Here is a 71,525-nt window from a genome sequence, read left to right as displayed (position 1 = left end):
ACCTTCTATGAAGAAATGTCACTGGAAACCTAGAGTTCACTGTGAGATCCCTAGAATCCAAAACTTCCATGGTAACCTCCCCTTCCTTATCTTCCAGCTGCCCCTTTGCAGTCCTTCCCGCTTCTGTTCCCTCTCTACCCTGGATGTCTTTAGTTAGAGATCTGACTTAGAGACTGGCCTCCTGCCTCCCACTTCCTTTTCCCTATATTCACTAATCCCTAAATTAACAACATAGATTTCACAAAGAAGCTGGATATTCTGCTTACATTTGGTGGGTTGACTCTATACCTTTATCTCCACTCCAGTGGTGTCCTGGAGTTGGCAACTGCTACATTTTCAGGAAGTCTGCAAGTCAGTTAACATATTCACTCTTAAAGTCAATTAGATAAATTTTCTTTTTAGATAACTTATTTTAAAAGGGAATCAGTACACAAAACTATCACTTCCTAATTTCACTATTATCTATGATCTTGAGGTTGTTTACTTTATAATGCTATAGATGCTGTATTACTGCTCATTTTTTTCCCTAACTCTATATTAGAAATTTGAAATTGGCCACTGACACCACAAATATTACAAAACACTGCAAATTAGGGCTTGATTCGTTATTTTGTTGATTATTCAGTAAGGAAGAAAATGTTAATAATTCACATTAAACTTAAAAGTGTGTCATGTCTGTAGTCATTACATTATCAATAGCAGCTCCTTAAACCTTAGTCCAGCGCAGTATTAGGTAACAGTAAACACGGCACACTTCTAAAATTGACACTCTCACAGAATGTCAGACGATAGTAAGACTATATCAAGGAACATAGTAAAATACTCCTTGCAGGAGAATCACTGGTGGGGGAAAGAAATTTATTAAAATCCTATTGATTCAATAAAATTGGGTGGAGCCCGATAATCTGCATTGCTAACAAGCTCCCAAGTGATGCAGGTGTCGCAGGTCCGTGACCACACTTTGAGTAGCAAAGATGTAAAGGGCTGCGCAAAGGAATGCAGATGCTCTCCTCAAAAACATGAGTGTGGGCCCTGGCCGGTTGGCTCAGTGGTAGAGCGTCGGCCTGGCGTGCAGGAGTCCCGGGTTCGATTCCCTGCCAGGGCACACAGGAGAAGCGCTCATCTGCTTCTCCACCCCTCCCCCTCTCCTTCCTCTCTGTCTCTCTCTTCCCCTCCTGCAGCGAGGCTCCACTGGAGCAAGGATGGCCCGGGCGCTGGGGATGGTTCCTTGGCTTCTGCCCAGGCGCTAGAGTGGCTCTGGTCACGGCAGAGCGACGCCCCGGAGGGCAGAGCATCGCCCCCTGGTGGGCAGAGCGTCGCCCCTGGTGGGTGTGCCGGGTGGATCCCGGTTGGGCGCATGCGGGAGTCTAACTGTCTCTCCCCGTTTCCAGCTTCAGAAAGATTAAAAAAAACAAACAAAAAAAAATGAGTGTGAATTAAATAGAAATACAGTTAGCATGGAACCAGGCGGACCACTCCTTATCCAGCTTCAAACCTCCTCTGCCCCACTCCAAATCCCCTCTGCCCCACTCCAAATGCCCTCCGAGTCCAGCCAAAGTCCCCACCGTAAGAACACAAGCAGCAACAGGCCCGTCCACAGAAGACGCGAGCCCGGGTAACCAAAGAAGATATCCCTGCACTCACTAGTCTAGGAGCCCCGGAATTAGATGAAGTCTAGCCATAAAGAAATATTCAAAATTAAAACCTACGGTGGAGGAACCAATCCTAGTGTTGTTCTCTCTCTCTACCGTTAAATTCTCCCAGTAACCCTTGGAGCAGGGCCTGGCTTGTGATTGGCTGAGATAGCATCACGCTCCGACCAATTAGAGCTGAGGCGCTACTTGTATGAAGGGGAAGGCGGGCGCGAAAGAATGAAAGGACAGGAAAGAGGGTGTGTCACTGCTCTTATCCTGTTTGTGGAAGCTTTTGTGTAACTGGTTGGCTGTTCTTCCGATTGCACCAATCGTGATCTTCTCTACTGCGCCCTAACTATGAAATTGAAAGTAGAGATGAGGGTGCAGCCAATGAGAAAAATTCAATAAAATTGGGTGGAGCCCGATAATCTGCATTGCTAACAAGCTCCCAAGTGATGCAGGTGTCGCAGGTCCGTGACCACACTTTGAGTAGCAAAGATGTAAAGGGCTGCGCAAAGGAATGCAGATGCTCTCCTCAAAAACATGAGTGTGGGCCCTGGCTGGTTGGCTCAGTGTACAGCAGCCAATCCCCCTGCGCGTTTTGTGTCTTTGCCCAATAGGAAAAGGTGTTTCATGCCGAGAGACATTACTTAGTCACCAATGGGCCGGTACCGGCGAAGCAGGGGAACCAATGAGTGCAAGACGTTGAGTGACAGCTGTCCAATAGGGCCTCTCAGTGCTGGTTTGGTTTGCTGCTTAAGCGCTGCCCGGACCTGAGGAATGTCAACTATTCAACATGGAAGAGGAGGTGGATAAGCTGGAATTGATGGTAAGTGTAAAGTGAAGGAGATCTATTGGGTAGTTTATTTTTCCCCGATGGCCACCAGAGTGGGAAGCAATTTGGAGTCGCTGGAAACCCTGGGCGGCGGAGGCTGGGCCAGACTTGAGTTTCCTCCTGCACCAAAGGGAGTCGCCGCCGCCTGGTCTTTTAACCGCCGCGGGGCGAGGGTGTTACATCCGGGAAACTAATGAGGGAAATGGCGGGAGATGCTGAAGGTGTGGGGCCATTGAAGTTTTTTGTTCCTTGCTCTCACCTTTCTGCTCCTTCAAGGAGCTGCAGCTGGTGCATGCGTTTGTATTTCTACCAAAGAGACGTTAACTGGAATGGTCCCAAAACGCCCCAAGAAGGGGAGAGGTCGTTCACATCCCCGAGAAAGGGGATGCAGGGTGGGGTTGGGTGAGGATAAACCGAGTGGGGCGGAGAGAAATCCCTTCAGGCGGACTGGGGAAGTCTGAGAAAGGACGCTAGACGCGTGCTCAACTTCCTAGCGGCCAGGAAAGCCCCTGGACAAGTTTTTGTTTGGCGCGAGGGGGCAGGCAGTCCATGGTGGGGGAGCGAGCGACGGGCACCGGCACCATGAGCTCCTGTCCTGGAGCGCGGGCAGGACTGGGACAAGGGAGGCACCCTGCTCTCCAGTTGCCTCCTTTTATTCACGGGGCGGGGGCGAATAATTGGAAAGGACCCTCTGCTGCTTGGCCTGCACGAGGGGACCAAGCTGGAGATCTGTCCTAGTTTTCTAATGTGGATCCTTGCCTCGCTTGTCCTCTTTATTCCCTCCTTCCCGTCCCCAGACTACCAGCTCGATCGCCCGCGCTTTTTTCTTCTTAGTCCCCTTGTTTCATCTTCAGCTCTTCGCGCCCCTCCCCCGTTGCATTACCAGTTTTTTTGGGGGGGAGGGGGGTCTTTAAAAGGTGGAATTTGGAGGACTCACCCATCGTTGAGCTTCTGTCAGTTTTCCCTTAAATCAAATAAGATTAAGAAGCCAAAACTTTCTTCTCCACCGCAACCCGCCCATCCTCCGCTTGCCATTCCCTGGCTTTACTCCTTAGATACCATTTGTGCCTGTGCTGCTCTTTCCAAGCTGAACCTTGGGTCACTTTAACATCTGCACGTGTAATGACCCTGGAAGAAAATGAATACCATCTTCGCCCCTATTCTCACCCCAGAAAATGTGAGACCTTGATATAACTTATTATGTATGTTCTTCCGTTGTATTAATTAATTGCAGTGCCTTGTGTACAAATTCGATTTGAATTTGAATTTTCTTCAAGTGGTAGTGGCATTGGAGATAGGGAGAGAGAAATAGCAGAGGAGATGGATTTTCTGTAGCTTTCTAAATCTGTAATAATGAACTTTTAGTTCAAAGTTTTGTTATTTTTATCATTGTCTTTTTTAAATGAAGTTAAAATATTGTAGTTTGATTCTATCAGCAGGCGTATCTGTTAACATTGTCTTGCCCTTCTCCCCCATTCTGAATTTCTCCCTCCAGATCCATACTTCTGCCAAAATGTAAGATGCTAAGTGATACTGATTTTGCTTTTTTTTATAATTAAAATTTTTATTGGCCCTGGCCGGTTGGCTCAGAGGTAGAGCGTCGGCCTGGTGTGCGGGGGACCCGGGTTCAATTCTCGGCCAGGGCACATAGGAGAAGCGCCCATTTGCTTCTCCACCCCCACCCCCCTCCTTCCTCTCTGTCTCTCTCTTCCCCTCCTGCAGCCAAGGCTCCATTGGAGCAAGGATGGCCCGGGCACTGGGGATGGCTCCTTGGCCTCTGCCCCAGGCGCTAGAGTGGCTCTGGTTGCGGCAGAGCAACGCCCCGGAGGGGCAGAGCATTGCCCCCTGGTGGGCAGAGCTTCGCCCATGGTGGGCGTGCCAGGTGGATCCCGGTCGGGCGCATGCGGGAGTCTGTCTGACTGTCTCTCCCCGTTTCCAGCTTCAGAAAAATACAAAAAAAAAGAAAAAAAAATTTTTTATTGATGGGATGCTGTATGGCCAGTAACCACAGCCACCATCACAGCCACCTGGCCCATGCAGGCTCACATTTGATTCGGACAGACGATAATGAAACAATGGAGCCAAGAGCTGGAGGGCTATTAGCTTTAATCTTAGCTTGCACCCAGCGGGCAAGAAATACAGTGGGAAAACACTTCCCTTTCCATTCAGGGCTCCCAAAGCCACTGACTTAACCGAGTTTCCTAGAATCAAAGGTTTCTACCTCACCAGCCTTATTCACTTCTGTTCCCCATCTCCTCTCTGTACAAACTCTGCACAAACTGGCTACTCCTTCAGCACTCCACCATCTTGGCTGCTTCTCCTCTCCTCCACAGGTTTCTTTCCTGTGCCCTGATGTCTACACCTCCTTAATAAGCCAATTAAATTATTTCTAATTAATTATGAAAAGGATAAAACAATAAAGCTAATTTGCTAAATAACAAAAACATCCCATACTGTGGAAAGCAGGCCTGATTTCCCGAGTGACTATAAGACGTTCTGTGTATGCCTTTGCTTTTGGAAACGTCGTCTAGTCCAGAATAATATTTCCCACTTATTTATTCAAGAACTATTTGCTGACACCTGCTGGTGCCAGGCATCATTTTTCTAGACACTGAGGATACATCAGGGAACCACACAGATAAAAAACCTGGCCCTCATGAAGCTTACATTCTAGTGGGGGAGAAAATCAATAAACTATGTGTGGCATGTCAGAGGATAGAAACATCTATGAAAAATAAAGCAGGGCAAGGGGGTGCTGGTGGTGAGGGTAGTCATTTGAAATAGGGTGGCCAAGAAGGCTCATGAGGGAGAAAGCCAGGGGACACCCGAGAGAAGAATATTCCAGGCAGAGGAACAGCTGGTACGGAGTCCCTGAGACAGGGACAGCAACACCGGGAGGCTAGAGTAACTGGAGCTGAGTGACAGGGAGAATGGTAGGTCAGAGAGGTGAGCAGAGTGCAGGGGCATGGTGACCAATGACATAGGGCCTTGTCACCATTTGTGAGGACTGCTCTAAGCTGTTGTAAGGACTTTGGGTTTTATTCTGAGGGAGCTGGGGGAGCCATCGGACAGTTTTGTGCAGGGCAGGGATAAGATCTGACAGGTATTTTATAGGATCCCTCTGGCTACAGAGTTGTAGGGAGGGAACAAGAGCTGGGAGACCATTAGGAAGCCCATGGCCATCATCCAGACCTGAGGAGGGAGGGGCTTGGAGGTGCTGAGAGGCTGTCAGATTCTGGATGTTGTTTTGAAGGTAGAGGATTTGAAGGCAACAGGATTTCTTGATGGTTTGGATGTGGATTGTAACAAAAAGGGTCATCAAAGATGATTCTAAGGTTTTGGGCCTGACAAAAGTAGGAAGCAGAAACTGATGTAGAAAATGAAGAACAGGATAACCCAAACATAGATTCTATCTTAGGTAGTTTTTAAAGAGATACTTTAGAAAACATCTTGGTTGTATGTGATGCTGTGATGTCTGCTATTACTGTATCTCTGATATGATATTGGGGCTCTCCAGGTGGCAGTAACATGACATTTAATCATTCCTCCAACAAATGTTTAATGAGTGCTTATTATATGCCACATACTCTTCTAGGCACGGGGAGAAAAGCAGTTTTTAAAACGTCACTTTGTCTGTGGCACTTACATTTAGCTGGGAGGGGATCAACAATAACTAAACAAATACACAGTGTGCCAAGTATTGATTGGTACTAGAAAGAAAAACAAAGCAGAGAAAAAACACAGGCACATGGAGGTAGACTCATTTTTACAGGGGCATCTCTGCCTTTTCAAGCAGGGTTTCTTCAGCATCCAGACTAAAAAGGTACAAGTGTGTCCATGTCTGAACCACCTACTCCAGTGATTGAAGACATCCTCTGAGATGCCTCCTTCTCCAGGAGAGTGTACTCTCTCCTTTGGCCACTGTAACAAGTTACCACAAACTGGCTGGCTTAAAACACTAGAAATGTATTCTCTCATAGTTGTAGAGGCCAGAAGTCCAAAGTCAGTCCCACTGGGCCAGATCCACGGTGTTGCAGGGCCTCACTTCCTCCAGAGGTTCCTGCCTCCTCCAGCTTCAGCTGGCTGCCAGGCTCCCTGGCTGTGGCCACGTCACTCCAGTTCCTGACTCCATGGTCACATTGCCTTCTCTTCCATATCAAATCTCCCTCTTCCTCCTCCTCATAAGGATACATGTGATTACATTTAGAAGCAACCTGGATTATTTAAAATAATGTTTCTTAATCACACCTACAAAGACTCTTTTTTCTTTTCTTTTTTTTTTTTTTTTTTTTTTTGTATTTTTCCGAAGCTGGAAACGGGGAGGCAGTCAGACAGACTCCCGCATGCGCCCGACCGGGATCCCGGCACACCCACCGGGGGTGATGCTCTGCCCACCAGGGGGCGATGCTCTGCCCCTCCGGGGTGTTGCTCTGCCTCGACCACAGCCGCTCTAGCGCCTGGGGCAGAGGCCAAGGAGCCATCCCCAGCGCCTGGGCCATCTTTGCTCCCATGGAGCCTTGGCTGCGGGAGGGGAAGAGAGAGACAGAGAGGAAGGAGGGGGTGAGGGTGAAGAAGCAAATGGGTGCTTCTCCTATGTGCCCTGGCCGGGAATCGAACCCAGGTCCCCCGCACGCCAGGCCGACGCTCTACCGCTGAGCCAACCGGCCAGGGCCTCTCCTGGGAGAATTTATAGCTCCAGATTTCAAGGTCTTACTGTAAACAGGCTCTTTCTCAACCGCAGCATGTGAGGAGCAGGGGGAGCGGCAGGTAGGGACAGACTAGAGCAAGGAGCTGGCGGTGGGGGTGAGAACCTAGTAGAAATGTGCATTTGGTTGTAGCAGAATGGGGAGTTTAGGAGAGAGAGAGACAGAGAGAGAGAGAGAGAGAGAGACACACACACACACAGAGAGAGAGGCGGGTGGAGTTGGCTAATATTGTAAGGGACACTAAGCTGGTTTATTACAGTGCTTTATTTCTTGCGTTATTCCCTCGGGCCAGGGTCGAAAAGTCACAAACATGGTTTACAACAGTGGTCCCCAACTTTTTTGGGGCCACGGACCGGTTTAATGTCAGAAAATATTTTCACGGACCGGCCTTTAGGGTGGGACGAATAAATGTATCACGTGACCGAGACAAGCGTCAAGAGTGAGTCTTAGACGGATGTAACAGAGGAAATCCGGTCATTTTTTAAAAACAAAACATCGTTCAGACTTAAATATAAGTAAAACGGAAATAATGTAAGTTATTTATTTTTTCTCTGTGGACCGGTACCAAATGGCCAACAGACCGGTACAAGTCCATGGCCCGGGGGTTGGGGACCACTGGTTTACAACATAGTGAGATCCTGAGGCAAGCCCAGAGAGCCAGCCCAGTGGGAGTGTTATCTTACCCAGGCTTCTGCTCTCTAGAAGTTTCTCTGTACCCCCGGGGGGCCATACCCAGTACATTTTATTTGGGGGCAGGGGAAGGTGGGCAGTGTCTCTGGTCTACCTGCAGCTTCCCAGTCACACACAGAGCAGAGCTGTCCCTGGAGAAGGGGAAGCAGCTTTGGGGATGGTACAGGAGGCGGTGAGGCAGGGAGGCAGTTGGTGGGGAGTGAGAAGGGGGTGGAGAAGAGTCTGCAAGTGGGAACCTCAGGCCTGTGGCTGCTAAAGGTACCAGTACCACCTGTGGACACCCCTCTCTTCCTTCAAGCCTTCCCTGATGTCTATTCTCTTTTTTTTTTTTTTTATTAAGCAAGAGGCACAGAGGTAGGGAAGCAGAGAGATAGACTCTCACTTGTGCCCCAACCGGGGCCCACCCAGCAAGCCCACTAGGGAGCAATGCTCTGCAATCTGGGGCTGCTGCTCTGTTGCTCTAAACCGAGCCATTTCAGCACCTGAGGCCAGGCCATGGAGCATTTCTCAGCGCCCGGGTCCAAATTGCTCAAACCATTTAGGGCATGGCTGCAGGAAAGGAGAGAGAGAGAGAGGTGGAGAAGCAGATGGCCGCTTCTTCTGTGTGCCCTGACTGGGATTCGAGTCCAGGACTTCCACACACCAGGCTGATGCTCTACCGCTGAGCCAACTGGCCAGGGCCCTTACCATCTATTCTTATCTCATGTCACCTCAGTAAAAATAGGTGCTGAGGGGAAGTAGCAGACACTGCACTTTGCCCTAGTCCACACCCCAATAGACCACCTAGAAGGGAAGGCACGAGGTGTTTCCTTGCCCTGCAGCCCTTTCCCGGGTTTCTGAACTCAGCCTGGTCAGCGTTCTGCTCTGAGGTGGGACCGCAGGCTCAGCAGGAGTTGAAAGATTTCCCTCAAAGGCCCCCAGAGCATGGCTGTCTCCTCCCGCTGCTCTGGAGACATCAAACACCCAAGCGTGGTGGACTGGCGGAGTTAACAAACACAGCCAGGCTAGGGGAGCAGGGGGGCTTGTAAGCCTCTCCTCAGTCTCCCAACTGCAGCCTGAACAAGTCCCCCAAGGCCTTCAAAGCCAGCTGCTTGTTTGCCTGGCCATAGGGCAGCAAGCCCTATGGCCTAAGAATGTGTCCCCGACAGAGGACTTGCTGGCCAGGGACCCAAATAGAGCACAGGACTCTGCTTAGGGCTGTAAGTTAGGTATTCCTACCAGCCTCCCTTGCCAGGCCAAGACCAGGCGATGTGTTGAGCAGACCTGACAGTACATGGGTCACCAGTCCCTGGATATACCTCCGGAAAGCCTGTCCCCACTGGGACTCAGTGCAAAGAGGGCAGGTTCCACCCCACCTCACCTCACAGAAAGTAAGTGGCCACTGGGTTTCTCTTCACAAACTTGAGTGTTAATCCCATTCCTCACTGCAGGAAAGCCTGTAATGCTTTCTCTGGGATGATGATTTCACTCAATGGCAAGTGTTTTGAAAAGTCCATGTGGGTGAGCCCTGGCTGGTTGGCTCAGTGGTAGAGCGTCAGCCTGGCGTGCAGGAGTCCTGGGTTCGATTCCTGGCCAGGGTACACAGGAGAAGTGCCCATCTGCTTCTCTACCCCTCCCCCTCTCCTTCCTCTCTGTCTCTCTCTTCCCCTCCCACAGCCAAGGCTCCATTGGAGCAAAGTTGGCCCAGGCGCTGAGGATGGCTCTGTGGCCTCTGCCTCAGGTGCTAGAATGGCTCTGGTTATAGCAGAGCAACGCCCTAGATGGGCAGAGCATTGCCCCATGGTGGGCGTGCCAGGTGGATCCCGGTCGGGCGCATGCGGGAGTCTGTCTGACTGCCTCTCCATTTCCAACTTCAGAAAAATACAAAAAAAAAAAAAAAAAGTCCATGTGGGTGAAGGCAGCAGTATGTTCCTTTGAAATGTTGGCTCTTTCTCTATGAAGTTAGGGATGGGGGGAATACACACACACACACACACACACACACACACACACACACACAAATATATACTGCTGATTAGCAGGGAAAAGGCTAATTCAAAATGAGTATGTGAATACATATTTGTGAAAAACTATAAAGCAATCATCAAAAGATGAATATAATCTAATTTTATTGAACTTGGAAAAACTTCCAATTGTTGATTGCCTCTGCTAATTATTTAGAATTCTAGCTCAGAGGGCAGAGGAGCTGTGGTGAATGTATAGAAGAAGGCAAGCACTGGGGAGTCAGACCTGCATTCCATCCAGGTCCTGCCTCTTGTCAACTGGCAGATGTTGGTAATCATAGTGGCTTCCAGTGTTCTCAGTGCTTTCTCAGTGCCAAGCACTTTACACACACCATTGCATTTATTGTTCGTAATAAGCAGTGAGGTATTATTAGCAATTACCATCACCATGTTACAAATAAAGAAATGAAGGCTAAGAGAAATAAATTTGTTCAGGGGTACAGAAATAATAAATGGCATAAAATGAACATGCATATTTTCTGTGTTAATTTTATTAAAAAACAAACAAACATAACAATCAGATCTGGAAGAGCTCTTATGCTCAGCATGAACAGGTCCACCAAATTTAAAAAAGGTGATGAAAATCGTGACTTGAGAGGTGCAAAGAACTAATTTCAAATAAGTGGTCAATAAATTGATCCCAGATAGCATGGGAAAGACATAGAAAAGGCTTGAAAATCTATTTGTCTACTCCATGATGTCTTCGTTAGAAAAGTCGGAATGCTGAAGAAGCCTGTTTGAATTTTCAAAACTCGGAGAGCTGAAGAGTGAGGGTAGCAGTTTTGAAAAAGCTGCTGGGGAGAGACAGGTGCTGAAGCTGAACAGGCTGATGGATATGAGCCCTCGATCCAAGAATCTGTTTAAAATTCAGACTTTAATGGTGACAAATAAAAGGTCCTATTTCGGGGGAAATATAGTAAGGCATGTACTGTGTCTTACTCATCTTCCCTCCTCCTCTCCCCTTCCAGTAGTGTTTAGAATAGTCTTGCACATAATCGGCACTCACTTGTTGGTTTTTCCTAAACGAATAAGTGAATGACACCTCAGGAAGGATTTGGTTAGGAGTAAATGGCATTCCTGGTTTGTAGGATGTTGTAACCCTAAAGTTGAAAGACCCTATTTTCTCTCTCATCCTTCTCCTTGCAATTCCTCTGACAAGCTCACAGGCTGAGTGAGAGGGAGCCCACTGTACCAGAGATGATTTATGGTGCTTTGTTATACAAACCTTTTCGCATGCTTCCCCATCCTCTTTTTGCCAATTCATCATGTTACTTAAATGAAACTTTAGATAGTGAACTATGACTCACAGTCTTGAGAACTGTTGTCAGGACATCTGAACAATACAGCTAGTATTGGATCTATAAAAATACCACTTCTCCATCAATATTACCTTAGATTTCCCTGCTTTTCCCAAAGACCCAGAGAAAGAAATGCCTTTATTTCTACCTTAAAGAATCCCAGGTACTCGATCTGAGCAGTGAAAAGAAAGGGGAGACATGCATCTGATTGACTATGGAGGTGTTGCTCTGTCATCTCTTTATAATTAAAGTAACAGAGACCCGAAGGAAGATATGATCACATTATTTCAATCTAGGTTACAGAATAACTTTACAAAGATGTCTAAGAGGTGCTTTGGTCAATGTTTTGGGACTTGTAGCTTTGCTGAGTCGATCTGCCATCAAAATTATAATGGCAAAGTGAAGTGGAACTTTCTTGGTTCTTTATGCTTTTAATATAAGCTGAAGTTGCTCTAATCAAAGTAAACCCTGTATCATGGCTATAGGAGTCAAACAGAAGCAAGCAACTCCTTCCATCTGTGAGCCAGCCAACCGGCCAGGGCCCTTTTTTCCTTTCAATAAAGCCTGTTACTCTGGTCTTTCGGAGTCCCATGGATTTCAACATCTGGTGCTGAAACTCGGGACAGGGTACTAACTGCCTGGACTATCCCTCTTTGCCGTCCAAACTTACAACCAGGGAAGCAATGGGCAGCGGCAACTCGTCCTGGGCTTACTCCCTGATTCTGTTTGGATGTGTAATTGTAGTTTGATTGGCTGGCAGTCTAACCCTGTCCTGAACCCTGCTGGACCAGAAAGGTAAGGAGTTTCTCCCTCTCACTTCCCCGGTTGGCCTCTAAATTTCTCTCTAAAAACACCCCTTCCTGGTCAGACGGTTTTGACTTCGGACCCCATATCTATGAGTGGTCTGCCTCTACTCCTTTATGGACTTCTACGAAAGTCTAGGCGCACCTAGCCAGGCCACTCTCCTATGTCCTGGGATCTCAGCCTTGGGGTGATGACCTCCTGTCTGAGACTCTCTCTCTACGGAGATTTTCTCCTCTCGGAACTATGACTAAAGGCGGGGACGCCCCCTTCTCTCACCAGTCTCCTCTACTGTGGGCTCCTCTCAGTCCAAACCATCCAGCCAAGCTCCCCTCGGAACATGGGCTCCTCCCAATCTCAGGCCTCAGAGACTACTCTACTCCTTTGGGACTCACTCTACTCTCTGAGGTTCACAGTTTGGGAGGTTTCTACTCCGAGTGGCTAGCTTCTACGGCCTTCCTCGAAAGTCTGGGTGCCTAGCCAGGTTGCTTTCTACTACTGTTACAATATCCTAAGAGATCTTGACAATTTCTGCCACCGGACGGGGAGGGCATCAGAAATTCCTTACATGCAGGCTTTCTTCTCCCTTCTCTCCTGTCCTTAATTTCTGTGCCTTCCGTTTTTGGCCAAAGAAACCTCACCTAAAACCTCCACTCCTAATATTTCCTTCCCCGTGGACTCCCAACTCTCTCCCTCCTGCCTGACCCCCAAGGGCACCCTTCTCTCAGAACCCCTCTCTGGTCCCTCTGCAAATCTCTCTTCCCTCCAGAACTCCCCCTCCCTTCGCAGAATCCTGTTTTCTCATTCACCTGCAAATCCAGTCTTTCTCCTCCCTGCAGGCCGGGAGCCCCTCCCTTCTCCACTGTGTTCTTCGATCACTCCCCCCTCCTTAGAAGCTGTCGCTGTCTCCTCTCTGACCCCTCCTCCCTCCTTACAAACTGTGACTGTGCCTCTTTCCTCCTCGCCCTCTCCCCTCTCCTCAGAGCTCTAAATCTTTTTGACTCCTCTAACCACGTGTATCACACCAGTACTTTACCCTCTTCCTCCTGTAGGTTCTGACCCTCCTTCTTTTCCATCCAGCTGCTCACACTGTCCATCCGTCTGCTTTCTCTCTTCCTCTCCTCTATGCTGACAACTCCCTGCCATCTCGAAAAGCTTAAAAAAAAACAGAATTGTCCATTGAACTGTGTGAGAGAATAATCTGTTTTGTCTCTGTTTGTCAGAAAACACCTCTAGTATAATTTTAATTGAAACAAGTAAAGCGCGCCTAGCATCTCTAGGTCCTGGGGTTGTTAACTGTTAACTCTCCTATACCCACCCACCTATGTAAAAGAAGTATTATCTATCCATTTTAGTTTTTACCCAATCTCAGAGATTTCCCCACTTTGCTTTTTCCTGTCTCCCTAATCTATCACCAGTGGATTTCATGTGACCCCTTTACATTTTCCCCTTTGATTCTGATATATAAAATAAGTGGTGAAACTGCCATTTTGTGGAGCATTTTCACAACCCATTAAGATTTTGATTTTCAGCTATTGTCACTAGTTTGGTTCAAATAAACTGATAAAAACTCTCTACTGGTTTGGACACTTCTTAGGTTGACAGTCCCAATGAGGGACCAGCGCAAGTGGGATCTAAGACTTGAAGGTTTCTGGATTTCCTCTAGGGGTGTCTGTATTCTACCTTGAGAATGCAATAAATTAAAACCAATGAATAAGCACTGTCTTGTGCAATGTGATTCCCAGTTCAAGGATATAGAAGCAAAGTTTTGTTTGAGATATTCGTTCATACTACTCAGGGACTTACATAAGGGCTTTGGCCTTTTGGAGAAGAAACAAGCTCTAAGACAAATTGACATATATTTTTTTCTCCTGTCCCTATCTATCCCTCTCTCTGTCTCTGTCTCACTGTCTCTGTCACTAAAAAAGTAAAAAATTCAAAAGGCACATGCACCTCCATGTTCATTGCAGCATTATTCATGGTGGCCAAGACATGGAAACAACCAAAGTGTCTCTCAGAGGATTAGATAAAGATGTGGTACATATACACAGTGGAATGCTACCCAACCGTAAGAAATGATACTATATTATCATTTATGACAACATGGATGGGCCTTGAGACTATTATGCTAAATGAAATAAGTAAATCAGAAAAAGTTAAGAACTATATGATTTCACACATAGGTGAAATATAAAACTAAGACTCATGGAAATAATGAAAACTGAAGTGATTACCAGAGGGAGAGGTTAAGGGAAGGGAAGTAAAGAGGACCAAAAATATACGGTGATAAAAAATGATTTGACCTTGGGTGATGACACAATGCAATGAACATATGTTATAGAGATATTTATCTGAAGCTTATGTGTTCTTGTGGATCAATATCACCTCATTAAATTTAATTTCTAAATAAATAAAAAAGATCTAATGGGAAGACCTGCTTAGGAGAAAAGAGTAGGGAAGGAGCAGGCAGCCCACAGTGATGGGTCAATAAAAGGCAGAGAAGGGCAAGTTGGAAGGACTCCCGGTCCTGCAGGCCGGCCTCTACTGATTTGGCCTGAGTGGCAGCAGCCTTCCCGTCGAACCCCTGAATTTTTCCATAGTCTTTGCTCCCAGGAGCACTTCACCCCATTCAGAACTGAAAGCCTACTCCTTGGAAGTCATAGTCTGACCAGGGCAGGGATCCGCCCCTTCCTCAAGGGCCAGAAGTCCTCTGTCCTCCCTGTCTGGGCAGCTTCTGCCTTCAGGTATGCAAAAAAGAGCTCAGGGCTGGTAAAGGTGCAGAGGAAAGACCTTTTTGCTCAGGCAGTTTCCACATCATGCAATGTATTTAGATACAAACCTTTGTTTTTGTTTTTTTACCTTTCCAAACTTTTGTATTGCTTTTATAAGAGATTGATTTTTTTTTTCCTTAGTGTGTCAGATGCCTGAGAGAGTCTCATAAACAAATGGCCCTTGTTCCTCCATTGGCTACTACCCTGCCACAGGAGTCTAGATGGAATGGGAGCTGGTAGCCAACCCGTTCTGGCACGGATACGGCACAAACTGACAGGATAGGTTATTGACACTGTCTGTCAACATATTTGATTGAAAGACAAATGTCAACCCTGATAAAGAAAACACCTACCAAAATGTTCCTGATGGTTAATTTGGCTCAAACTTTAGAAAGAAATAGGCAAAAGCAGGGCCTAGCAGCAGTTGCTGAACATGGGCTTCTCATGCAAGCCACACTCAGGAGAAGCCTGCACTAAACTACCTGTTGCCTGCACTCCAGCCTCCCACACTGAACTATCTACTTGCACAATTTTCCTGCTGTTGGAGCCATCCCTTCTATGAAAGTTCCTGGAATCATATTTCAACCAATAGGACTGAGACTCTCCCCATCCAATCAGAGCTATGTAGCTGTATCCTCATTAACATTATTAATGACCAATAGAGCAGCTTCATTCCAACTAATTAGAGTAGAACTTTTTGGGTCAAACTCTGAGGATCTGGGTTCTTCAAATTTCATAAGGACAGACAAATCAGAAACCAGGGGCAGGGACTTCTCTCTCTATAGTCAGCCCCTGGGGGAACTCACATTCATTTCCACCTGAGACTGCATTTTCCCAGCTAGAAATAAAACACCAAAGATAGCTCACTGGCCTGACCTGTGGTGGCACAGTGGATAAAGCGTCGACCTGGAAATGCTGAGGTTGCCGGTTCGAAACCCTGGGCTTGCCTGGTCAAGGCACATATGGGAGTTGATGCTTCCTGCTCCTCCCCCTTCTCTCTTTCTGTCTCTCTCTCTCTCTTCTCTCTCTCTCTCTCTCTCTCCCTCTCTCTCTCCTTTCTAAAATTAATAAATTAAAATTAAAATTTAAAAAAATTTAAAAAAATTAAAAAAAAAAGATAGCTCACTGGACAGGAGCAAAGCTGCCCTGTTGCTGCAGACCAGAGTGGACCGAAGCTGAGTGGTACAGAGGCATCTAGCCTGAGAGGGGCTGACCTGCAACCCTTGGAGCAGTGGCAGCCCCCGGCTGAGGTACAACTGGGCTGAGCAGACTTTCCTGAGGGTCATCTCATGCCCAGAGCTGCTTCACACACATGCTGTTCCACAGCTGTGCTGCTTCATAACTGAGCTGTAATACCAGTGAGCTGTTCTACAGGCCTTTGGTCCTCCAGCCGTGTGGTATCATAGCTGAGCTGTTTACACTAAATAAAGTCTCTTCCTTCACCACATTGCAATTTGAAAACTTCCTGTTGGTGCTGAACTGGCACCAAGGACCATCAGTTAACAGGTTTTATACCCTATGAATTAGACATTATTACCCCCATTTTACAGATGTAGACACTGAGACCAGACAAGTTTAGTGACTTGTCTTTAATTGCAAAACTACTAAAGATAGAAGTGGGCCTTTTGTCTCAAAAAAACATATTAGTTTCTCCAGACTATATTGACCTAGAATTACATGTAATGTACTAGAAGAGAAAAAAATGTCCTGAGCATCAGTCTGGCATATGGATGTGCCAGATTCGATTCCCAGTCAGGAAACACAGCAGAAATGACCATCTGCTTCTCCACCCTCCCTTTCTCAATATCTCTCTCTCTCTCTCTCTCTCTCTCTCTCTTTCTCTCTCTCTGTCTCCCTCCCCCCAGTCATGGCTCAATTGGTTCGAATGAGTTGGCCTTGGGCACTGAGGATGGCCCCATGGCTTCCAACTCAGGCACTAAAAAAATGGTTCTGTTGCTGAGCAATGGAGCAACGGCCCCAGATAGGCATAGCATCACCCCCTAGTGGTCTTTCAGGGTGGATCCCGGTCAGGGTGCATGCGGGAATCTCTCTGCCTCCCCTCCTTTCACTAAAAAAATAAAGAATTCTAGGAACTAACTTCAAAAGAAGTAGACTCTGACCTTCAGACTTTCCAGTTCCAGATTTGCTGATCTTCAATCATTTACCTGAACAGACGGTGTTGGCTTGCCCTTAGTCTCCTCAACAAAGAATTCTCAAACCCTCCTACTTTTGATTCCTTGGTTCTTTTTTTTTTTTCCTTCTTCCTCTCTCCTAATAAAAACCCCTGCCTGCACCAAAATGTTAAGATGGGCTTCGAGACAGGAGTCCCCATATTCTCAGGCTGCCAGCTCTTGAATAAACCTCTTTCCTTTTGCACCAGCATTTACCTTACAAGTTTGGCTTTCTTTGTGGCAGGCAGCCAGACCTGAGTCCAGTTTCAAGCTCTCTGCTACTGTCCTCCTCTATTAACCTGTCTCTGCACAGGCTTGGCCTCAAAGACCTGGGATCTCCTAGACTTCTGGTCAAGATGGTGGTTTATGTAAATGTGGTACTCACCTCCCCCCTCAACACATCAAAATTACAGCTAAGCCCTGGCCATGTAGCTCAGTTGGTTAGAAAGTCTTCCTGATATGCAAACACTGTGGGTTCAATCCCCAGTCAGGGCACATACAGGAACAGATGGATGTTTCTGTCTCACATACTCTCTCCCTTCTTCTCTCTCTAAAAATCAATAAATAATGTTGTTTTTTAAAAAACCCACAACTAAATGACAGAACAATAATCATTTGGAACTTCCTGAAATATGGCTGAATGAAAGTTTTACAACTAGGGAATTAAAGAAAAAGCCACATCAAGTCTGGTAGAAAGGGCAGAGATGCAGAACAGGCTGGTCACACACTCATGTGTGGTAGATAAAAGTCAAAAGGATATCTCAGTTGTTGAGGTCCTCACTGAAGAGCAAGGGATCCAAGCCCCACACCACACTACCCAGCCTAGTATTCCAGTGAGAACAAGAGAAGTTCCTTATAACTTCTGGCTGTAAGAAACCAGTATGCATTGAAGCTTAGAAAGATGGAAAGCTGCTTAGAAAGATGAAGTCCTAGGCAGTTCCTCTTAAAGGGCCCATGCACAGCCTTACTAGGACTCACTTGCTCTGATCTCCAAACTAGGGCAGTAGCTCAAAAGGCACCAGGGATATAAAAGAAAAAAAACTGAATTGTCCAGCATCAGTATTAGAGCTGGGGGGAGGTAAATGCTGTCAGAAGCCAATGTTTCTCTCCTGAGCTCTCCCGCAACAGAGCCAGCAGACAAGTGTCATATCTGAGACTTTATTAAACTGGCTCACACTGTTTGCCCCACCTGGGTGAGTTCCTGAGACTCTGCCCCACCCAACTTTCAAACTCATTCAAGCTGTTTCTAGTGGCTTTTCCTTAGGAATGGTCTGTCTTGGCTCCTGCTTCAGTTTTCTTATAACCTTTCAAACAGGCAGCATCTGGCCTCAGCATGGTTCATACCTCTTGCTAAGTGGCCCTGGGCTGACACAGGCAGCAGGCAGCCTTAGTTCACAAACTGACCTCGCCTGGGCACCTCCAAGCCCAGCACAAGTAGCAGCTATCTGCACATTGCTTTGTAGCTCCTGTCAGGTGGCCCCAGGCAGAACACAGGTGGTGACTGATCTTGGTCTGCACCTCCCGAGAGGCCCCAAAGCACGCACACTCATTGGAGAGCTTCAGACCATGTCAAAGGATCACCACCTAACCATTTTCACAAGTGACACATTCAAGGGGTGAACTCAGTGGATACTGGAGCTGTACTAAAATAAATCCTGCTCTGTGGGGTGGGTACAGGTGATCCTCCAAAATAGTATGAGGTGGTGGTCAGTGGTCACAGCCAGTCCTTGTAGCTGATTAGCCTGGAGACAGATTCCTCCCATTCACCTTCTGTAATGCCGGTGGTCAAGGCCAGGCAGGTCCACATTGGATTTGGAAAAATGGTAGAAAAACTGTGGAGCCTGAAAGCTTTCAGCCATTCCATTTAATAAAGGCTTACAATGGAGGACAAGCACATAGGGGAAAACCGCTTCGCCAGCACACAAACATCAAAAATGGCCCCTCAGCCTGACCTGTGGTGGCGCAGTAGATAAAGCGTCGACCTGGAAATGCTGAGGTCGCCAGTTCAAAACCCTGGGCTTGCCTGGTTAAGGCACATATGGGAGTTGATGCTTCCAGCTCCTCCCTCCTGTCTCTCTCTTCTCTCTCTCTCTCCTCTCTAAAATGAATAAATAAAATTTTTTAAAAAATGGCCCCTCACAGTGGTGGGCAGGCAATTCACCATCTGCAATCCCCCTGAGTGCAAACACCCATAGCCTTACATAAGCCATACGCACATGGTGCAGCCACGTGCTCAGGCACCAATCAGGCAAAGTGCTTGCAGCTGGTATACCAGTGAGCAAGCCTAACAGCTGCCCTACGCCTTCCAATTGCAATTAAGCCTCAATCACAAGAGGAGGATGTGCATAACCCACAGGGGGGTACCATCAGAGGCGGATTTAACAGCAGGCACACCAGGCATGCACCCTGGGCCCCGAATTCTGAAGGGCTCCGCAGAACCCAAACTTTACACTTTTTTCTAATGACACCAAGTTTAGTTTCATATGTGCAATTTTAATGTTAATAGTACATATTTTTTATTTATTTAAAAATATGGTTAACATGGCCTGACCAGGTGGTGGCGCAGTGGATAGAGCGTTGAACTGGGATGCCAAGGACCCAGGTTTGAGACCCCGAGGTCGCCAGCTTGAGCGTGGGCTCATCTGGTTTGAGTAAAATGCTCACCAGCTTGGACCCAGGGTCGCTGCCTCAAGCAAGGGGTTACTCAGTCTGCTGAAGGCCCGCAGTCAAGGCACATATGAGAAAGCAATCAATGAACAACTAAGGTGTTGCAATGCGCAACAAAAAACTAATAATTGATGCTTCTCATCTCTCCGTTCCTGTCTGTCTGTCCCTGTCTATCCCTCTCTCTGACTCTCTCTCTCTGTCTCTGTAAAATAAATAAATAAATAAAATATATGGTTAACATGTATTTTTATTTTCCCTGTCTCTCTTTTTTTAAGGGGCCCAATATTTTCTTCTGCACCTTAATTCGTCTCTGGGTATCATTTTGACTGCCTAGCTTAGGTGATCAGGGAGGCTGTGCCACTGGGCCCTACAGGATACCTACAACATTAGGCTACTCTACAAAGCCTGGGAGACATAGCAGCAGCTCTACCTAGTACATAAAAACAAACACAGGGAGATGGCCAAAATGAGAAGGCACACAGAAAAAAACATTGGAAAAACAGAACAAAACTCCAGGAAAAGAACTAAACAAAATGGAGGCAAGCATTCTACTAGATGCAGAGTTCAACACACTGGTTATAAGGATGCTCAATGAATTCAGTGAGAACCTCAACAGCATGAAAGGGACTGAAATGAAGTTGACTGAAAACCCCCAGATTCTAAATTCAGGGTCAATTCCAAAGAACTGACATAGATAGCCTTAAAGAACCCCTAAGAGCTTTAAGGGGAAAAACTTATATACAGAGCAGTAGCTCTGGTAGTGGCAGGCTGGGCAAAATCCACACCCTTTCCAGAATGCAGTCCTCTTTTATAGGGGATTGATAGCAAAATCATATGGTTTGTAGTCCTGTAACCCACCAGAAATAACAACACATTTCTGAGCTAAAAGATAACATTAGGGCCCTGGCCGGTTGGCTCAGTGGTAGAGCGTCGGCCTGGCGTGTGGGGGACCCGGGTTCAATTCCCGGCCAGGGCACATAGGAGAAGCGCCCATTTGCTTCTCCACCACCACCACCCCCCCTTCCTCTCTGTCTCTCTCTTCCCCTCCCGCAGCCAAGGCTCCATTGGAGCAAAGATGGCCCGGGCGCTGGGGATGGCTCCTTGGCCTCTGCCCCAGGCGCTAGAGTGGCTCTGGTCACGGCAGAGCTACGCCCCGGAGGTGCAGAGCATCGCCCCCTGGTGGGCAGAGCTTCGCCCCTGGTGGGCGTGCCGGGTGGATCCCGGTCGGGCGCATGTGGGAGTCTGTCTGACTGTCTCTCCCCATTTCCAGCTTCAGAAAAATACAAAAATAAATAAATAAATAAATAATAATAATAAATCACATTAGGCAGTTATTATACTCTATACAGTCATTAACCTTTTTCCTGAAACATGACTTGTATCTTTGGGTTGAAGAATTCCAGCTTTCTGAGCAGTCAGCCCAGCATGAGATTGCAGAGATTCACAGAGGGTACTCACTAAGACTGCAGCCCTTCCCAGATCCCTCTGCTGCTGGAGCCATATTGCATCTCCATAGTGAGTTCCTCTATAGATATTTTAACTGAAATTAAGAGTAATTTACAGGGCATCAACAGTAGATACAATCAAGAATCATATCAGCAATTTAGAATATAAAAAAATAATAATAGTAAAACACCCAATCAGACGGCAAAAAGAAAAGAATCCAAAAAAATAGAGATGGTGTAGAAATCCCCAGGAACAACTTTAAGCATACCAACTTTTATTTACATCATGAAGGTGCTAGAAGGAGAAGAGAGAGCAAGAAATTGAAAACCTATCTGAAAGAATAATGAAAGGAAACTTCACTAATTTGCTGAAGTAAATAGACATACAAGTCTAGGAAGTCTAGAGACCCAAACAAATGAACCCAAAAAGGCCCACATCAAGACACATCATAATTAAAATGCAAAAAGTTAAAGAAAAAAATCTTAAAAGCAGCAAGAGAAAAGTATGTAGTTAGTTACCTACAAGGGAGCTCCCATAAGACTGTCAGCTGATTTCTCCATAGAAACTTTTCAGGACAGAAGGCATTGGCAAGATATATTCAAAATGATGAAAAACAAGGACCTATAACCAAGATTATTCTACCTAGCAAAGCTATCATTTAGAATAAAACTTTTTTAGAAATAAAATAAAGAGCTTCTCAGAGAAGAAAAAAAGCTAAAGGAGTTTATCATCACAAAACCAGTATTATAGGGGTTTTATTTAAGAAGATAAAAAATATGAACAATAAAATAGCAATAAATACATACCTATCATCAATTGAATCTAAAAAAAAATAAATGAACAAGCAGAACAGAAAAAGACTCATAGATACAGAGAGCATTTTGAGGGTTGCTAGATGGAAAGGGGGTTGAGGGGATAGGTGACAAGGCGAAGGGACTAAGAAGTACAAATTTGTTGTTACAGAATACTCAAAAGGATGTAAAGTACAGCATAGAGAAAGTAGTCAATAATATTCTAATAACTATATGGTGTCAGATGGGTGTGAATAATCCTTTAGTAAGTTATATAATATATATTCCCTGAGGTACACACCTAAAACTAATATAATAATGTATGTCAATTGTAATTTAAAATATTAAAAATTACTTCTAAAAAAGGGGCCTGAAGTCTCCCATATTACCCAGAATTCTAAGAACCATCTTACGATGTAATAAAACATAAATCTTTGTTATTTCTCTAGTTTCTTGCACATAGCTTCTAAAACCCTTGGGATTTCCATAGTGATAAGAAATACTTTGTATGTCAGTGAGATAAGTGAGGGCTAGGGACCTCCAAATAACTTCAGAATGAAGGCTGGTCACCAGAAAGACCAATGCATCATCTCAAGGAAGAGGGACTGTAGATTAAGTCAATCACCAAGGCCAGTGATTTCAGACATGCCTAAGTAATAAAACCTCCATAAAATCCACTGAACCTTGCCCTATTCACCTCTTCCACTGGCTATTCCTGAGTTAATATCCTTTTTAATAAACCAGTAAGTGAAATGTTTCCCTGAGTCCTGTGAGTTGTTACAGCAAATTATCAAATCTGAGAGAGAATTTTGAGGACTTCTAAATTTGTTGCCCATTGGACAGACTGGTAGGTGACCTGGGATCTGTGGTGGGGAGCTCTCTTGCAGAACTAATCTCTGCACCCATGAGTCCTGTGCTACTTCTGAGTAGTGAGTATCAGAATTAAATTGAGTCGTAGAACACCCAGCTGGTGTCCAGAGAGTTGGTGTCAGAATACCTCCCACCACATAGGGACCCAGGGCCCTTCATGGAGGGCTCAGATCCCTCTGATAAAGCCACCTGCTAGAGCAGCACTTTCCACTTGTGGTAAGTCTAGATGTTGAATGTCCTGTGATATAATAATTGACCATTTTTAAAAAAAAATTATATAACATTTTTAATATTTACTAAAATCTTTTGCTTAATTTGAGCCTCTTGGCAAACCTAAACTTTCATGAAATAGGTGAGCAAACGGAGGGTCAGAGAAATGAATCAGCACACAAGGAGTCAGAGTCCCAGTGAGCAACGTGCTCCATGAAACTCCGTAGGTCTGGGATCCTCCATCCGAGGAGAAATTGTTGCCATGCAACTCGTGAGGAAACAGAACCAGAGCCCAAGTTGACAAATTGATTAAGAATTTGAAGAGCCTTTATTAGCCAATCGGCTGACTGTCCACTGGCAATCCATGCAGGAAAGCAACAAACAGTCATGAACTCAGGGGGAGAGAGGTATTTAAGGGCAAAAACCACAAGGTTACAGTTGTTTCAGCACGTTTGCACAATATCTTGCAAAAGTACACATTGTTCTAAAGATTATAAACTGTCTTCTTGCAATATCTGCAAGGCTGAAGCACAAAGAATGCATCCTCGCTCTGTTAGCAAGATTAGATCTGAGCCTGACTGCTGCCCATTGCTCCTCCAGTTGCAAGTCTCATGGGGGCTATACTGCCAGTGGCCGATACCAGGCAGGTTCACATTGGATTTGGGCAGATGGTAGAGAGACTGCGGAGCCGGAAAAGCATTGAGCCATTTTATTTAATAAAGTCTAACAATGGCAGACAAGCACACAGGCAGAGGAAACCGCCTCTCAGGCAAATAAACCAACATGGTCCCTCACAGTGGCAGGCAGACAAGCCACACATCCGAAATCCCCAAGCACAAGCATCCATAGCCTTATATAAGCCATACACACGTGGCACTGCCACATGCTCATGAACTAATCAGGCAAAGCGTTTGCAGCTGTTACACCAGCGTTTGCAAGCCTAACACAGCTGCCCCACGGCAATGCACATCTGTGAAGGAAGAAGAGGGCAAGGGAAAGGCACTGGCTTATTCCCACGAGGGAAAGGACATGCTGGGTCCATTGTTTTGAAGGCTTTTAAAGGCTAGGAGTTTATGGAGCTCTTAGGGGTGATCTCAATACAACATTCATTAGCTTTTCCAGGTGTCTGTCCCCTCTCAGAGTCCTGGTCTCTATTGATTGGTCAGCCCCAGGACAGGGGGTCCTTAGTAATTTTAGCTGGTCCTGGCATCGTCTACCTTGTTTTGCTGCTTTTCTGGGCCTGGAGCTGACATACAGCTGTGGCCCATGTGTTATCTCTAAGGAGAACTTCTGTATCTGGCTGTAAATTGCTTGGCCAGATGGTTCAGCTATCTGGCTCAGTTTCCTCATTCTACTGGCCAAAGAATTTTCCTAGCTTCTTTACTATCTATGTAGCCTCATGTTTACTAGTTGAGTTCTGAGCTGCCCACAAAGCAGACAGAAACTGGGCCAGAACACACACCCCGGTATCCCCTGTAGCATGACAGAAATACAATGGGGCTCAGAAGCCCAGGAAACGGTGAGAAAATGGGGGAAGGTCTCCTGGACCCTGCAGTAGTGCCTCAGTAAGTCGCTGCCCCGGCAGCCTTCAGGGCTCACTCATCCTTAGAGCTGGGTCTGCCCCCACCCCAACAGCCTGAAGAGTGCGCGCCCTGGCTCTGCGCGCATGCTCTGGGAGATGGGTTAGCGCGGAGCCATGTGAAGCTGTGTGAGCCTCCATGTTACATAAGTCCGCATCCAGTGCAGCACCCTACCGAACCCCATGCCCCTGGCCTGCCTGTAAGTGTGGCCTGTCTGGATATCTTGCTCTAAGTACATACTCTGCAGGCCTGTCCCAGACCCTCCCCTACTATGGCCGCCTCCCATGGCCATACCCCAGATGACTTCTCTTTCTACTCTGGCCGGGTGAGGCCATTCTTCCTAGCTGCTGTCCCAAGGCCAGGAGAGATCTGAACAGACCTAGGAGTGGGTGGCTCTGACCTCAGTCCTGAGCTCTGACAGCCCACCCTGTGTTCTGTCTCACCCCTCACCCCAGCCTGTCAGCATGGAAGCTCAAGGCTTGGTTCAGGGACTTCAGGTTCCAGGGGAGGGAAGACTGAGGAGCTGAGAACAGGAGGGTCCCTCCCATTCCATCCTCCCATCCCTGCCCCTTCACTCTCCTGACTGCCCCCAACCCAGACCCAGCACCGCAGTAACCTGACCTTTCCCAGCTCCTCTGGACTCCTCCTTCCTGTGCCTTTCCCTGCCTCTCCCCTTCACTGCCCTCCTCCCAACATCATCTATGCGCAGCCCTGGGGATTACAAAAATGGGTTCCGAGAGCTGAAGAGTTTACCAGGTGTGGGGCAGCTGTGTTAGGCTTGCTCGCTATTTACTGGCTGCAGGCCCTTTGCTTGATTGGTACATGAGCACATGGCAGAAGCAGGTGCTGCACTCGCGAGAGATTAGAGACTGAGAATTGTGGATGGTGGATGGCATTCCCTGCCTGCCACTGTGAGGTGCCATTCTTGCTTTTTGTGTGCTGGAGAAGAAGTTTTCCCCTGCCTGTGTGCTTGTCCACCAATTAAGAGACTTTATTAAATGGAATGGCCCAACCCTTTTCAGCTTTGCAGTTTTTCTACCATCTGCCTGAATCCAATGTGAACCTGCCTGGCCTTGGCCACCAGCATTACACCAGGTGAAGATAATGACCCCAGTGGGAGTCTTGCTTTGGGAGATGGTAGGGGACAAGGATGGCCTCTATTCTATGCCTGCCAGATGCCCCACACAACCCAGCCTCTCCCCAGTGAACCACTAAACCAGGACTAAGATGACATGGAGCAGACATGGTCAGTGGAGCAGAGACAGCCAGTAGAGTCCAGCAGCAGCTAGCCTGAAACTCAGAGTTAATGGAGAAGTAGCAGCTGAAGGAGTTTCGGCCTGACCTGTGGTGGCGCAGTGGATAAAGCGTCGACCTGGAAATGCTGAGGTCGCCGGTTCGAAACCCTGGGCTTGCCTGGTCAAGGCACGTATGGGAGTTGATGCTTCCAGCTCCTCCCCCTTCTATCTCTCTGTCTCTCTCTCCCTCTCTGTCTCTCTTTCTCCCTAAAAAAAAAGAAAAAAAGGAAAAAAATGAAGGAGTTTCGGTTGCAGCTGCCCGATAAAGATCTCTGCGAGCTCCTTCCTGTTGTGAACTCTTCAGTCATAAAAGTTGTATAGTAGGGAGGTGGCCTCACACCTGGTGGCTCAATACAGAGAGCAGCGGACCTGGCACCTGGCCCTGCGGACCTGGGAGCAGATGGGCCTGAGTGGGCTGTGACCTGAGCTGGGACAGACACAGCCTTGGAGTCAGGTGAGTAGACACAGTGCCCTCTGACTGCTGCCTGTCTCCTGACCCCTTCACCATGGAAACCCATTCAGACCTTCCTCTGGGCAGTGACTGGAGGCTGTCCTGTTAAAGTGGGGATCCAGGCTCAGACTAGACGGCACCTAAGAGGCTTGTTGGGGAAGGAGGGTCTTGTTGGATCCCACTTCTAGACAGTGCACTCCCGGGAACCCATGAGGTCTGTACAGCACCTGGGGAGTGCTCAGAGCATCAGAGAGACTATCGGCTGACACTCAGAAGCACCAGCAGGAAGGATATAGGTTTCACACCCACCTCCTGCAGTCTACTATAGCTGGGGGGAGCAGCGCACATGTGCACGAGTGTGTGTGTGTGTGTGTGTGTGTGTGCGTGTGTGTGTGTGTGTGTGTGAGAGAGAGAGAGAGAGAGAGAGAGAGAGATTTTTTTGAAGGAGTAGGCTCACGTGATTATGGAGGCTGACACTCCCAAACCCACAGGGGAGCTGGCAGGCAGAAGAACCAGAAAGTAGTGGGTGCAGCTGTCCACTGGCAGAATTCCCTCTTGTTCAGAAACATCAGTCTTTTGTTCTATTCAGGCTTTCAACTGGCTAGATGAGACTGAACATATCCTGGAGGGCAATCTGATTTAACAATAGAAATGTTACTTATCTAACTGCTAATCTCATTCAAAAAGATCCTCACAGAAACATCCAGAGTAATGTTTGACTTAATATCTGGGCACCGTGGCCCAGTCAAGTTGACACAGAAAAATTAACCATCACAAACTCTGTAATGACAGGTACTACTATCCTCCTCATTTTACACACACATACACACACAAATAAATGAGGCAGAAGAATGTTAAGTGATGTCCCTAAATTGTTACAGAAACTAAGTGGCAGAGTTTGGATTCAACTCCTGGCAAAATTTCACAACTCAATTCCAGGTGATTTTGAGAGTAAGTCTATTAAAGCTGGGGACAGTGAAACAGGGAAGGCCCTAGAATAGAAAAAGCAACAGGAGAGCCTAGGCGGGGCTGCCTTGGGAAAGAAATCAGCCTACCCTGTAAAGTTTGAGAAAGGAGGGCCTCAGAGACAGGTTAGCCTGGGGCGCTTGCTGCTGCCCACTGCTCCCCTGCCAGTTTCATGAGGACCCTTAAAGTCTAGATGCACGCTTGTCGCTTGTCAGAAGAAGAGGAAAGGTAGCAGAGGGAGGGGGAAAAAAGGAGGAAGCGAAAGATGCAGGCATGCTCCCAGGAGGGAGAGCATGTGCTTGGTCCTTCATCTTGAGGTTTTTAAAGGCTAGGAGTTTAAAGGAGATCTTAGGGGAGGATCTCAGTAAAATATTCATCGGTTTTATGCTGATGTGCCAACATGAGACTTATTCCCCCGACATTATCCACCTTCGAGTGTGGTTGCCACAAACTGAATGGATTTATACTAGCTACCTACCTGAGTAGTGTGATTTAAGCAGTGGTGGGATTCAGCCAGTTCTCACCGGTTCAGCAGAACTGATACCTAATTTTTTGTTGAGTTTGGTGAACTGGTTGTTAACCTTATATTTATTTTATTATTTATATATATATATATTTAAGGCTTTATAAACCCTCCCCACACTGTTATAAACCTTTACCACACTGTTATTAACCTTTCCCACACTTCTATAAACACTTCCTATGCTCTTAAACACTTTCTACACTCAATAGGAGCACTCACCAGTAGTGTTTTATTTCAATTTTATATTCTTTTAATATATTTTAATTATTATTATTATTATTTAATTGTTTTTTTAAAGAGAGAGAGTCAGAGAGAGGGATGGATAGGTACAGACAGACAGGAACAGAGAGATGAGAAGCATCAATCATCAGATTTTCATTGCGACACCTTAGTTGTTCATTGATTGCTTTCTCATATGTGCCTTGACCGCGGGCCTTCAGCAGACCAAGTAACCCCTTGCTCAAGCCAGCGACCTTGGGTCCAAGCTGGTGAGCTTTTTGCTCAAACCAGATGAGCCCGCGCTCAAGCTGGCATCCTTGGGTCTTCAACCTGGGTCCTCTGCATCCCAGTCCGACGCTCTATCCATTGCGCCACCACCTGGTCAGGCTAATTAATATTTTTATATTTTCATTTTTTTAGGCTAGAAAATGCGTATTTTACCACAAAAATAATTAAAATAGTAAATATATAAAAATACCTATATACCACAAAATCCCATGATATAGCGAAAAATCCGCGATACAAAATTAGATACATACAATTTAAAAATCTGCAATACAGTGAGACTGTGAAAAGTGAACCGCAATATGGTGAGAGACAACTGTATTAAGAAGTGTTATGTCTTCTTGAGACAATGTCCCCTTTATTATTATGAAATGTCCATCTTCCCAGGTTTCGGCACCAGAATGAAAGGCAGAAACTATGGGCCAAACCAGAAACACAAGGCTAGTGTGTTCTGAAAGGAAAATTTATTTTAAAAATGCCTGGGTGCTGGCGGGCTGAGAACAGCAAAGGGTGTCAGCCCTGAGGGAGGGCTGGGGCTGGGGTTATATGGATTGGTCAAAGGACCTTGGGCAAATGTGGCTACAAGATAGCTTCTGTTTGGGGTTGGGAGTGGTGCCACAGTTCCTGAAAATTGTCTGCACCCTAATCCAATCATCTCTTATCAATATTCAGCTGCAAGGGAGGTCTGAGACAGATTACTTAGTTGAAAAGTCCTTTTTCCTACTTCAGGCCTGCATTGTTCTTAAGATGGTGGCTGCCTGACCAAGCATGGCACAGTAGATAGAGCATCGGACTGGGAAGCAGAGAACCCAGGTTCAAAACCTCAAGGTCGCCAGCTTGAGCACAGGCTCATCTGGTTTGAGCAAGGTTCACCAGGTTGAGCCCAAGGTTGCTGGCTTGGTCACTTGCTCTGCTGTAGCACCCCTCCCCCCAGTTGAGGCATATATGAGAAAGCAATCAACGAACAACTAAGATGCCACAATGGAGAACTGATGCTTCTCCTCTCTCTCCCTTCCTGTCTGTCTGTCCCTGTCTATCCCTCTCTCTGTATCTGTCACACACACAAAAAAAGACAGTGGCTGAGTAGCCATTTTATCTATCAGTTACCTTTGTTGACTTGAAGTCACCATTGTCAGATATGAGAATGGCTATACCTGCTTCTCTTTGGATATTATTTGCATGGAGAATTCTTTTCCAACCTTTCACTTTGAATCTACTTTGTGTGTGTGTGTGTGTGTATGTGTGTGTGTGTGTGTGTGTGTGTGTGTGTGTGTGTGTGTGTGTGTGTGTGTGTCTTTCTGAAGCTGGAAACGGGGACGCAATCAGACAGACTCCATGCGCCCAACCTGGATCCATCCAGCACACCCACCAGGGGGCAATGCTCTGCCCCTCCGGGGCGTTGCTCTGCCGCGACCAGAGCCACTCTAGCGCCTGGGGCAGAGGCCAAGGAGCCATCCCCAGCACCCAGGCCATCTTTTTGCTCCAATGGAGCCTCGGCTGCGGGAGGAGAAGAGAGAGACAGAGAGGAAGGAGAGGGGTAGGGGTGGAGAAGCAAATGGGCGCCTCTCCTGTGTGCCCTGACCTGGAATCGAACCCGGGACTTCTGCACGCCAGGCCAACACTCTACCACTGAGCCAACCAGCCAGGGCCAGAAAAAAATTTCAATCAAAAGGAAATGAACTGTCAACCTCCGCACTTCAGGATGATGCTCTAACTAACTGAGCTATCAGGCCAGGGCTTGTTGCATCTTTTTTTTTTTAATTTTTTTTTATTTATTTATTCATTTTAGAGAGGAGAGAGAGAGGGAGAGAGAGAGACAGGGGGGAGGAGCTGGAAGCATCAACTCCCATATGTGCCTTGACCAGGCAAGCCCAGGGTTTTGAACCAGCGACCTCAGCATTTCCAGGTCGACGCTTTATCCACTGCGCCACCACAGGTCTTGTTGCATCTTTTAATGTGCCTTGGCCTAAAGCTTTTTTTTTTGGTATTGCTTATACCAGGGGTCCTCAAACTTTTTACACAGGGAGCCAGTTCACTGTCCCTCAGACCATTGGAGGGCCGGACTATAAAAAAAACTATGAACAAATCCCTATGCACACTGCACATATCTTATTTTAAAGTAAAAAAACAAAACGGGAACAAATATAACATTTAAAATAAAGAACAAGTAAATTTAAATCAACAAACTGACCAGTATTTCAATGGGAACTATGCTCCTCTCACTGACCACCAATGAAAGAGGTGCCCCTTCCAGAAGTGCAGTGGGGGCCGGATAAATGGCCTCAGAGGGCCGCATGTGGCCGGGAACTATGCTCCTCTCACTGACCACCAATGAAAGAGGTGCCCCTTCCAGAAGTGCAGTGGGGGCCAGATAAATGGCCTCAGAGGGCCACATGTGGCCCGCGGGCCATAGTTTGGGGACCCCTGGCTTATACTGAAGTTCATTTCCTTTGATAACTAAATTAACTTAAGTAAATCTGATTCAATCTTAGCTTGGCCATCTGGCTCCAAAGCTAGAAGGGTTTCTTTAGCACAAAATTGGTATTTCAGGTTTATTTCTCTGTTGAAAAAACAAAAGTTTTTCTACACTATTGGTATGTTCTTACTAGGAAATCATAAAGGGAATGTAAAAGTTTTCAAAATTATTTTCTGTGCTCTGCATCATCTGGTCTTTGATTGCTTAGGTAAAGCAAACTTTCATAACATTTAGACAGCTAACTCTTGCTTCTCACCATTTAACTTTTATAATTGTTCTGAAGTCCTTAAATGGATAATTAAATGTATAACTTAAATAAGAAAATCTCTCTTTACAAAAGCTGGAAATAAAATTAACTGGGCTTATCGGATATTTGGAAAGTGCATTTTAATCCAATTGTATCCCATGCCACCCCCCTACAATAAAAATGTATTAATGATGTTTCATATGAATTCTCAAGCATTTTTATGTTGAAGGGGTACAGTCACAACACTTACCATAGTATTTCTAGAAAGAATTTTTCCTGCTCGGAAAATCCTCACAGAGCCCTATAATGATCAGGGAGCCCGTTTTACTGGACAGATTCTACAGCAGGTAGGTGGAACTTGGCTGATATTGTAGCATTTCTAGAACACTTTCATCCCCAGTTCTCTGGCTTATAGAAAAAACTGATGAGACAGTTAAACTTCAGTTGGTGAAACTTGTTGCATCTTTTTTTTTAATTATTTATTTTTATTGATTGATTTTAGCGAGAGAGGAAGAGGGAAAGAAACAGGAATATCTATCTGTTCCTGTATGTGCCCTGACTGGTGACTGAACTGTCAACCTCGCACTTCAGGATGATGCTCTAACTAACTCAGCTATCAGGCCAGGGCTTGTTGCATCTTTTAATGTGCCTTGGCCTAAAGCTTTTTTTTTTTTTTTTTTTTTTTTGGTATTGCTCATACTGAAGTTCATTTCCTTTTGATAAATATTGATTGTCTCCTTTTAAAATAATTACTGGAAAACCAATGAGACCTGATCAGGGAATGCAAAACTGTCTGATTAAAGAGACCTTCTAACTGACTGCGAAGAACTTAGAAAATCTTTTGAAATTAATGCAACCTTGGAACAATCTTTCCACAATGCACTTTTAGGAGACAAAAATATCAAAGATCATGGCTTACAATCTGGAGATATGGTTCATCAAAACAGTATTTCCACAAGGAGTCCCTCTAGCCTCACTGATAGGAACCATACTAGGTATTATTAGCTAATCCCTGAGTTGCAAAGCTAAAAGTTAATTATTTACAAATTAATATTTTTCATTGAGAAAGGCTCCCACACGAGAATCTCATTCACCTGATAGACCAGTGCAGCCTGAGGGAGACCACAAATTAAAGTTATCCAGAGAAGATAACCTTCCAAACAAGCAGATGGTACTCAAAGTAAATGGCTTTTCCCAGGATCTGGGACTAGGCCAGACAGTTCACTCCTGCTCTCATCATTTTATCTCTATTCGATAGTTGCTATATTAATTTTTTTATTGTTCGGTTATTTTAACAAATTAACCCTCTCCTGACAAACTGTTCACCTTCCCTGTGTTTTAGTCTGTATATTTTAGTTATTCCATATCACTAACTTTTGGATATGCAGTATCTTCTGTTTTGTTCTGTTTTTGTTTTTTACATTAACCCTTGTAAATAAGATACCTTGACCCACCCTGGCTGGATAGCTCAGTTGATAACAGTGTCATCCAACCATAAACATTACTGGTTCGATTCCCAGTCAGGGCACATATAGAACAGAGAAATAGATCATTGTTCCTCCCTCTCTCTCTCTCTCTCTCTCTCTTCCCTTCCTCTCTCTCTCTCAAATCAATAAATAAAAAAGGAAAAGAAACCTTGGTCTGGAAGTATTAAGATACAATATTTTTAAACCTTAACCTCTTTAGGTAACCTGTCGGAAAGTTGGATTGCCATCTCATGCCTGCCTGTCTGATAAAACTGACAACTCATAGTAATTCCTGGAAGCAATTTCTTAAACATCGCTAACTTTACAATTGATTTTAAAAACTCACTCTGTAAGTCACTATGTTTGGAAACAATCCAAATAAGCACGCTCCCGTTCTACACCATTAAAGTTGACCTTCCACTAACTTCATCTACCACCTAAGGGGAAAATAACTAGTTATTAAGGAGAAATTGTAACAGCATATTTTCCTTGTACATGAGTTGTTTTGGACCTATATGTATTTTCCCTTGTTTCTGATCAGTCAATGAAGCCAAATTTGTATGACCTAGTAGAATTAACTGCTAGTTTTACAAAAGTTACATCATTTTAAATGTAAATAATTCCTTTTATCTTATTAGAAGGATTGGTAAACCTTATATTAATATTTTATCAGTTATTCAAGTGGAAAGACCTGTATCTCCATTGAGGTGATTTAGAGCATCATGGTGAAGTAAAAATCAATGGCTAAAAATTGTACATAATTTTTATAAATATTTTAGAATGCATATAGCCCTTTTCCCAAATATCTTAGGCTGTAACTTTTTTTACTTCTCTCTCAGGACAAATTGCATTGTATGGAGTTCAGTATTTTAAAGATCACTTCTCTTTGTGAGTTATTTATCTGCTACTGCATGCCAATGTTTAAAATAGAAATGCATTTTAAATATGTCATGGAGAATAAGTCAACATTTTAAATATCAGTCTGGATATCATTTAACATAATTTGTAATGATTCTGTAAATTATGTTACTGGAGGTGTTTTCTTTGAGGCAGAAAGAAAAATCTTTTTCCAGCTCTCACCCACCAAATGGTACTCATGCCCATAACACTTTAGCAGGTGCTATAGACTTTATAGAAAAGAAAGGAGACCTGGTCCTATTCACTGAGAAATTTTAATTTGGTTAAAAAAAATTTAACTGTAATATGACTACAAGGGAACACTCTGGCTTCATTGGCAGCTGGTCTGAACTCCTTGATGTTGGATCCAGAAAATGTTTTCAACCAGAGTCAAAGCTTTCTGCCAGAAAGCTTATTGTATAACACCATAAATATTTTGGAATCTAGAAATTCAATTCATTGGATCTTTTGAAGTACCCACTGTAGCCTAAACACTATGACACTAATATAAAATTCATGAAAATGAGTAAGAATGGTAGGAAAGTTGAATTGTTTCCTTTCCAAGAGTATGATGATGTACTGAAAGAGGAGGAACATTTAAACTTCTCTTCTGGGCCTGACCTGTGGTGGCGCAGTGGATAAAGCGTCAACCTGAAAATGCTGAGGTCGCCAGTTTGAAACCCTGGGCTTGCCTGGTCAAGGCACATATGGGAGTTGATGCTTCCAGCTCCTCCCCCCCTTCTCTCTCTCTGTCTCTCCTCTCTCTCCTCTCTCTCTCTCTCTCTTTCTCTCTGTCTCTCCCTCTCCTCTCTAAAAAAAAAAATGAATAAATAAACTTCTCTTCTGAGGGGGTACTGCTTAGGTGAAAGCCTGTCTACACTAAGAGGAATCTCAGAAACTCACGGACATTTATAAATTTGAGCTATTTGCTTAATTGGTAAAATTTGTGACATATTGTACTATGTTCATAAAGATTTTTTTCTATTAACCAGTGCAATTTCACAAACTGCTAGTTGTAGGTACACAGGTTACTGTGTCTCTTTGTAAACTTGAGTATGATTCTGTTACTTCTGTGGACGTAAACAGCCCTTTTTCTAATTTTCAGTAGTAGTTTATGTACACAGAAGACGTATCCTGCTGTGTAAGTTGAATGTCATCAATAAAAGGTATGCAAGACTCTGGTTTTACTCAAAGCTGCTGGGTCCCCTCAATCCTCTTCCTTTTAACTCTCCCCAGATGTAGGTCAGTCTTGGTAGTTCTACAATGGCAACACATACAATTTTGAGATTCATATGGGAACAGCCACATCCTTAGAACTATATGTTCAAGGGCTGTCCTTGCCACTGTTTATTTAGACAATGATGCAAAAATCTAACCAGAACAGTTAACATAATGGCCTTCTCAGCCACTAAGACCATCAGAGCTCAATAAGCATCTTTAGACTCCTTAGCATGAGTGGTCCTTGACAAAACAGTCAAGACCTGTATTATGTGCTCACAGACGAAGATGCAGTTTGTGCCATATGCCATACCTCCTGCTGTACCGATAGAAATACTTCTTCCCAGGTACAATTAGAAACATTCAAACTCCTTCATCTTGCCAAGATCCTTAAGGAACATTCCAGTTTTTTGCTTCTGATTTAATGGCTGCTTTGGGTTTAAATTGTCAAACATTGCCTGACTTGTGGTGGCGCAGTGGATAAAGCCTCGACCTGGAAATGCTGAGGTCGCCAGTTCGAAACCCTGGGCTTGCCTGGTCAAGGCACATAGGGGAGTTGATGCTTCCAGCTCCTCCCCCCTTCTCTCTCTCTCTCTCTCTCTCTCTCTCTCTCTCTCTCTCCCTCTCCTCTCTAAAATGAATAAATAAAAAAAAAATTGTCAAACATTTTCAGCTGGCTCAGTGCTATTTTAAAGTCGAGTTGTAAATTGTTTTGCTTATTGTTATTCTAATTTTTCTACTATATCTCATTGTGAAACTATCTGTAGTCTGCATAACCAAATGTTTAAAACCTCCTTCACAAACTTAAGTAATGGTTACACTAAGGGCTAGAAATGACCCATCAAGCCACTGCATTCCCTTCGTGTTTGTAATGCAGGATGGTAAAACTTTTACTCCTGATGCCAATACCTTATGTTACTTATCCCTGATTTCTCATGCAAACTAAGTGCCTTCATTGTTATTTTACCATTTCCAATTGTTTAGGCTGCTTTTATTTTAATTTATTTTTTTTATTTTGAGAATGTTTATTAAAGCTGGGGACAGTTTGCCTGACCAGGCAGTGGTGCAGTGGATAGAGCATCGGCCTGGGATGCTAAGGACCCAGGTTCAAAACCCTGAGGTCACCAGCTTGAGCGTGGGCTCATCCAGCTTGGCATGGGCTCAGCAGCTTGAGTACAGGGCCACTGACTTGAGCATGGGATCACAGACATGAAGCCATGGTCACTAGCTTGAGCCCACAGTCACTGGCTTGGCTGGAGCCCCTTGGTCAAGGCACATATAAGAAAGTAATCAAGCTGGACCAGGCGGTGGCACAGTGGTTAAAGCGTCGGACTGGGATGCTGAGGACCCAGGTTCGAGACCCTGAGCTCGCTAGCTTGAGCGCGGGCTCATCTGGTTTGAGCAAAGCTCACCAGCTTAGACCTAAGGTCGCTGGTTCAAGCAAGGGGTTACTCGGTCTGCTGAAGGTCCATGGTCAAGGCACATATGAGAAAGCAATCAATGAACAACTAAGGTGTTGGAATGCTCAACGAAAAACTAATGGTTGATGCTTCTCATCTCTCCATTCCTGTTTGTCCCTGTCTATCCCTCTCTGACTTTCTCTCTGTCTCTGTAAAAAAAAAAAAAAAAGGCCCTGGCCGGTTGGCTCAGCGGTAGAGCGTCAGCCTAGCGTGCGGAGGACCCGGGTTCAATTCCCGGCCAGGGCACACAGGAGAAGCGCCCATTTGCTTCACCCCTCCGCCGCGCTTTCCTCTCTGTCTCTCTCTTCCCCTCCCGCAGCCAAGGCTCCATTGGAGCAAAGATGGCCCGGGCGCTGGGGATGGCTCTGTGGCCTCTGCCTCAGGCGCTAGAGTGGCTCTGGTCGCAACATGGCCACGCCCAGGATGGGCAGAGCATCGCCCCCTGGTGGGCAGAGCGTCGCCCCTGGTGGGCGTGCCGGGTGGATCCCGGTCGGGCGCATGCGAGAGTCTGACTGTCTCTCCCTGTTTCCAGCTTCAGAAAAATGAGAAAAAAAGAAAAAAAAAAGCCCTGGCCGGTTGGCTCAGCGGTAGAGCGTCAGCCTGGCGTGCGGGGGACCCGGGTTCGATTCCCGGCCAGGGCACATAGGAGAAGTGCCCATTTGCTTCTCCACCCCCCCCACTCCTTCCTGTCTGTCTCTCTCTTCCCCTCCCGCAGCCAAGGCTCCATTGGAGCAAAGATGGCCCGGGCGCTGGGGATGGCTCCTTGGCCTCTGCCCCAGGCGCTAGAGTGGCTCTGTTCGTGGAGGGCAGAGCATCGCACCCTGGTGGGCAGAGCATTGCCCCTGGTGGGCATGCCGGGTGGATCCCGGTCGGGCACATGCAGGAGTCTGTCTGACTGTCTCTCCCCGTTTCTAGCTTCAGAAAAATACAAAAAAAAAAAAAGTAATCAATAAACAACTAAGGTGCCACAACTGAGTTGGTGCTTCTCATCTGTCTCCCTTCCTATCTGTCTCTCTTTCACATACACACTAAATAAATAAATAAATAAAATAATCTGGAGACAGTGAAACTAAGGAAAGGCTTAGGGTAAAAAAAGCAACAGGAGAGAACTTAGGCAATGTTCTGCAAAGTCAGAGAAAAAGGAAACCTTGGTGACAAGTTCAAGGGTTAGTCCACTGCCCACTGCTCCCCTGAGTCCAAGTCTCATGGGGACCTTTAGACTTTAAAGAGAAATGTAAAGATGCAAGCCTGAGAGGGAAGAAAGGTGTGGATCCACCTCATGCTGGCTCAGTGGAAATTTCCACAAGTATGCTAACTCTGGATCAGGCAGCTGTGACTATTTTCTCACTAGAAAAGTTGACTCTGTAAGAAAGAACTCAAAGATTTACTGCCTTTGGGTGTAAGATTGTGTGAGGTTTTTTTTTTTTGTTTTTTTTTTTTACAGAGACAGAGAGAGAGTCAGAGAGAGCGATAGGGACAGACAGACAGGAACAGAGGAACAGAGAGAGAAGAGAAGCATCAATCATCAGTTTCTTGTTGTGATGCCTTAGTTGTTCATTGATTGCTTTCTCATATGTGCCTTGACCGCGGGCCTTTAGCAGACTGATTGACCCCTTGCTCGAGCCAGCGATCTTGGGTCCAAGCTGGTGAGCTTTTTGCTCAAGCCAGATGAGCCTGCGTTCAAACTGGCGACCTCAGGGTCGTGAACCTGAGTCCTCGGCATCCCAGTTCGACGCTCTACCCACTGCACCACCGCCTGGTCAGGCAAGACTGTGTAAGTTCTTGAAGCAAAGTCCTAACTAATGATTGGGCTTCTCTGGAAATCAGTCGAATATGCTAGAGTCTAGGATTCTGGATGTTTGTTTTTTATGAACAAGTAAAATAAACATAGTATGTAGGCAAAGCACAAGGAACTGGTAAAGAGAGAGAGAGAGAGAGAGAAATTAGAGATCTGAAAGAGGGGATTCCAGGAAGAGCAAAGTCAGAGGGCAGGGAGGATGTGAAATCAAAAACACAGGACAAAAGAGCCGTGGCCCCTCTGGGACGAAAGGAAAGACAAGGGCTGCCTGAAAACTGAGACATGAGGCTGTGTGAAACAGGACGAGAGGAAGAAGGAAGCCAAGGGGCTCGGGTCCCACTGCAGCAGCATCCTGTAAGCATTGTTCCAAACACATGGAATATATTCTCTCTTTGACCTTGAAAACCACCATGTGAGATAAGCATAGCAAATTCGTGTTACCGATCAGTAAACTTGAAGGTAAAGAAACCTGCCCTGAGTCTTCAACTAGTAACTGATAGAGCAAGATTTGACACCATGTCTATCTGACGTCCAACTAGGAGAAGTGTAACCAGGTCCCAATTTTAGTGCCCTCTGCCTTATTCAGAGCCCTACCCACAATCATATCCCGGGCCCCCACCCTGCTGGTACCTGCCAAGCATTCATCTTCAGCTTGGGACCCAAACCCAACATCCTCTGCCAGGATGTCTCAGAGGCTTCTCAAACTCAGTATTTTCTAAACTAGACTTTCCTTCCTTACCAAAGAAAACCTGTTTCTCCCTCTCAGGACCGAGTACATAATTCATAGGATCCAGTACAAGATGAAAATGTAGTGCCCTTGCTCAAACATGGGGACGTGATTAAAATAATTTAACAACCGGTTCTCTGCCCTGATGACCATATTAAGTGTAAAAAAAAATGATATACCAAAAGGTACTTTATTATTTCATACATTTAATACTTAAATAAGAACAATAGAAGAGGTACACAAACTAGATTATGTTATAAGAAAAAGTTTTACCCTGACCAGGTGGTGGCACAGTGAATATAGCCTCGGATTGCGATGCAGAGGACCCAGGTTCAAAACCCCAAGGTTACCAGCTTGAATGCAGGCTCATCTGGCTTGAGCGTGGGCTTACCAGCTTAAACGTGGGGTCATAGACATGACTCTATGGTTGCTGGCTTGAGCCCAAAGGTCACTGGCTTGAGGCACAAGGTTGCTGGCTTGAGCAAGGGGTCACTCACTCTGCTATTGCCCACACCCTACCCATCAAGGCACATATGAGAAAGCAATCAATGAACAACTAAGATGCTGCAATGAAGAACTGATGCTTCTCATCTCTCTCCCTTCTTGTCTGTCTGTCCCTCTCTCTGTCTCTCCCTCATGTCACAAAAAAAAGAGTTTTAAAATATTAATGAAAAAATATTAATAATGCTTATAATATCTCTAGGGAATTTTGGGCTTGTCACCCCCGGTTGTTTGGCACTTTTTATCTTTATTTTATATGCTTGTTTACTGAAGTAACAAACATAAGGGAATTAAAATGTAATATTGCATCAAAGGTAAAACGAGTTTTATAAAATGAATAAACAAATAGTACAAGCATAGTTCATCAAATTATTTTCACCTATGGATGAAATGAACAGCATTTAGAATATGCTGTTGTGCAGATGAACACTAAAAAAGAGTAAGGAGGCCCTGGCTGGTTGGTTCAGCAGTAGAGTATCAGCCCGGTGTGTGGAAGTCTTGGGTTCAATTCCCGGCCAGGGCACACAGGAGAAGCGCCCATCTGCTTCGCCACCTTGTCCCCTCTCCTTTCTATCTGTTCCCCTCCCACAGCCAGGTGCTGAGGATGGCTCCATGGGCTCCACCTCAGGAGCTAGAATGGCTCCATTACCCAGCTTCAACACCATTTTACCAAATTTGTTTTAACTATTCACTTTCCACCTCTTTTGTTAGAGTATTTTAAGTCCAAGATATCAAGCGATCTTATCCTTAAATATATTGTGATGCATTCACAAAATACAAATAAAGACCTTTTTTCCAAACCACAGTGCCATTATCATAGCTGTTAGGTCTGCCGAGAGGAAGCGTGCACAAGGCCGAATGAGAAAACAAAGTTTATTGCTATCATATATCTAGGTGTAGATGGGCTAAGTCCAAAAAACCCATCAGCCCCTAATGCTGCTTATAGAACTACTTTTGTAGGGTCAAGTGTGGGAAAGCAGTTACTGCTGTAAAAGGGCTATAAGATAGATGTTTGTCCGAGGCATCTTGCAGTTAGAAAAGGATGTCTGGCTCGGAGGGCTTATCCAGTTTCCCAGAGTACTCTGCTCTTGGTGACTTCATATACTTGCAGGGATTCAACTGCCAGTCATTTTCCCATGGTGAGGGGGGGGGGGGAGCTTGGCCCTTTCAATATCTAACAACACTTACAAAAAGTTATTTACATATCATGTAATATGCAGTCTGTATTAAAAAATGTTCAGTGGTCTAAAATGTGTCCCTGCAGGTGGTTTGTTCCAATCAGAATCCAAGGTCTACTCATTGTATTTGGTTTGTTATGTCTCATTAATCTCATTTAAATCTTTCCATAACATGTTCCTATTTTATTAATATCCACTACATGCAAAGTACCATACCAGCAACAAGGAGATGAATATTGTAGCCCTACTTCAAGGGGTTCCCAGTCATAAGCAATAAATGTCTATAATCTTAGTCCTGATCTCTTACATAACATGCTGCCATTCACTGTCACAGACATGATCTCAACTGGGAGATAATATTACTCCCAGTTATACGCACAAAGGCTGATATCCCAGGAACTCAATCATTACCAGTGGAGAACCTGAGAAAGTTTCTGTAAAATCCCTGTTAAGTGTTGTTTTAAGCTCCAACTGGTTATCAGTAATATTGCTATGTAGATTATTATTAATTATTGAAATATAGCTCTTTTAAAAACAATAACATTTTCTTATTTTATTATTAATATTATTCTCATTCTCGTTCTCATTGTTATTAGAGAAACAGCTAACCACCCCCAGGCAAGTATTAAGCTATCAGCATATATTAGGTCACTTATTACAATTCTGTTAGACGGGTGCTATTATTACTTTTATTTACAAATAAGAACTGATGTTAGGGAGGTTCAATGACTTGCTCAGGGATCCATGGTAGAAGGCAGAGGGGACAGGCCTCAAACTCAAATCCCTCTGACTGTGATATCTAAGCTTGCAGACACTCTACTACATATGCAGTGCCCTGCATGGGGTTGGGCATCCAGTAGGTACTCGGTTTGTTTGTGTAGAGTAATCAATTTAGTGCCTACCACTCCATGTTCTCCCCAGAGTTCACTTCCCGGTGGCTGGATCCTACCACTGGCCCAACACGGGTCTCCACTTGGTGGTGAGAAAACCAGTGACTGTTGAGATTGCTGCCTCTCAGCCCCTTCCTCCTCTTCCCCAGCCTGCAAACAAGTCCAAGGCTGTTTCTGACTGAACACTTCCTGCAGCTCCTGGCTGGTCCCTGACTCACACTCAGAGTTTACAGGGCTCTGAACCTCCATGCCCTGACCCCGAGGTCCCGGCTGAGGCTCCAGCCGGCTCCCAGAGTAGCAGCAAAGCTCGAGCCCTCAGCCTTTCCTCTGCTCGGTCCCCCTTCCTCAAACCTAAAGCGGCAGGAGGACTGGAGAGCAGGGGCTGATCACTCTATCTGGGGATCCTCCCAGAGCCCACTCTGACCCTTCACAGCCAAGGGACTCCATTCCATGGGGCTGGCCCCCTCCCACCCCAGACCCTTCTACTTTACATCTCAGAACTTGGTTTCACGGAACCCTGTTGGGGACCGCAAGCCGACAGGGTCCTTGCAGTTTAGATTTTTTGGGGACAAAGGTGTGGGGAACTGGCAGTAAGCTGACCATCTGCCCAACCCCCCACCCACCTCACTTGCTTGGTTAAGTTGCTAAAGACTAAGTTCTTACCCCACACCTTCATATTGGCTATGAAGCTGAGAATGTTTTCATCCCATCCCCCCACTTCACTTGCTTGCTTAAATTGCTAGGAGCAATTTACATGCCCTTCCTCTCACCCTTTGTTTGTTCTGATGCTGGTTGGTTTCAGTTATGCAGGGTGCAGGGTTTCTGCACTTGGGAGAATTCTTGGGGGTTGCCTTGGAGATGTGTGACTTTGTATTGGAGACTTCCTTATTTGCATATGACTATAAAATAAACCAGGCCAGCTCTTGGCTTTTTGCAAGCTATCTTTTGCATTGCAAGGAGTCCTCCCAAGCCCATCCTTTTTTTTCTTTAAGTTTATTTTCTTAATTCCGCGCTGTTTCTACTCAGGACCTGGAATTACTAGTTATGCTGGTTCGCGGCAGAACCCAACCTAACAAGTTCCTGCTGGAGGTTGAAAATTCCATGATTTTGAGACCTTAGGATTGTGTGTGGTCCCAAAATAACTAGGCTTCCTTTGTGTTTGCAGCCTGCATCTGACTCATCTGAGTAAGAAGGTGAGAGAGATGCTGAGGGCCCTAGAGAAGGAGGCGCCTCAGTGTCTCATCAACACTAGGTAAGGGGGGAGACACAGAATCCCTGCTGACCCAGGCCCAGGGCTGACTCCTTGAAGCTGGTCCAGAGACGTGGATCAGCAGTGGGGTGGGGCAAGGCTAGAGACACAGACAGAACCAGAAAGAAGCCAAGAAAGAGTAGCAGACATAGAGGTTGTTTGTTGGTTTGTTTAGTGCAAATAAAGTCATTTCCCTCTTCTGCTTAAAGCCTTCCATTAAATGAGTAAGAAGATCAACAAATGAAAAAAAGTGACGAGTGAATGGGTGCGATTTGGAACATGGAGACCAATGACCACTGGGGGGGGGGGGGGCGCGGCAAAGATGAGAGAGAGAGTTGGGGAGGGGGAGTTAGGCCCCCTTTACCCCCATACATATGAACACTTATTTACACAGCCCACCTGAGGGACAAGCCCCAGGAACAGGAGAGTCCATCTTCCTCCTGGGAATCTGCTGCCGTCCCCATGTCCTTTCATTTTGGCGCATTTCTGCTGTGACTGCAAAGCGCACCTGTGCCCTGGTTCTGACTGCTCTGCCTCACCTGCCTTGGAAAGAGAAGGCTCCTAGGCTCAGGAGACGGACAGATGCTGAGGGGAGACAGCATCCCCCTCAGACCCACATGTGTTAGCTACACATAACGGACAAGGGGCCAACTCCCTGGAGCTAACTTAGCAGGGACACGGGCCCAGGTTACCTCCTCCTGGATCATTGTGCCTGGGGCCAGGGGGAATGCACTGATGGGCCTGTTAGACTCTGTCCAGAGGACCTAAGCTGAGTTCCGAAACATGGGAGGCCTTATGGACCTAGAAGATGGCAATCTAGGCAGAGGTAGAAGCCCTAATTTTAGCTCCTTTGTGTTCGCCACTTATACAAGACCCCCCAGCACAATAAGCTGACTGAGTTGCTTCTCCTGAGGGCATAGAAGCCTCAACTCCTCATTAAGAGTAGGTAAGTGGGTAGACACAACTCCCTCTAGCTAACCCAGGCCCAGAGCTGATTCCTTGAGGCTAGTCTAGGGACATGACCCATAAAAAAGAGGAATAGAATGAGACCAAGTACCAGGAGCAGTGCTACTTGAAGTGTGGTATGTGGACCAGCAGTGTCAATGTCAGCATCACCAGAGAGCTCATTAAAAATGCAAATCTTAGGCCCTACTCCAGAACTGCTGAATCAGAATCTACAGGGTGAGCCCAGTAAGCTGGGCTTTATCAAGGCCTTCAGGCATGGGCCTTTGAGAAGCATTGGACTAGCAGTGGGTGAGCAGGGGGAGGGCCCAGGTGGGTTTGGGTGTGGTGGTGGTGGGGGGTCAGGGCAGGAACACAAATAGGGTTTGGGCCATGTTAAGAATTTTTTATCCTGGCCGGTTGGCTCAGCGGTAGAGGGTCGGCCTGGCGTGTGGGGGACCCGGGTTCAATTCCCGGCCAGGGCACATAGGAGAAGCACCCATTTGCTTCTCCACCCCTCCCCCTCCTTCCTCTCTGTCTCTCTCTTCCCCTCCCGCAGCCAAGGCTCCATTGGAGCAAAGATGGCCTGGGCGCTGGGGATGGCTCCTTGGCCTCTGCCCCAGGCACTAGAGTGGCTCTGGTGGCGGCAGAGCAATGCCCCAGAGGGGCAGAGCATCGCCCCCTGGTGGGCGTGTCAGGTGGATCCCGGTTGGGCGCATGCAGGAGTCTGTCTGACTGTCTCTCCCCGTTTCCAGCTTCAGAAAAATACAAAAAAAAAAAAAAAGATATACCAAAAGGTACTTTATTATTTCATACATTTAATACTTAAATAAGAACAATAGAAGAGGTACACAAAACTAGATTATGTTATAAGAAAAAGTTTTACCCTGACCAGGTGGTGGCACAGTGAATATAGCCTCGGATTGGGATGCAGAGGACCCAGGTTCAAAACCCCAAGGTTACCAGCTTGAATGCAGGCTCATCTGGCTTGAGCGTGGACTTACCAGCTTAAAAGTGGGGTCATAGACATGACTCCATGGTTGCTGGCTTGAGCCCAAAGGTCACTGGCTTGAGGCACAAGGTTGCTGGCTTGAGCAAGGGGTCACTCACTCTGCTATAGCCCACACCCCATCCATTAAGGCACATATGAGAAAGCAATCAATGAACAGCTAAGATGCTGCAATGAAGAATTGATGCTTCTCATCTCTCTCCCTTCTTGACTGTCTGTCCCTGTCTGTCCCTCTCTCTGTCTTTCCCTCATGTCACAAAAAAAAGAGTTTTAAAATATTAATAATGCTCATAATATCTCTAGGGAATTTTGGGCTTGTCACCCCGGTTGTTTGGCACTTTTTATCTTTATGTTATATGCTTGTTTACTGAAGTAACAAACATAAGGGAATTAAAATGTAATATTTTATCAAAGGTATAATGAGTTTTATAAAATGAATAAATAAATAGTACAAGCATAGTTCATCAAATTTTTTTCACCTATGGATGAAATGAACAGCATTTAGAATATGCTGTTGTGCAGATGAACACTAAAAAAGAGTAAGGAGGCCCTGGCTGGTTGGTTCAGCAGTAGAGCATCAGCCAGGTGTGTGGAAGTCCTGGGTTCAATTCCCGGCCAGGGCACACAGGAGAAGCGCCCATCTGCTTCGCCACCTTGTCCCCTCTCCTTTCTATCTGTTCCCCTCCCACAGCCAGGTGCTGAGGATGGCTCCATGGGCTCCACCTCAGGAGCTAGAATGGCTCCATTACCCAGCTTCAACACCATTTTACCAAATTTGTTTTAACTATTCACTTTCCACCTCTTTTGTTAGAGTATTTTAAGTCCAAGATATCAAGCGATCTTATCCTTAAATATATTGTGATGCATTCACAAAATACAAATAAAGACCTTTTTTCCAAACCACAGTGCCATTATCATAGCTGTTAGGTCTGCTGAGAGGAAGCGTGCACAAGGCAGAATGAGAAAACAAAGTTTATTGCTATCATATATCTAGGTGTAGATGGGCTAAGGCCAAAAAAACTATCAGCCCCTAATGCTGCTTATAGAACTACTTTTGTAGGGTCAAGTGTGGGAAAGCAGTTACTGCTGTAAAAGGACTTTAAGATAGATGTTTGTCTGAGGCATCCTGCAGTTAGAAAAGGATGTCTGGCTCGGAGGGCTTATCCAGTTTCCCAGAGTACTCTGCTCTTGGTGACTTCATATACTTGCAGGGATTCAACTGCCAGTCATTTTCCCATGGTGTGGGGGGGGGGGGGGAGGAGGAGCTTGGCCCTTTCAATATCTAACAACACTTACAAAAAGTTATTTGCATATCATGTAATATGCAGTCTGTATTAAAAAATGTTCAGCCTGACCTGTGGTGGCGCAGTGGGATAAAGCGTGGACCTGGAACACTGAGGTCACCGGTTCGAAACCTTGGGCTTGCCCGGTCAAGGCACATATGGGAGTTGATGCTTTCTGCTCCTCCCCCTTCTCTCTCTCTCTGTCTCTCTCACTCCTCTCTCTCTAAAAAAATCAATTAAAAAAAAAAAAAAAACAACCATTCAGTGGTCTAAAATGTGTCCCTGCAGGTGGTTTGTTCCAATCAGAATCCAAGGTCTACTCATTGTATTTGGTTTGTTATGTCTCATTAATCTCATTTAAATCTTTCCATAACATGTTCCTATTTTATTAATATCCACTACATGCAAAGTACCATACCAGCAACAAGGAGATGAATATTGTAGCCCTACTTCAAAGGGTTCCCAGTCATAAGCAATAAATGTCTATAATCTTAGTCCTGATCTCTTACATAACATGCTGCCATTCACTGTCACAGACATGATCTCAACTAGGAGATAATATTGCTCCCAGTTATATGCACAAAGGCTGATATCCCAGGAACTCAATCATTACCAGTGGAGAACCTGAGAAAGTTTCTGTAAAATCCCTGTTAAGTGTTGTTTTAAGCTCCAACTGGTTATCAGTAATATTGCTATGTAGATTGTTATTAATTATTGAAATATAACTTTTAAAAACATAACATTTTCTTATTTTCTTATTAATATTATTCTCATTCTCGTTCTCATTGTTATTAGAGAAACAGCTAACCACCCCCAGGCAAGTATTAAGCTATCAGCATATATTAGGTCACTTATTACAATTCTGTTAGATGGGTGCTATTATTACTTTTATTTACAAATAAGAACTGATGTTAGGGAGGTTCAATGACTTGCTCAGGGATCCATGGTAGAAGGCAGAGGGGACAGGCCTCAAACTCAAATCCCTCTGACTGTGATATCTAAGCTTGCAGACACTCTACTACATATGCAGTGCCCTGCATGGGGTTGGGCATCCAGTAGGTACTCGGTTTGTTTGTGTAGAGTAATCAATTTAGTGCCTACCATTCCATGTTCTCCCCAGAGTTCACTTCCCGGTGGCTGAATCCTACAACTGGACCAACTTGGGTCTCCACTTGGTGGTGAGAAAACCAGTGACTGTTGAGATTGCTGCCTCTCAGCCCCTTCCTCCTCTTCCCCAGCCTGCAAACAAGTCCAAGGCTGTTTCTGACTGAACACTTCCTGCAGCTCCTGGCTGGTCCCTGACTCACACTCAGAGTTTACAGGGCTCTGAACCTCCATGCCCTGACCCCGAGGTCCCGGCTGAGGCTCCAGCCGGCTCCCAGAGTAGCAGCAAAGCTCGAGCCCTCAGCCTTTCCTCTGCTCGGTCCCCCTTCCTCAAACCTAAAGCGGCAGGAGGACTGGAGAGCAGGGGCTGATCACTCTATCTGGGGATCCTCCCAGAGCCCACTCTGACCCTTCACAACCAAGGGACTCCATTCCATGGGGCTGGCCCCCTCCCACCCCAGACCCTTCTACTTTACATCTCAGAACTTGGTTTCACGGAACCCTGTTGGGGACCGCAAGCCGACAGGGTCCTTGCAGTTTAGATTTTTTGGGGACAAAGGTGTGGGGAACTGGCAGTAAGCTGACCATCTGCCCAACCCCCCACCCACCTCACTTGCTTGGTTAAATTCTTACCCCACACCTTCATATTGGCTATGAAACTGAGAATGTTTTCATCCCATCCCCCCCGCTTCACTTGCTTGCTTAAGTTGCTAGGTGCAATTTACATGCCCTTCCTCTCACCCTTTGTTTGTTCTGATGTTGGTGGGTTTCAGTTATGCAGAGTGGAGGGTTTCTGCACTTGGGAGAATTCTTGGGGGTTGACTTGGAGATCTGTGATTTTGTATCGGAGACTTCCTTATTTGCATATGACTATAAAATAAACCAGGCCAGCTCTTGGCTTTTTGCAAGCTATCTTTTGCATTGCAAGGAGTCCTCCCAAGCCCATCCTTTTTTCTCTTTAAGTTTATTTTCTTAATTCCGCGCTGTTTCCACTCAGGACCTGGAATTATTAGTTGCGCTGGTTTGCGGCAGAACCCAACCTAACAAGTTCCTGCTGGAGGTTGAAAATTCCATGATTTTGAGACCTCAGGACCTTGAGATTGTGTGTGGTCCCGAAATAATTAGGCTTCCTTTGTGTTTGCAGCCTGCACCTGACTCATCTGAGTAAGAAGGTGAGAGAGATGCTGAGGGCCCTAGAGAAGGAGGTGCCTCAGTGTCTCATCAACACTAGGTAAGGGGGGAGACACAGAATCCCTGCTGACCCAGGCCCAGGGCTGACTCCTTGAGGCTGGTCCGGAGATGTGGATCAGCAGTGGGGTGGGGCAAGGCTAGAGACACAGACAGAACCAGAAAGAAGCCAAGAAAGAGTAGCAGACATAGAGGTTGTTTGTTGGTTTGTTTAGTGCAAATAAAGTCATTTCCCTCTTCTGCTTAAAGCCTTCCATTAAATGAGTAAGAAGATCAACAAATGAAAAAAAGTGACGAGTGAATGGGTGCGATTTGGAACATGGAGACCAATGACCACTGGGGGGGGGGGGGCGCGGCAAAGATGAGAGAGTTGGGGAGGGGGAGTTAGGCCCCCTTTACCCCATACATATGAACACTTATTTACACAGCCCACCTGAGGGACAAGCCCCAGGAACAGGAGAGTCCATCTTCCTCCTGGGAATCTGCTGCCGTCCCCATGTCCTTTCATTTTGGCGCATTTCTGCTGTGACTGCAAAGCGCACCTGTGCCCTGGTTCTGACTGCTCTGCCTCACCTGCCTTGGAAAGAGAAGGCTCCTAGGCTCAGGAGACGGACAGATGCTGAGGGGAGACAGCATCCCCCTCAGACCCACATGTGTTAGCTACACATAACGGACAAGGGGCCAACTCCCTGGAGCTAACTTAGCAGGGACACGGGCCCAGGTTACCTCCTCCTGGATCATTGTGCCTGGGGCCAGGGGGAATGCACTGATGGGCCTGTTAGACTCTGTCCAGAGGACCTAAGCTGAGTTCCGAAACATGGGAGGCCTTATGGACCTAGAAGATGGCAATCTAGGCAGAGGTAGAAGCCCTAATTTTAGCTCCTTTGTGTTCGCCACTTATACAAGACCCCCTAGCACGATAAACTGTCTGAGTTGCTTCTCCTGAGGGCATAGAAGCCTCAACTCCTCATCAAGAGTAGGTAAGCGGGTAGACACAACTCCCTCTAGCTAACCCAGGCCCAGAGCTGATTCCTTGAGGCTAGTCCAGGGACATGACCCATAAGAAAGAGGAATAGAATGAGACCAAGTACCAGGAGCAGTGCTACTTGAAGTGTGGTATGTGGACCAGCAGTGTCAATGTCAGCATCACCAGAGAGCTCATTAAAAATGCAAATCTTAGGCCCTACTCCAGAACTGCTGAATCAGAATCTACAGGGTGAGCCCAGTAAGCTGGGCTTTATCAAGGCCTTCAGGCATGGGCCTTTGAGAAGCATTGGACTAGCAGTGGGTGAGCAGGGGGAGGGCCCAGGTGGGTTTGGGTGTGGTGGTGGTGGGGGGTCAGGGCAGGAGCACAAATAGGGTTTGAGCCATGTTAAGAATTTTTTATTCTACCCCAAAAAGTAATAGTGATTTCAGGGTTTCAGCAGCAAAGTGCTGAGTCAGGTTCATATGTAAGGTCAGCTGCTATGTAGCAATGGGTTACAGAGAGACAAGAGAAGAAGCAGGGGGCCTTTAGGGGGAGGATGAAGAGGTGGTTCACGCCAGAGAGCCGCCTGGCCTGGGGTGGAAGCTGTGGAGGAGGAGAGAAGAACTAGCAAGGAGAACTATTCTAGAGGCAGTGTCAATGTGATCAGTAGGCTCTCAGAGGAGCGAGAAGTCAGGACTGCACCAAAATTCCAGCATGGAGGGCTAGGTGGCTGAGGGACATTCACAGGGACAGGGTCTATGGGAGAAGCTCAGATGAAGGCCATAAGTTCAAATTCAGATGAGTTAAATTTAAGTGCTGTAGACAGCCCCAGCTTCCTCTAAGATCTCAAGGAGAATGAACAACTCTGTGTCTAGGAACCCAAGTCGGATGATACCTAAGAAGGACCCAGATGAAGGAGAGATGGATGATGACATGACTCCACTGAAATGGCAGAAACCAAAAGGTACTTTGAAGGGGCCAGGCTGGGAGCAGCATGACTTGGGGTGGGAGGGAATGACTGTGGAAGGTTATCCCCTTCCTCCCCTTTCCTCTGGAATGGGTTAGGCAAAATTCCCACCTAGAAGAGCCCCACCCCATATGAGAACTTCTACACCTAGGACCTCGCAAGATCTCTGCTTTCCTCTCTCCCAGGCTCGGGCTGAGGCTGCGCCCCTGCAGAACACCTCTGGCATGCCTCAGACTCTGATCCAGGTCCTGGCCTCCCAAGGCCCACACTGGGCTTCGGAGGCCTGGGAATCCCCTCTCCACCCCTTCCCATCCTTTCTTTGAGCTGTATTTCTCCATAAGCTGCTTTTCTGGTAGATGTTTGAAATAGCAATACCTCTGAACCAGTAGGAAGAAAGAGATGGGCAGGGGTGGGGTCAGGGGGCAACCGTGTTGGGCCTGTTGAGATAGCAGGCTGGCAGCCTGGGAGCAGGGACAGCAGCTGTAGACACCCTTCCTGCCAAGGTCCAGGCAGGCCAGTCTTGGGATGGGCCCCTCTATGATCTAGTCTAGAGAGAGGGAAGAGGCCAGACAAGGGAACCTGAAGCTGACCACTGCCCTGCCTGTCCAAAGGAGATTCCCAATGAAATGGCACAGGTGGAACCCTTCTGTCTGTCTTTCTCTCTAGGAACTGAAAATGACTTCTGGGGCCCCACAGGGCCTGTGGCTACAGAGATGGTTGATGAAGACAAGAGTATATACCAGTGAGTGAGGGGACTCTGCTGTGCCAGGCTGGCCTCCCCAACCCTGCCATCCCCACAATGAATCCCAAAGGACACTCAATATCTCACTCATGGCGCGTTGGGTCCCCATCCACTGCCAAGCCACCAAGCAGAGACAGGGCTAAGATACAGGGTTGGTGCTTTTATTATGGAAACGGTGGTTTTATTATGTAAAGTTGCAAACAACACAAAAATTGAGTCCAAAGAACTTTTACCCATTACCCAACACCATTTTACCAAATTTGTTTTGTTTTTGGTTTTTTTTGTTTTGTTTTGTTTTGTTTTTGTATTTTTCTGAAGCTGGAAACGGGGAGAGACAGTCAGACAGACTCCCGCATGCGCCCGACCGGGATCCACCCGGCACGCCCACCAGCGGCGATGCTCTGCCCCTCCGGGGCGTCGCTCTGCCGTGACCAGAGCCACTCTAGCGCCTGGGGCAGAGGCCAAGGAGCCATCCCCAGCGCCCAGGCCATCTTTGCTCCAATGGAGCCTTGGCTGCGGGAGGGGAAGAGAGAGACAGAGAGGAAGGAGGGGGAGGGGGGTGGAGAAGCAGATGGGCGCTTCTCCTATGTGCCCTGGCCGGGAATCGAACCCAGGTCCCCCGCACACCAGGCCAACGCTCTACCGCTGAGCCAACCGGCCAGGGCCCAAATTTGTTTTAACTATTCACTTTCCACCTCTTTTGTTAGAGTATTTTAAGTCCAAGATATCAAGCGATCTTATCCTTAAATATATTGTGATGCATTCACAAAATACAAATAAAGACCTTTTTTCCAAACCACAGTGCCATTATCATAGCTGTTAGGTCTGCCGAGAGGAAGCGTTCACAAGGCCGAATGAGAAAACAAAGTTTATTGCTATCATATATCTAGGTGTAGATGGGCTAAGGCCAAAAAAACCATCAGCCCCTAATGCTGCTTATAGAACTACTTTTGTAGGGTCAAGTGTGGGAAAGCAGTTACTGCTGTAAAAGGGCTATAAGATAGATGTTTGTCCGAGGCATCTTGCAGTTAGAAAAGGATGTCTGGCTCGGAGGGCTTATCCAGTTTCCCAGAGTACTCTGCTCTTGGTGACTTCATATACTTGCAGGGATTCAACTGCCAGTCATTTTCCCATGGTAGGGGCGGGGGGAGCTTGGCCCTTTCAATATCTAACAACACTTACAAAAAGTTATTTGCATATCATGTAATATGCAGTCTGTATTAAAAAATGTTCAGTGGTCTAAAATGTGTCCCTGCAGGTGGTTTGTTCCAATCAGAATCCAAGGTCTACTCATTGTATTTGGTTCGTTATGTCTCATCAATCTCATTTAAATCTTTCCATAACATGTTTCTATTTTATTAATATCCACTACATGCAAAGTACCATACCAGCAACAAGGAGATGAATATTGTAGCCCTACTTCAAAGGGTTCCCAGTCATAAGCAATAAATGTCTATAATCTTAGTCCTGATCTCTTACATAACATGCTGCCATTCACTGTCACAGACATGATCTCAACTGGGAGATAATATTGCTCCCAGTTATACGCACAAAGGCTGATATCCCAGGAACTCAATCATTACCAGTGGAGAACCTGAGAAAGTTTCTGTAAAATCCCTGTTAAGTGTTGTTTTAAGCTCCAACTGGTTATCAGTAATATTGCTATGTAGATTGTTATTAATTATTGAAATATAGCTCTTTTAAAAACAATAACATTTTCTTATTTTATTATTAATATTATTCTCATTCTCGTTCTCATTGTTATTAGAGAAACAGCTAACTACCCCCAGGCAAGTATTAAGCTATCAGCATATATTAGGTCACTTATTACAATTCTGTTATATGGGTGCTATTATTACTTTTATTTACAAGTAAGAACTGATATTAGAGAGGTTCAATGACTTGCTCAGGGATCCATGGTAGAGGGCAGAGGGGACAAGACTCAAACTCAAATCCCTCTGACTGTGATATCTAAGCTTGCAGACACTCTACTACATATGCAGTGCCCTGCATGGGGTTGGGCATCCAGTAGGTACTCGGTTTGTTTGTGTAGAGTAATCAATTTAGTGCCTACCACTCCATGTTCTCCCCAGAGTTCACTTCCTGGTGGCTGGATCCTACCACTGGCCCAACACGGGTCTCCACTTGGTGGTGAGAAAACCAGTGACTGTTGAGATTGAATTCTGTTCTTGGGATGAGTTTATGGACCAAATTGTCCCACAGCAGAGCTGGATGGTGGCGGGGCCTCTTTTTGACATCAAGGCTGAACCAAGAGCTGTGGCAGCTGTGTACCTTCCTCACTTTATAGACCTCCAAGGTAAGCAAGGGGGAGTGTGGAAGATGATGGTGGTAGGAATGAGCCCAAAATGGCTTCAAATGGCAGTGTCTTGAGGGAGGACTCGTGGCTTCCTTAGACAGACTAAGAAAAATGCTGTCTTTTTCTCTCGTTTTATAGTGCTTTGGGTATATCTTTTTTTGAAACATTTTGTCCCCCAACATCACAATTCTTTTTGCCTGAATTACTTAAAGTTTCCCTTGATAGAATGTGGGCTCCTCGATAATTTTTGAGGAAATCTGGGAAAATCTAATAAGCCAATGACGGTAAAACAACAGTAATAATGTCTGATGTGTGGGGATTTTACAAAGAGAGAACTAAAATGCGAACAACAGTAGCAAGTAGAGTGCTAAAGAATTGAAGGTCTTAGTGTGTGTAGTTCACCAGGGGATGAAGGCTGCCCTACTACTGTCATCCTCATTAAAATGTTGAAATACTTCTGTACTGATCAGGAAGAGAAATTCTCCATTTTTTGAGACCATAAGTAACTGACAACATCATCCAGTGTTGGCCACGGAGACAAGTAATGGGGCCTGCATATGTGCAGGCAGGGATGGGGCGGCCAAGGCAGCATCTGTCCACAGCACCCAGAGTTCGCAGCAGGTCTAAGTCAATTGGGCAGCAAGGAGCAGTGTTGTCGGCAGGGGCTGAGGCACAGCTTTCCAATCCAGGCCGTGAGCAGCATGAGACACACACCCAGCAATGCTGGCTGCCAGAGACCTAATGTCTGTCAAATTACTGAGAAAGTTAGAAGAACCTCATGGGGTTCCACATGTCAAATCATGACTGACAGGAACATTATTTAATTATGATAGAATGATTTAATAAACAGTTTGTTATATCAGTTGTAAGAACTTTTATGATATATATTGTTTATTTAGATAATAAAGGCAGATTTTTTTTTTTTACAGAGACAGAGAGAGAGTCAGAGAGAGAGGGACAGACAGACAGGAAGGGAGAGAGATGAGAAGCCTCAATTCTTTGTTGCGGCACCTTAGTTGTTCATTGACTGCTTTCTCACATGTGCCTTGACCAGGGGGCTACAGCAGAGCTAGTGACCCCTTGCTCAAGCCAGCGACCTTGGGCTTCAAGCCAGCAACCTTTGGGCTCAAGCCAGTGACCATGGGGTCATGTCTATGATCCCACACTGAAGCCAGTAACCCTGCACTCAAACTGGTGTGTCTACGCTCAAGCCAGATGAGCCTGCACTCAAGCTGGCAACCTCGGGTTTCAAACCTGGGTCCTCTGTGTCCTAGTCTGACACTCTGTCCACTGTGCCACCACCTGGTTAGGTAAGGCAGATATATTTTTAGTGTATCATTTACATTCATGCCCACATAAGATGGTTTGGTCATTGGCAGACCACATATACGATGGAGATATTCCTTATAGCCTAAGTGTGTGGTAGGATAAAGTATCTAGGTTTCTATATGTGCACTCTATGATGTTTGCACAATGATGAAACTGCCAAAAGATACATTCCCAAGAGTATCTACTCATAATTAAGAAGTGCACGGCCGTATAGATTGATATAAATTTATAGTGCCATTTCAGCAGTTAAATATATTTAGTATCATCACCTCTAGGTACAGGCATTGATTTACTTTAAACAGTCAGTGCACATAATAAAATACTGGGATTCTCAGTCAAAAAATATATATGTATGTTAGAATAATTTAAAAACTAGTAAAGAAAAAAGTAGAATGAGAAAACTAAAAAAGTGTCGGGAGCCGATCCACTAATGCTGGCTAACTAGGTCACAGCAGAAGAAGATCCACAACTGCTGGTTGACAAAGTCACAGCAAAAGAAGATAGAGTCACCGCAGTAAAGACCAACAGCTGCGGGTTGACAAAGTCACCGCAAGGAAAGGCATGATACTTCCCCCTTTAATCTTTTGAATTAATCTGGCCTTATATCCCCCCTTTTTCTGGGTGTGTGCTATTATTTGTGGCACAGGGATAATAGTACCGTACTTTCCCTGTAGATTCATAGTAATTTCTTTGGAAATGAGACAGAGGGTGTAAGTTCCACAGAAAAGCCTGTAAGCCCCTTGAACTGGGCTCATAGACATAAGAGGCTGGCTATGATATCCCTCATAAAGGGTTAAGTTTGTAGGAGAATTCCTTCTTAATCATGTTAGAAAGAATAGATTGTGACTTGTGACTAGATAGGAGGCAGTGGCTGTGCACAGAGCACCTCTCGGCCTTCACTTAATTCAACATTTTTCCTCCTAGCCTTTTCATGTAATAGAGTAAAGAAACATTCCTTTCTTCTTGCTTATTTGATCTGCAGATAGTGATACACTCTGAGAAGAATAGAGGTAGAACTTAACTAGTGTTTAAATATAATAAATAAGTAATATTTGACTAGACAATAGTATCTTAGGTAAGGTATAATAAAATGGCCCATTGTGTGGCCTAGGATGAAAGCGCAGTCAGCAAGAAAAGAGTGTTTTACTAAGAGAATTGTCTTTTGACTAAAGGCAATTGCTAGGCTTTCTCAATGAGATGTTCTCATAAGATTTACATACTTTCCAAAATTCTTTAATAATGAGAGAAATGTAGGGAAATCCATAGAAGTAATAACAATTAATGTCTTATGTTGCTACTAGGCTATCTTGCAAGTGCACTCTGTATATCTTTGGGTGAAAGCTATTCTTAATGTTCTGTCAATTTCTTTATAGGCAAGCCTTTTAGAATCTTGTGAGAAAAAGTAGGACACTGCTTAAACTCAAAGCCATTTATCTGAGCAAACGGTTGTCCATTGTTAGTCCTTAATAATCTCGTCTGCTAATCTCTCTCTGCCCCTTAACTCACAACAGCAGTAAAGTTAGTTAACTTTTAGTACTAATACCTTAAAAGCTTTTACCGATGTTGTTATCACTATTCAAGTTATTTTGTATTTTGAATGATTTGCTACCTGGTTTGTAATTTATAGATATAAATTAACTGTTATCCAGAAACATGTAAACATAGTGAAACAGAAGCAATGATTAACACCATGTAATTGTAACTCAGTGTGTGTGTATAAAAAGGGAGCTATACTAGCATTGAGCAGAGATGCCTGGCAGTAAATGCTAACTAGAGAATAAAGAGAAAGAAAAGAATTCGGCTCTCTCACTCGATTTCGCCGACGCCGTCTCTTCCTGTGGGACCCCTGGATCCCCCCCGGGGCTGGACCCCGGCAAAAAAGCAAAGAACTGCCCAGACCCAGAGGAGGCTCGTTTGTTGAGACCACAAAGTTTGGTAAATAAGCTGCACATCAGAAGGATAGCACAGACACAGGAGAAACGGAGGCCAGGCCCGAGGGGAAAGACTCAGGGGTCCAGGGGCGCCTGGCTGGACGGACATGCTGACTAGGGTTGGTTAACCAGAAAAGAGTCAGGAGTAAACGGTGTAGAGGGAGTTGTGAGGTTGTTCAGGTACTATAGAGACCCATTGACATGGCGAAGTTGAAAAGAAGGTCCTGAGGACTCGGACAGTGAGCTAGGATGGGTTGCTTCTTCCCACCAGACCAGCTATAGAGTGATAAATAAAGCCACCACAACAATAACCTGCCCCTTCTACAAAGGGAGACCTAGACCCAGGGAATCTCCAAGTGCTGTGTCAGGGAGACGGGCTTGGCCAGTGCAGTCAATAAGTTCAACTCTGCACAGCAGTGAGAGAACTTGGTCTACCCTTGGCCTGGGATTCTCAGGGCTACATTGCCACTCTCTGCTCTACACAAGTCTGTTCCAGGAAGGAGAACCTCATATGTTTATAGCCTGGAGACGGAATGCAACAACGGGGCCCGAGAGGACATAATGTGCCTTAGCTCTTGCTCACAGCACCACAGTCACACCACTGTCTCAGGGGTGAGTGAGCTGTTCCCTCCCTGTGACAAGGACACCCTAGCCATTTCCTGGTCAGTCTCGTACCCCCTTCTGGTGGACCGGGGAAATGAGATTTGCCAAAGGAAGGGGAAACCGTCTACTCTAAGCACACAGGAATCAAACCTGAAATTTGGAGATTGAAGGCCACATCTGGACAAGAGTGAATTCGCCAAGTAGTAGCACTTTCCTTTGAGGGCTCCTGAGACATGATTAATAATTACAACTCTGACAATTATACAGCAGTCTGTTCCTGATATCATGCAAGGCAGCTCCATATATATTCATGTTATCTTGATTATCACAATGACATAGTGAGTTAGGTACTATGGTTTCCCCCATTATACCTATGAGGAAACCAAAGCTCTGAGAGATGAAGATGCTTGGCCAGGGTTGGGATTCTAACCCAGGTGTATTACCGCCAGGAGGAGAGCTACACCCACACCCACACCCACCCAGGCCTGCCCAAGCCCATGTCCACCAGCTTTTTACAGGCCCATTCTGGACCTCACCCTGTAACCAGACACGACATTTCCCTTGGGATACTGTACAAAGTGCAAGAGAAAAAGTACACGAAGTCTCCTCGTAGCTCACTGTGCTGGGCCCAGCCAGGAAACCAAGCCCCCTCCAGGAATCCCTGTTGCCTGCTATCTGGGCTGAAGCTGCTGCTTGTTCTGGAAATGATGACCTCAGGGCCTAATAGTGGCCTCATTTAAGAATTGGGCACCACTTGCTTTATAACCTTCATTGGTGTGGTCCTACATAGTTGTTAGCCCTCTCAGTCTTAGGCAAGCCAGGACAGTTGATCGCCCTAGCAAGGTGAGTTGGACATACACAGCACTTTCCAGGATTCTGCCAAATTAGCATGACACAGAGTATAAGTGCCGTGACCTACGGTCTGAGTGCAATGATCTCACCCTAGGGCTGCAGCTGGCTCATGACCTTGATAAAAAGCACTTCTCCACAGGTTTCAGTTGTCCCATCTAACAAGTGAGGGCAGATCAGGGCTGTGGAGAGCAAGGTGACAATATCCACTTAGTATCACCAAAGCAGTGCAAAATGCACCACCTGTTGGAGAAGCAATTTGGCAAAACATGGCAAGTCATAGAAATGTTTACATCCTTTCACACACTCTTCTTATCCCTGGGGACTTATCAATTCCAAGGTAACAACCCAAGGGAAATAGAAAAGTTCTCTGACAAACATGTGTGTTGCAGTGCTATCTATCATGGCGACCAGGTGGAGCAACCTCAACAAGAAGGGAGCAGTGAGCCACTGGATGCTTCATCTGCCAGCCGGGATCACATGCTGCGGTCATCAGAACAGTCTGCAGACGCTTGCAACAATTTACACTACTGTGGGAAAGGCAGGAGATGAAGACACGTGGCCTATAATGGAACCATGAAAAGATGTTGCTGAACAGAAAGACTAATGGAAAAGGCAACGATGGTAATGGTAGTTGTCCTGCTTGGTGAGATTAGATGTAAATACTCTACATTTTGTCAGCTGGTGTATTCCACTATGATGCTATTTTTCATGCAAATAATAATAATAAATGAGGACACTTACCGTATTTTTTTGCTCCAAAAGACATACCTGATCATAAGACACTCTAGGGTTTTAAGGAGGAAAGTAGGAAAAAAAATATTTTGAACCAAATGATGTGTAAAATATTTAATAAAATACCATATTTTTCGCTCCATAAGATGCACGAGCATTTTCCCCTCCACTTTTGGGGAGGGGGAATGCATCTTATGTAGCAGGTTTCACAGCCCCTTTTGGTAGTAAATCTGTCAACTATGTACTGATTGGTGCCCATGCAGATGGAGGGCCTGTCAGCTTGTTGGATGTCCCTCTGTGGCCCAGAAACCTCCTGCACTGTTGCCAGGAAACACAGGCATGGAGCCAGAACTCCTGACTTCTAGTCCAGTGTCTCCCATTACCAGACTTCATCCTTCAAGTTCTCTCTTGTGGTGACAGCATCCACACCTGCTGCACTGATCAGGGTTCTCGACCGCAATGAAAGAAACCAATTTAGGCTGATTTGGGCAGAAAAAGAATGGATTAGGATATTATTGAATAGCTCATAGACAAGAAACTATTATGCAACAAGTTCTAACAAGAAAAAAGAAAAGTAACCACATACTGTTGAGAACAAAAAGCACAGCCAAGGTCCAAAGAAGAAAAATATGAGAGACCACTACAGCAGACACGACCACTACAGAAGCCTCCTGCCATGGAGACTGCTGAGCTCTTGAATTCATTGCTGCTGCTGCTGCCAAAGGAATCGCTGTCTTTTCATTTGCGCTTCGCCACCCCTAGATCAAGGTCCTGGTTAGGAGCATCCACTGGATCAAGTCTTGGTCACACACCTGTGTCATCACTTCATGGAAGAATAAGGTTCCCAAATGAAAGATCTAGCTTGTGTCCTGCCAAGACCCACACAGTGATGGAGAAGGAGTTTCTTCCAAAAATGAAGACTGAGTGGTGGGGTGACCAAACACTTTAAAATGTACCCTACCCTCGGTCACTCCATCTTCCACTCTCCCTCTTTTTGGTTTTCTCCCTGCCAAAAGTCAGGCCTGCAAGCATTACTCAATGGACTTCACTGTTACAGAATGCACACCAGCACAGGTATCTATGGGATCAATATCTCTCCTGGATCCAGGACTAGGAGCTGTGTGTAGGTTTGGATTGAGGGGTTTCCTTCAGTGCTCCCACTGCAGAGAACCTATTGCCAGCAGCTCCAATAAAACCCAGGCCCAGTCATTCTAGCTCTTTTACCTGGGTCCCCCTGAGAGGGCACTGAGCCTCCCTGAGAACCACACTGCCCCTGCCAAGACCGAGAGCACTAAATCTTGTTTCTCAAATTCCTTTTTTTCAGGGAAACATGTGGATGTCTCCTTGTTCCAAGTGGCTCACATTAAAGAGGAGGGGTTACTGCTGGAGAAGCCAGACAGGGTGGAGCCACATTACATAGTTCTGGAGAAACCCAGCTTCTCCCCCGTGGGAGTTCTGCTGAGAATAATCCATGCTGCCCTGCGCATTCCCATCACCTCCAATGTGTTGCTCTACCATCACCTTCATCACAAGGAAGTCACCTTCCACCTCTACCTGATTCCCAATGACTGTTCCATTCGCAAGGTAGCACCAAGAGCCAGAAAGGCCAGGCAAAAGTGGTCTGAAAGAGACATGACATGCAGCCAGAGAGTCCCCGAGAAGGGTCAACTTGGGCATAAGGATGGGCTCTTAAAAACAGAAAACTTGAAGTAGATGAATAATCCTGTCCCTGCTCAGCAGGACTGGTTTCCTGGGTCCCTAAGGCCTTCCCCAGCTGGGTTCACTGCTCCATAACTCATTACTGGATGCATCACTCATCACTCATCAACCCCTTTCCAGGATTCAGAACGATGACAGTGTCCCATGCCAAAAGCTGTCTCTGTTCTTCCATTCTTACTGCTCCCCTAGTCTTGCCCAAATCCAACCTTGAACGTGGCAGAGGCAAACCCTGAGGCTTTCTGTGGAGCAGTCGAGGGGGGAAATGGTACAGGTAACCATAGGCTCAATATCCCATGGAGGGTATAGCTCCTTCCATATACATAAACGTGTGGAAGCATCACCCTACTTTGCTCAGATCAGACTCCATAGGGTGGAGTCCCTGAGCCAGACCCAGACACCATCCTTCCTGACCATGTTCTGTATGCTCCCTAGGCCATAGATGATGAAGAAAAGAAGTTCAAGTTTGTGCGAATACCCAAGCCACCGCCGCTGACCCCACTTTGCATGGGCTCCCGATACACTGTGTCTGGTTCACAGAAGATGGAAATAATCCCTGAGGTGAGCAGCTCAGATGTTCCCCATTCCTTGGAGTCAGAGGTCATGCTTGAGAATAGCTGTGGGGTAGGTCTTGGAGCTGTCACAGGGATAGTGTGAATTGGGATTGGGCAGACAGTATGTGATATTAGGGATGAGCAGGAATGCTTCAGAAGTTGGGAGAAAGGTAACTAGCAGGAGACAGGGTCACATTCAGGACAGGAACAGCAATGGGGTGCACTTAGGGACACTGAGAATAGTTGGGCTATAGGGTGTTGATGCTCTGCAGCCAAATCCAGCAGCAACATCTGTAGCTGAATGCACTGAAGTCATTACTCACTGCAGCCAGAGAACACACACCATGGGGACTGTGGGCCTCACAGGACAAGGGCCTCAGAAAGAACCTGTTTCAGGATGTCAAACTTGTTTGGGTAATTTGAAGGAAGATCCAAGGAAATGGATATTTGGTCTAGATCTGGTCTTGTCAGAAGGCATGGCAATTCTGATTAGGAACCTCAGCAAATTTATCTCTGGGAAGGGCAGACATAGCAAGCATAAAGCCATAATTTCTTACATAGCAGTCAGCAGTTTAGTGGGGTAGGATTATATTTGGCATTGTGTGGGTTGCATGGTAACCTGTCCATAAGGGACATTCTAAGACTGTGTGTGTCCAACAGGAGCTCAACATGGCCAAGATGGCAGCCTCAGCCATGTTTGTAATCACACTGAGGGCTAGCTGTGAGCATCACTTCAGTTCCTAGACATTAGGGGCTATCTTTTGTTCTTTCCACCAAAGGCCACTAGACATTCATCCATGCTCACCCTCACCCAGATTTTGCTGCTTAGGGTTTAAGTTTCCACTGAACGGCAATCTTTTGTTGAACCAAGGTCAATTCTTTTCCCCTCCATTGTCAGATGAGTCTTCAAACTACCTTAAGTGATGACAACAGAAGGAATGGATGTACAGTAGTTAGGAGGATGTGATATATATTTTTTCATAGGAAAACATGAATCCAAGAACAATAGCATTAGTTTGCCTATGTCAGTTTTTAACAGGGATGGGAAACATGATTCAGTCATTTAACAAGCATTTACCCAATACCAGCTATTTGCTGTCTTAAATAGGGATAGTTCATTGAACAAGACAGACAAGGTCCTGCCCTTGGGAAGATGATGTCCTAGTGGGATGAGACCTATATATATAAAGAAATAGACCAGGAACCATGAAGTTCCATGAAGAAAACACAAGTAGGTCATTTAAGAGAGTGACTTGGGCTACTTTACACTGGGTGTCAGGGGAGAAGTCTACAGTCAATGACATTTGAGCTGAGACCGAGTGAAAAGAAGGATTTGGGAGGTGAACATTTGTGTCAGAGCACTACAGGTACAGAGGCATAGAGGAGCAACCACCCTTTATCCCTCCACATGACAAAAATGGAGGTCAGTGTGGTAACAATGAGGAGGTAGATGGGGGGTCACACAAGACGTACAGATTTCCTAGAGCCCAATGACCTTGTTACCCTGATATGGAGTTTGATTTTTTTTCTAAGTGTAATAACAATGCCTTAGACTAGAGGCTCTTACTTGGTAATACAAGACCTGATTTAGTTTCTTATAGATGCTTCTGGCTGCTGGATAAGAATGGATGATAAGAAGTTAAGCAGTGGATAGAGCATCATCCAGAGAACCAAGGTCACTGGCTTGATCCCAAGGTCCCAGGGTTGCCAGTTCAAACCCCAGTCAGGGCACATATGAGAAGCAATCAATGGGTGTACAACTAGGTGCAGCAACAAGTTAATGTTTCTCTGTCTCTCTTGTGCTCTCACTCAAAAAAAGAAAAAGTGAAAACAAAGACAAGTCAAAGGCTATTGCAATAGTATAGGCAGAAGCTGATGAAGCTTGACTAAGGAGGTAGCAGAGGAGATAAAGATAAGTTGATGGATGCAGGGTATGTATTGGAGGTAGAGCCAGTAGGATTTAGAATATGAAAGAGAAAGGTAGGAGTTAAGAAAGATGTCTAAACCTGGAATGTGTGTGCTCAGTGGGTTGTAGTCTCATTGAGTGTAGGGAAACTGGGGAGGGAACATGTTTGGAAGATAGCTGGGAATCAAGAGTTGTCTTGGTGGCGGGTGCGGTCTCGGGGAAGTATCGACCCAGCGCGGGGCTGGAGCTTGAGAGCACCTGCCTGCTGGAGCGGGGCCGGGGGGCGCATGGCGGGCGGTGGGGCGGGAAACCCGGGCCGGGGAGCGGCCGCCACTGCCGCGAGCACCTCTTCAAAGTGCTGGTCATCGGCGAGCTCAGCGTGGGCAAGACCAGCATCATCAAGCACTACGTGCACCAGCTCTTCTTCCAGCATTACCGGGCCACCATTGGGGTGGACTTCGCGCTCAAGGTCCTCAACTGGGACAGCAGGACGCTGGTGCGCCTGTAGCTGTGGGACATCACGGGGCAGGAGCGGTTTGGCAACATGACCCATGTGTACTATAAAGAAGCTGTCGGTGCTTTTGTAGTCTTTGATATATCGAGAGGTTCCACGTTTGAGGCAGTCTTAAAATGGGAGAGTGATCTGAACAGTAAAGTCCATTTTCCAAGCGGTGGCCCTATTCCTGCTGTTCTCTTAGCTAATAAATGTGACCAGAAAAAGGACGGTGGCCAGAATCCTTCCCAGATGGACCAGTTCTGCAAGGAACATGGCTTCACTGGATGGTTTGAAACCTCTGCCAAGGATAACATAAACATAGAAGAAGAAGCCCAGTTCCTAGTGGAGAACATTCTTGTGAACCACCAGAGCTTTCCTAGTGAAGACAACGATGTGGACAAAATTAAACTGGAACAGGAGACCCTGAGAGCAGAGAGCAAATCGCAATGCTGCTGACATGGCCTTGCCTCCTCTCATGCTTCCAGGATGTGGGATGTGACCTGACTTGATTTCTCCATTTGGAGCCAATTCCTGAGAACGGATTAAGGTGGTGGCTGTGCCACTCTGAGGATCTTCCCTGAGCTGTGCTTTCATTTCATTTGATTTTTTTTTTTTCATTTTTCTGAAGCTGGAAACAGGGAGAGACAGTCAGACAGACTCCCGCATGCGCCCGACCGGGATCCACCCGGCACGCCCACCAGGGGCGCCGCTCTGCCCACCAGGGGGCGACGCTCTGCCCATCCTGGGCGTCGCCATATTGCGACCAGAGCCACTCTAGCGCCTGAGGCAGAGGCCACAGAGCCATCCCCAGCGCCCGGGCCATCTTTGCTCCAATGGAGCCTTGGCAGCGGGAGGGGAAGAGAGAGACAGAGAGGAAAGCGCGGCGGAGAGGTGGAGAAGCAAATGGGCGCTTCTCCTGTGTGCCCTGGCCGGGAATCGAACCCGGGTCCTCCGCACGCTAGGCCGACGCTCTACCGCTGAGCCAACCGGCCAGGGCTGAGCTGTGCTTTCAAATGACAAAGGTGGCGCCCCTGGGAGCCTAAGCTCAAATGGGGTGTCAATGGTATAGTCCTAATAGTGGCTCTGACGTTAACATGAACACTTCTGTTGTTACTGCCATCAGATTCAGGGTAGTGTTTACATCCTTCTTAACATCTCTTAAAATGATGGTGTAAGCACTGGGGTGGTAATAAAACTCTCTGTGCAGTCTTACAGTAAAAAAAAAAAAAAGTTGTCTTGAGTGTGATTTAGGAAAGGGGATGAATATAAATTTTCTTGATGGAAAGTGGGTCAAGCGTAGGACCCATTGAGAAGACAGGCTTTGGCAGGAGAAATGAGGATTTGAGGTCAAAATGGGGGAGGTAGAGGAAGAACAATCTGGTTCAGAAGGGGGGCGGAGGATCTGGATTAGGATGTGTGAGCACTACATTATAAGTAAGTCCTGTCTCAACCATGGGCACCCCACGGTTTCCTCCTCCTTCTGAGTCAGGATTTATGGGAAACGAGGAAAAGAGCAGTGCGTGAAGTGGCAATTAATTTCAGTGCAGATCATCCAAGGGTCCCCATGGGGCTGAGCAGGGCCTAGAAGGTGTCAGATGGGGAGAGACCTCACTTTCAGGATGAATGGTGGCTTCTCACATGACTCTTTCTACAGGAACTGGAGCTCTGCTATCGGAGCCCTCATGAACCCCAGCTCTTCTGTGAGATATCCATTAGCTGTTTGAGGACAAGGATCAGGCTGCACATGAAAAACAAGGAAGATGGAACTGTGGTGTGGGAAGCTTTGGTGAAATCAGGTAAAGTCAAGTCCAGGGAGCTTAGAAAGTCAAGTCAATTACAGAATGTGTGTGTGTGTGGTCACAATTTCCTGATGACAATAGCCCAAAGAAGTTCTGTGAACTTTTTCTAGTTACATAACAGCCATGTAACCAGAATTTGAACTCAAGTTAATCTGACTCTAAGCCACATGCCCTCTCCCATGCAGCTTGATGTCTCCACACTGTCCATGTATTAACAGTTAAACATGTCTAGTTCCTTCCACCATTCCTCTTATAGTCTGGATTTTCAAAACTCTGCCATCCCAGTTGCCTACCTCAGTAGATGAACCCATTTGAAGAGGAGTCAGGATGGGCTCTAAGACCATCCAATCAGCAAGGAGGAGACATAGAACATCTACTCCCTCCATCTGAATAAACTCAGTGCTCCCAGCACCACGACCGGAGCTCCCCTGTGCTTGTGCTCACCTCCCCACATTATAGGTCACTCCGGACTTGCCCAAATGAGCTGCTGTGGACTCCCCCTTCCTCTTCTTATGCAAGTAACTGTTTAACCCCCTTCCTCTATTGTTGTTTGTTTTCCCATTAAAATTAATTCACCCATTACTTCCAAGTGCTAAGATTTTCTTGATCTTGATTCTTGATTCTGATATTAAAATTCAAATAAACAGTGTGAGTCTATTTTTTTTTAATTTTTATTTATTTATTTTTTTACAGAGACAGAGAGGGAGTCAGAGGGATAGACAGGGACAGACAGACAGGAATGGAGACAGATGAGAAGCATCAATGATTAGTTTTTCATTGCGCGTTGCGACTTCTTAGTTGTTCATTGATTGCTTTCTCATATGTGCCTTGACTGCGGGCCTTCAGCAGACTGAGTAACCCCTTGCTGGAGCCAGCGACCCTGGGTCCAAGCTGGTGAGCTTTTGCTCAAGCCAGATGAGCCCACGCTCAAGCTGGCAACCTTGGGGTCTCGAACCTGGGTCCTTCCACATCCCAGTCCAACGATCTATCCACTGCGCCACCGCCTGGTCAGGCAAACAGTGTGAGTCTAAAAGACCAAACAAGGACAGAGAGGTAGACTTCCACTCAGAATAAGAAGATCTGGGCCCTGGCTGGTTGGCTCAGCTGTAGAGCGTCGGCCTGGCATGCGGGAGTCCCGGGTTCGATTCCCAGCCAGGGCACACAGGAGAGGTGCCCATCTGCTTCTCCACCCCTCCCCCTCTCCTTCCTCTCTATCTCTCTCTTCTCTTCCCCTCCTGCAGTGAGGCTCCATTGGAGCAAAGATGGCCCGGGTGCTGGGAACGGCTCTGTGGCCTCTGCCTCAGGCGCTAGAATGGCTCTGGACGCAACAGAGCGACACCCCGGATGGGCAGAGCATCACCCCCTGGTGAGCATGCCAGGTGGATCCCGGTCGGGCGCATGCAGGAGTCTATCAGACTGCCTCCCCGTTTCCAGCTTCAGAAAAATACAAAAAAAAAAAAAGAAGATCTCATAGTTGAAGCTATCTAGCAAGGAACTTGGTTATTTCTCCACCAGGTCCCATTCTGGCCAAGACTAAATTAAACCATGTCTGCAGTGTTGACAAAGAAATTGCTCTCTCTCTCGCGCTCTCTCTGTTTCTTTCTGTCTCTGTCTATGATCATGGCTTCTGGGCCTTAGTTTCCCCATATGCATGAGGAATGAATTCATTTGCAACCTTTAGTTTAAATTGTATTAGATCCTGACCTGTAGTGGCACAGTAGATAAGGCATTGACCTGGAATGCTAAGGTTGCTGGTTCAAAACCCTGGGCTTGTCTGGTCAAGGCACATATGAGAAGAAACTGCGAGTTGTGCTTCCCATTCCACTCCCTTCCCCCTGCTGTTCTTTGTCTCTCCTTTCTCAAAAATCAATAAATAAAATCTTTTTTTAAAAACTGTATTATAGCCTGACCAGGTGGTGGCACAAGGGGATAGAGCATCGAATTGGGATGCTGAGGACCCAGGTTCGAGACCCCGAGGTCGCCAGCTTGAACGCAGGCTCATCTGGCTTGAGCAAAAAGCTCACTAGCTTGGACCCAAGGTCTTTGGCTCGAGCAAAAGGTCATTCGGTCTGCTGAACGCCCACGGTCAAGGCACATATGAGAAAGCAATCAGTGAACAACTAAGGTGTCGCAACGAAAAACTGATGATTGATGCTTCCCATCTCTCTCCGTTCCTCTCTGTCTGTCCCTATCTGTCCCTCTCTCTGACTCTCTCTCTTTCCCTGTAAAAAAAAAAATTGTATTATAATTAACCCTGGCCAGGTATCTGAGTTGGTTAGAGAGTCATCCCTATACACCAAAGCTGTGGGTTCAATTCCCAGTCAGGGCACATATGAGAGTCAACCACTGAACACATAAATAAGTAGAACAACAAATCAATGTTTCTTTCTTTAACTCTTTCTCTCTCCCCTCCCCCTTCCTCTCTCTCTCTCTCTCTCTCTCTCTCTCTCTCTCTCTCTAAAAATCAATTTTTATTTATTTATTTATTTTTTGCCCTGGCTGGATAGCTCAGTCGGTTAGAGCATTGACCCAAAGCACAGAGGTGGTTGGTTCCATCCCTGGTCAGGACACATACAGGAACAGATCCAATGTTCTTGTCTCTGTCTCTGTCTCTCTCTCTCTCTCTCTTTCGTTCTCTCTCTCCCTTTCTCTCGCTCCACTAAAATCAATCAATAAATAAAAATTTTTGATAAAAATCAAATAATTCTTTTAATTTAAAAACAAGTAAGTAAGTCCTTTTAGAATTAGTCTGTAGCTTGTCTAAGAACTCAAGCAGCTCAGAAGTGAGACTTGTGCAGGAGTTTCAAGGCTTATCATTTGTGTTCATCACCACCTCTGTAACAGAAGCTTCTTCCTGTCTGTTTCTCTCCAGGAGACCTCAGACCTGCAGCTACTCTGGTCCCTGCAGCCCTGCCAGGTCAGTAACAGCTGTTAGAGACCACAGGAGCCATGGCGGTCCTAGGGTGAACTGTCTGGTCCAGGAGGGGAGCTAACAAAGAAAGGAAGGGAAACCATCATTGAAAATTTCACAGGGGATCGGGCCTTGAAGAGATGTGTGACCCAGAGCAGAAGTCCTTCCTCATGGCCCTTATTGGTGCCCATGGAGACCATCACACGTTCCAGAGACAACCTCAGATGCCTCCATCATAAACCTATCAAAACCTCACCCTTAACTCAAGAAGAATGCTAGGCTAGAGGCTGACATGAAGGAGGACAGAGGTGTCTTTCTGGTGGTCCATAGCTTAGTGGGGAGGAGGAGCCAGGGAAGCAGCTGAGGATAGTGTCGAGTTAGAAGTGGGGAATCAGAGGGAGAGATTGTGGTGGGAACTCTTTCTTACTCATTACCAGCCTCACCTTCACCCCCCGCCCCCAGATGCCCCAGCCTCGTGGCACTTTGTGGACCAGCATCGGGAGCAGCTGGTGGCTCGAGTGACATCAGTAGACCCACTCCTGGACAAGCTGCATGGACAGGTGCTGAGCGAGGAGCAATATGAGAGGGTGTGGGCTGAGCACACCAATCCAGACAAGATGAGGACGCTGTTCAGCTTCAGCAAGTCCTGGGATCGGGCCTGCAAAGAGCATCTCTACCAAGCCCTGAAGGAGACTCATCCTCACCTAATTGTGGAACTCTGGGAGAAGAGGGGAGGTGGAGACTAAGGGTGTCCTCACCTGTTTGTGAGTCCTGGCTCTGCTTGACCACTATCTTGGTCTCAGTTTCTTCACCGATAAATAAGTTGCCATCTGACTTGCCTTCTATTTCTAGTTATAAAACTCTGATGATGCCTTTGCTGGGCATTATTTGTCCATGTCCAGGAAATCTGGGCTCCCAGACTGCCTCCCTTAGCTTTCACAGGCCTGCTGTCCAGGTGGATGACAGCATCTCGGGGAATGTGCACGTGGAGCTGGCAGGATGTCTGCAAACCTTGTAGAATCCTCACCAAAAAGCCTCGTCAGGTGGCCACCACCACTGAGCCTCAAGCCCTCCCTGTGCCATCCAGATGCAAGGAGGAATAGGGAGAAAAATAGAACTTGTCAGCTCTGCTGCAGAAAGACAGTGGAAAAGCACACCTTGGGGTTTTGAAAGGCTTGTGAATAAGGGCAAAAACAGATTAATTTTTACTTGTCAATGTTGGATTTGGTTTTCCTATTAGTTCAAATTGTGCTCTGTTGTTTTTGAAGTTTAGATGGCTAGAGCTAGGAGAGGTGAAGAAGAAGGCCATGGGAGGAATGGGGTCTAGGTCTATGACTTCTTTGTGGAAAGTGATTCCAAGTCTTTACAGCTGCCTCAGATACCACTGCCCTTTGTTCCTAAAGCACCCTGTGCTCTCCACCCCATCAGAGCACTCAGCACATGACATTGTCACTGTTGATTTTTTGCTGGTCTCTCCCCACTAGATGGTAAGCTCCCTGAGGGCAGGAACCATGTCTGATCTACCCATCAGTTTACTCCCAGTGCCTAAGACAGTCCCTGGCACATAGTGGGTATTAAGTGAGGATTTATAAATATGAAAATGCTAAAGGAAGATTCTCCAGATATATCCTTTCATTCTCTTCCTGACCACCATACTGTCCATGGAATTCAAGGATCACCCTAGTTATAATTCCCGCATTAGTAGGCCACCCCCTTGATCCTAGTGAATCAGCAATCTTAGAATCAAACCCATTGGTGTTGAAACATTTGTACCAATGTTTTTCTCAACTCATGAGAGCAAAGCTACACTCAGGTTATCCCTGCCCAACATAAAGCAGCCTGGGTTTATCCTCCCTCCTTCCCCACTCCGTCACCCTCGCCCTCAGAGCCGCTTCTCCCTGCCATCCATGTGGGCCTCAAGCACTTTCCTTAGCCTCCACCACACAGCCTGAGGTGTGTCTTCTTTGGCCTCCCGACTGTGACGGTTGTTAGGAAATCTACAGGAGATGCATGCATGAGCTCAGATCAGTGTTCAGCTCATAGAGGGTATATAATAAGTAGTAGATATAATCTTTTGGTTTCACTGCTCACTGGGTATGTGAGAGAGGTCAACAATTCCCAACCTCCCACAACTACCCCAAAAGACAATTCAAGAGGGTTAGGGCATAAACATCAAAAAAAAAATAGAGAAAGGACAACACCTGTGACAGCTGTCTCAATAGCTTCATAGGCATGTGCAGAGGTGCCACCTTCTGGACAACTGACTTTAGCTCAGGCCACATTGCTAACATGTTCAATACATTTGGCTGACTCGGTCAGGACCTTCCTGTGGATGACACTATTACTGAACTTTGGATTCCAGTTTATGGAGCTGTCCTCTAATGGAAGTGGAGTCAGGCAGGACACCTCTACTTGAAAGGGATGTTATTTTCTGGGTTCAGTTACCTGTCACTGCCTGTGTAGAAGGCAAGGTATCATTAGGCTGCAAGATATCTGCAGCCAAGACTTCGACTCTCTTCCTCCAAGGACAAGAAAGCTTGCACAATGAACTTGCTATTTGAATGTAATCTGGCTCTGTGTCGGCAGTTTTCTGCTGAATGTGGCAGGTATGTGGCTTGATTCTGAACTTGATGTCCTCAGCTATCTTAAGAGAAAAAAAATATGCCAATATGTCTTAGAGCTTTCCTCTTCACCAAATGGCCAAACCTCTCCTGTTAGTCCCTGAGAAGCATGAAGGAATATTCTCAGGACAAACCTATATGCTCCTATTGCCTTGCACTGGGGTCACATTGCCTGGGACAGTGCTCATTTATTGGCTCTAATTTACTTCATTCTCAAGGTAAAATCCAGGTCCTCATAGAGGAAGTTCTGCTCCTCTCCACAGGAAGCTGTGGGTGGAGTCAGCCTGCTCAGGACCTGTCCCATGCATTGTCCTTTGAGTTTTAACTCCCAGTGGGGCCTGTGATGATTGTTGGTGCCACACAGTAGAGAGTCATTGCAGTTAGGTTGTCTGGGGTCAGCCTCCCACTTCTTGCTTGCCACCTCTTAAGTGAGGCATGTCAGTAAGAAGCTAGGAAAATTCCTTGACAAGTGGAATGAGGAAAACCGAGGCAAAATAGTTAAACAAACGGCCTAACTATTAACAGCCAGTTAATAAATCACAAGCCCTACCCTCCCTAACCAAGGACACTTAGGAAGAAATGGTTTTACATCTCTTCTCCCCAACCCAGAACTGGGTAGCTTAAATCACCCCAGTCAGCGAGATAGATCACAGAGACCCAATTAGTGCCATTAGTGTCAGCCAAACCCCAAAACAACTAAAGTCAGGGGAATAAATACCAACAACAAAAAAAAACCCAATCAGAACCAGACAAATCCAAGATAGAGGTGAAACTGATCAGAAAGTGATCCCAAACCTCTCTATACACTCATTTTGATACATCAGCATATTAAAGAACACACCTGGAGAGCTGATGAAGATTCTAACTGAGACCTCCCCTAAAATTCCCCACCTGCAGAAAACAGATAAAAACCTTCACGACAAAGAATCCAGTGCACACTCTCCCTTGAGCACATCTACGCTCTGCCCCACCCCACCCCACCCCTGCTTTCCTTGGGCACATAATTTCACTTTCTCCTGAGCTGAGAGAGCCCTCTTCTTGCTTAACTTTCGGTGAGCCAAAGCATACCATCCAAAACTCACTTCTCTTGCTGTGACTTCTGTTCCTGGGTCTATGCAGCCCAGCTTAGGCTCACTTCTGTTGCTATGACCTTGTTTCTTCTATCCTAAGCCCTTTCTTTGTTTCACTGTCCCAAACTTTAATAAACATACTCTCAAAATCACCTGGACTTGTGTCT

General features: G+C 46.1%; 1 protein-coding gene and 1 pseudogene across 2 annotated transcripts; both read left to right on the top strand.

The window, feature by feature from the left end:
- Nucleotides 1-26,086: 26,086 nt before the first annotated feature.
- Nucleotides 26,087-69,530, top strand: NLRP1 (NLR family pyrin domain containing 1). 2 transcript variants are annotated; one of them, XM_066363361.1, is made up of 10 exons: nt 26,087-26,222; nt 47,802-47,888; nt 49,688-49,776; nt 50,446-50,521; nt 52,615-52,838; nt 59,610-59,869; nt 60,437-60,562; nt 64,612-64,753; nt 67,629-67,673; nt 68,139-69,530. In XM_066363361.1, the coding sequence occupies exons 2-10, from the start codon at nt 47,839-47,841 to the stop codon at nt 68,411-68,413; spliced, it is 1,287 nt and encodes a 428-aa protein (XP_066219458.1). In that variant the 5' UTR covers nt 26,087-26,222; nt 47,802-47,838; the 3' UTR covers nt 68,414-69,530. The 2 variants fall into 2 exon arrangements, with proteins under 2 accessions (XP_066219458.1, XP_066219459.1); XM_066363362.1 differs by lacking the exon at nt 47,802-47,888 and adding an exon at nt 42,236-42,322 and having other exon boundaries at nt 26,088-26,222; nt 68,139-69,529.
- Nucleotides 62,749-63,539, top strand: LOC136391601 (ras-related protein Rab-32 pseudogene; annotated as a pseudogene).
- Nucleotides 69,531-71,525: the final 1,995 nt, after the last annotated feature.

This window comes from Saccopteryx leptura, chromosome 2 (genome assembly GCF_036850995.1).
Source record: "Saccopteryx leptura isolate mSacLep1 chromosome 2, mSacLep1_pri_phased_curated, whole genome shotgun sequence".
NCBI classification, from domain to species: domain Eukaryota; kingdom Metazoa; phylum Chordata; class Mammalia; order Chiroptera; family Emballonuridae; genus Saccopteryx; species Saccopteryx leptura.
This window is presented reverse-complemented; position numbering and strand designations above follow the sequence as displayed.

Bases quoted from the DNA above. Each gene is read 5' to 3' on its own strand.
- NLRP1 (XM_066363361.1), top strand. From the start codon at position 47,839: ATGCTGAGGGCCCTAGAGAAGGAGGTGCCTCAGTGTCTCATCAACACT. The intron at 52,839-59,609 runs GTAAGCAAGGGG...CCTTTTTTTCAG, and splicing joins TCACTTTATAGACCTCCAAG to GGAAACATGTGGATGTCTCC. The intron at 67,674-68,138 runs GTCAGTAACAGC...CAGATGCCCCAG, and splicing joins GGTCCCTGCAGCCCTGCCAG to CCTCGTGGCACTTTGTGGAC.